The sequence below is a fragment of the Pseudopodoces humilis genome, chromosome 10 (assembly GCF_049639895.1).
Source record: "Pseudopodoces humilis isolate 2021_Gansu_Grassland_sample_001 chromosome 10, ASM4963989v1, whole genome shotgun sequence".
NCBI classification, from domain to species: Eukaryota; Metazoa; Chordata; class Aves; order Passeriformes; family Paridae; genus Pseudopodoces; species Pseudopodoces humilis.
In genome coordinates this window covers 12,580,333-12,652,421 of record NC_142209.1, presented here as the reverse complement: position 1 = coordinate 12,652,421, position 72,089 = coordinate 12,580,333, and the positions used below count along the sequence as shown (strand labels likewise).

Sequence of the window (72,089 nt, the reverse complement as noted above, 5' to 3'; positions counted from 1 at the left end):
AATCTCTAAAATGCTGCCGCAGTATCTGGTGAATTTACTAGTTTGCAAAGGTGAAGTTTGAAGAGTAAGTTAGATGAAAAGCAAAAGAAGACCAGAAGAACAGGCTGCCCTTCTTCTTTCCATTTGTAGCTACACGTTTCTGGAGGTTTGTGTTTGAATTTAATTTACCTTTCACATGGAAGGTGCGTCAAGTGCAGACACGTCTCCTCTGTGCTTTGACCTGGTCAGCTGAGCCTGAGTGCTGTAAAGCTGAGTAACCACAAGGCAACCTAAGCTAATGTATCATATTTTGTGTGGCTTACAAGTTTCAGCAGTGCTAACATGGCTAGCTTCTGTCTGGACTTGATTTCTCTTTCATCCCTCCAGCCGTAGATACTCTAATTTATCTGCCCCCAGGCATGCAGATGTACCCAAAGCTGTTTTGATTGCAGAGGCATTACTACAGTTCCGTTTGTGGTTTCTCTGTGAATTTCAAAAGCAAGCTTTTATATGTAAAGTTCTAGGGAAGTTGAAATTAAACTGTTTACTTGTCTTCTCTGGAGAAGGATGAAAGTTTGTATTTTTTGTCTTGCTTTTCGTAAGTGTTTTCTTTTGTTGGTTTGGTTTTTTTAAGCAGCCCAGGTGTCACTCCATTATTCCTTGTTCAGTGGTCTGTCACAGGACTCTGCTGACTGGTCTCTAAAAGACACTTTTGTTTAGTCTTAGTTATTTTACAACAGTTATTTGGCAGTGGGACTATGAATGGAAAGCATCATGAAGCAGAAAGAATACTGCATGAGTAGTGCAAGGATGATACTCATTTAATGCAGAACCTACACTCAGATCAAATTTGTTCTTGAAAGAGGTGGAAATTGTGGATGTTCCACCAAAGCTGATAAAAGTTCAGGTCACTTAGACAAGACCTGCATCTGACACTAGGTGGTCACAGCCTAAGACATTGGCACTGGCCCTGGTTCAGACTTTGGACTCTTGATGTCAGTGAAAGATTTTCTATGAGTTTGGATGGAAGTGGTGTTGGAACTGTTGTGAAAATGAGTGATTGATGCATTGTTATTACTTTTCCTCTGCTGCTCCTTGCATGCTGTCTGTGTTTTTGCTCTCCAGCATGAAAGGGAAATCCGGAAAGTTGATCATGCCTGTGAGTTTCAGAACAGCAGTCTGAGATGTTTAGAAAAACCAAAACTTCAGCCCCACCCTGTCAGACATAGAGCAAACTGGTGGTTGAGCAAACTCAGCCTGCATCAGCAAGAAAATAAGCAGTTTTTTTGCTCATTCTTGAGAATCCAGAATAGAGCAAAACAAGTGAATGGCAGCTGTGTGAAGGTCTTTTTCTTTGCATGAAATGGATTCATGTCATGGGCACAGCAGTATTTTGTGAAATAAATATTTGCCCCAATTTAAGGTACAGAATGAGCGCTGCAAGTGGTGGGGTCCTTTCTCTGAAGGGGGTGGTACTTAACTGAGTTGTAGGCAAACTCAGTCTCTGCTATCTCAGTTAACTTGCACTAAATCAAAAAACCACAAAACAATAAAAAGGGTAAGTCCAGGTTGCTCACAACTCCCACCCTGTAGGAGATTAAACAGTTAACCAATAGTTTAGGAGGTAAAGTTGATGGTTTTCCTGTGGGCCAAGGACATCAGCACCCATCTGTGCCAGCTAGAACTTTTCTGTCTCAAGCCTTCACATCATAAGAACAATAGGATTATCCACTTAAATACATTTTATTTTTCTTTAATTGCTAAAAATGTGTATCTTTGTTTGAAACTCAGGTTGTGGGGAAGGTGAACTCCTTCTGATTCTGTTGTGATTTTGCTCATTCTTAAACTTAGGTGATTCCTGGAACCTGGCTTCTGTTTTTCTTCCAGATTTTGGAACCTGCCTCTGCCTTTCCTGATTCTGCCAAGCATGAAAAGAGAAATAGTGAAAGTCCATTAAAAATGAGCATTCCAATGGGGTTATAGTATGACTGGACACAGGGGAAACACTGTTGTATGTTCCATTAGGGATCAGTCAACATGATCTACAAAGTTGTAAGTTATGAAACTCGCAATACCACTAAAATCTTAGTCTTGCATAAACTCATATAACAGAAAAGATGATAGAAAAATAACCTAATATGTTGCTTTACCTTTAACCATAAGGAGGATAGGTCATCCTAGAGACATTTTTAACTGGTTTAAATTATCTTTGTGGGTGAAGATTTGCAAGTTATTTAGGCCATCCATAACTTTGCAATCCTTACCACTAAAATCCCTAAAATTATCTTTTTACACTTTAAGCCCATCACTTCTTATTCCATCTACTTTGCCAATAGAAGCTACTATTCCATTTGCAATTGTGGAAAATTTGTATGTATTTAAAATGTGGCAGGCTGCCACCTCATTCTCTTTGTCTTTAGACTAACTTATGAAAATAATCATTCCTCAAAGGTAATTTTTTTCCTAAACCTCCACTGATTTTTATTTTTCCCCTCTGGACTCTCTTTAATTGAATAGTATTTGATGTGATCATGCATATACATTTTTAAAGAATTAACTACATGGTCTTAGAACTTTGAACAGAAAGCATCGTGCACAGCAAATAACAATGTCTGTGTGAATATATCATGTTACTAGTTTTAAAAATGTCTTTTGAAATGAATGAGAACACCCCCTTTTAGCACAAACACTGGTGAAGAGACTACACAGGACCGTTCCAAAGGCAAGCAGACTGTGTCATCAGCTTATCAAAAGCTGTTGCATCAGCTCAGATGAATGAGAAATACTGGCTACTAGTGGGGACAGTTTTCTAATAAAAACAGGAGAAATGTTCCTGCCTGCATTTGGATTTGTCTACAGATGCTCTCTGAAATCGTTGCCTGGTTCTTCTTGGTACTTGCTAGTGAAATCTGATGGAATTCTGTGCTACTGGAAACTAATTGTCTCTCTTGTTTGGTACTTTGCTTGCAGTCTGTGCCCTGTAAAAAATTAAAGAGAATTTATTCCATCAACTGAGTGTATGACAATTTAGCAAACAGGAACTTTTGCTGTTTTCATTGTTTTCTTCCCCAAAATCTAATTTAAATCCATGTTCCTCTGTGACTGCTGTGGGCAATGGAATGTGTTTTCCTATAGATGTGCGTTCTGTGCCTGCCCAATGCAATAATTTCTACCACCCATATCTTTGTTACAGCCTTCTGACATCTCCATATTCCAGCAACCACCATGCTCTGGAGGGGGCTTCTCCAGGATTCAGCAATAGTGACAGCCCCGGGAAATCCCACTGCTCCGGCATCTTCCTGTTCCTCCAACCTTCACCACCTGCCGGTGTTCACCCCCTACTTCTAGTCTTACCTGTTTCTCCTTTTCCATCAAAAACTCATCCTGTAGGGCAGAAGAGGGCTGGCAGAAGGGGATGCAGCACTGATCAGGGGGAAAATAGAGGGAAGTGAGTTGCTACCCTGGAGGGGGCTGGGTTCTACCCCAGCTGTCAATTTTCCCATGAGCCTGAAACAGCTGTCAGCAGACCTTTCCCCATTTCTGTTACATTCCTGGTTTATCCTCCCACTCCTCCTGTGTTCTCTCTAGAAGTGTTTAGTTTGACCTTACTTAGATGCCAACTTACATACCCAGACAAAAAGAAGAGTCAGCTCTAGAGCCTGTGATTAGGCAATGTGTAATCAGGTAGCAAGTGATTAATTAGTTCACTTCCGAGCTAATATCACTTACAGGTCTTGGGTGCTTTAGTCACAGTGGCTCAAGCAATCCCCCGCCGTGACTGCGCTTGGCCTTCAGCCACGCTCCGGGAGTCGAAGGACCCCGTGCGGGAGTGGAAGTGTCCCTGGATGCATTCCAGCCACCCTCGCCAGCTTCCAGCCCCACAGAGCGGGCGGCTGGGATGGATCGGGATGATCCCGGAGCCGCCGATCGCTCCCCGGGCGCGGCGCGACCGACACCTGGCGGCGGGACGGACGCTTCTCCTCCTCCCGGTCCCTGAAATCCGGGGCTACCCGTGCTGCAGGCGAGGGATTACAGAGCGAAAAGACGTGGTCCCGCGCGATATTTTGGTAAAGACAGAAGTGTGATACAAAACCAAATATATGCAGGAAGGGATTTAAAATAATCTAAAGTAGGTCATAAATTGTCTTTGTTCATAGGGGAATTTTCGAGACTCAATGGTATTTAACGTTTCTGTTGTTCTGACTGTTCTGATTTAGTTAGAAAACGATGGAGATATTAACAGAAGAGAGGATGCTGTTACCAGATTTTTTTTCTCAGGCAATAGAATAGTTGAGACAATAGATTTTACAAATGTCTCGTGGGGCTGTGACTGCAAATCTATTTATAGATTAGCCAGAACATGCCACTGAGTCTTATGGAATCTCATTGGAGACAGTAATTGTCCCAGATTCCTAGGAATTTTTATGGAGGCTCTGTATACGGTACTTAGACGCAGTACTAAACTGTTAAAAATACATGTATCAACTTTATGCCTCTATTAATGATATTTCTTAGTATTGCTGTGGGCCATTTTCTTCCTTGAAAACAAGCAATGTTCCCACTGGAAACAATGAGAAATAGTGAAAGTGGCAATTTGTAATGAAATTATCTGAAATTACATTTGTCAGCTTCATCTGCTAGGAGGAAACAAAACAAAGCACAAAAATGCCCAACCTTAGGCTATGTAAAAATGCTATCAATTATCTACAATTTGGTTTTAAATGTTACTTAAGTATACAAGTTCAGTGAGATTTAAATACCTAGAAGAATTCTGCTACTCTTATTAAAGCCAGGACAAAACCAGACATTGAATCTTGTAGTGATTAACCTCAGTTACCTAATCTACAAATTAGCAAGGATGTTGGAGGCTGATTAAAACCCCTTGTTGTTAACCTTATTTCAGAACAAGCCTTTTACATTGGACAACAACCTATGCACAGGGAAAGATGCAAATGCAATGAGGGAAAGCATTAGAGATGTCAGTTTTGAGGAGAACAAAAGGTAGTGCAGGTGTACAGCAGTACAAAATCCTTCTATCAGCACGCCAGATTTGAGGATTGTTGACATGTGACAATTGAAAGCAAAAGGGGTACACTAAAATGCTGCCTGGAGAGTTTCAGACAGTCTGGCAATAATACTGGACTTGAGGTGTGATTTTGAACCTGTCTGAGCATCCCATGAGAAGTGTGACACTGGGTCACCTGTTAGTCTGTGGTGAGACAAGGCTGGATGACGGCTGGGAGACTCCATCCAGCTCTCCTGTCTCTGCGTTCTCTCCTGTCCCACCCTGCACAATCAGGAGTGGGGGCTGCCTGCCTGCTGTGCCTCTGCAGAGCTTCTGTCCTAGAATAAGTTACTGCTGCTTTCATATGGATGAAGGAGGGTTGGTGTCCTGAAACTGTAGTCTGTATCCACCTACTGGAACTGTTGAATAACACTGCAGTAATTACAGCCCATACCTGAGAAATTTGAGACTCCACTGTCCTGACATTCTCTGGGAGGAGAGTAGATGCTATTTTGTCTGAGACACTCTGTGTATGCACTCTTTACTATTTTAAAAACATTTATGTATCAGTCCTTGATGTGTACAGCTTCTCCTCCCTGTGTACTGAAATGTGGACACTGGCACATGCACGGAGGTCAGGAAAGATCTTGGGATGCAATTAAAAAAGGGAAGCTTAAGCTTAACACCAGAAAAAAATCCCGCAATCAGAAGTATCCTGTAGTGAGCCTAACCTCCCTAAGAGAAGAGGGGAAGTTCCATTCACTAGAGTATTTAAAACTACTGTAAAAGTCAAATAAATATGCAGTAGGAAAAGTTTTGCCTTGGCAGTGAAACAGAACAGATGGCTTAGCAGATATCATCCATCCATAACATCTATGGTTTTGTCAGTGAGATGTTAAGTCTCTAGAAATAGCCTGCACAGAGCTTGTGTCAACTGGAGCTGTATAAACCATTACAGAAATCCATATCCCTCTGGGGTTTATTTAGTTTTCCTTTTAGAACAGCAGTAACAGTTAAAGTACAGAGTATACACTGGAGGTAAGTAACTAGCTGGGATTAATGATGCTTGGTTCTGTGCTGTGCCATCAGTTTTTGTCAGCTGATCACAAACTGAAAGGGTACAACTTCTGCCTCAGTCACAATAACTTAACATTTTTCTTCCTTCCCCATCTGGACACAATCAGCATGTAAAAACTCATATGATCACCTTGGTCCAAAAATAATCAGGTCAGAAGTTGGATGCCTGTTTCTATGTGTTTATGTAATTTAATTGGCCCAGACATTCTTGGCAATAGCTTAGAAATGTACTGCTATGATAAACAGTCTTAATAAGTATTTTGCATCTTTGTTCTAAAGAATAAATCTGTACTGGACCCCAAATCCTCTGATGAGCCACACCTTAGGTGCTTTGAAACAGTTGTTAACCTGAAATATTTGATTTTGTTAGTGTTCATTTTTATGGCAAGACTCTAAAGATTGCAGTGGAAGTTGTCCTGGTAGAGAATATAACAACAATATGAAATGTTTTTGCAAAATGCACATATATTTTCATACATCTTATACTGTTATCATGCAATCACTTCATAAAGGCTACCTGGATGTAATGTTAATGTTGTAAAGCCAAACACTGAAGAAATCAGAAAGCCCCAAGTACCCCTTGCACCCCAGGGGAGCCTTGACTTTGACAAGGGACTCCTGGGAAGTCCCATCCTGGGTGTTGCAGCCTTGTCTGTAGCTGCTGTTTTTATGGTTTCATTGCCTGGTAGGAAGTGCTGGGATGAGCTAGGTGAGAGAGACTCCTCAGAAACTTCAACCACTGAAGTCCATTGCATTTTTTATGGATTAGCATTGGTGAAGATTTTAAAAGATTTAGTCGGGTTTTGGTGGTGACCAGGTCCTACAAAAGTATACTTCTTAGCTGGACCCATTTCAAAGGTAGAGATGTTAGAACTTCACATTGAAAGAAAAATTTGCAGAAATGAGAAGGTGATTTTGAGTTCCTTTGTGTTTTTGTCTTTTTGGTTGGTCGGTTTTTTCTTTTTTTTCCTTCTCCCCTCTCCCCTGCAGAAATCTCTACAAAAACCTAAAGTCAAGCACTTAGTCTGATGCAGACAACTCAGTGATAAATGAAGGCAAAATGTCTAAAATCTGGCAATGAGAAGCAACAGGAGAGTTCAGAATGGAAAGACAGTTGCTAAGCAATGTTAGCTGTGTCTTTTGTCATTTTTATGTATTAGGAATCATTGACCTCTTCCTCTGCTTGTATGAAAGAGAGAGCTTCAGTCATACAGAACAGGACCCAACTTCACAGCAGTGTAGCAAACTGGCTTTTAAACATACTTGTATGTTTTGATACACATAAAATATTAGGAGAAACTTTCTAAAATATGTGTGGTAGATGGATTCCCAACTGCTCTTTGCAGCTCTGAAAGCCTCCTGTTTAATAGAGAATCCCTTCCAGCAAGCTCAGAAGACTGAAATGGACTGTAATCCAAAGCACAGAGCAAATACCTCTCTAGCATCTTGTGAAAAGGAAGAGCATCATGGTTGATGCTGATACCAGAGATAAACGTGAATTAAAGGGCTGCTAAGGGGTAGCTTTGGCACTGTGTTTAAATTGCCATTTTAGAAATGCTTTTAACAGTATGTGATAAGTGTATGTTTAAAGGGGGGGATGTATCTGGGGTAGGAACTGATTAAAAATTAATTTACAATAACAGCATGAAAGGTAGAAGAGGACAAGCTAATGTTTTATTTAAATGTCTTTACCAACCTATGTTTCTGCATTGTAGGTTTTGTTATGAAACTGAAGCCCATAGGATGCAATTCAGTCACAGCCTCATTGGGGCTGTGTGTGTGAAATTTTACTTTGAGTAAGCAAATTATAAAAAAAATTCTTTTAGATATAAGACTAGCAAGATCAAAGCATCATGTAGAGAAAAAAAAACAAACTAGGAGACATCTGTGTTAGTTTTGAATATGATGTAGTTTCCATTTAGTAAGAAAAAAAGCACAAAGGGTAAAGTCACTGGGTGAAGCCAAGCCCAGAATTGCTGCACAATGGCCAGAGTAGTATTTTCTATTTTTCATGATGATAATCCACACCATCTGAATGCTGAAGATCCGCTACCATGCAGACTAACTGAATTAATGTCAAATGCCTACAGAGTGCAGCACAAAGAACAATGCTGCCTATATGCCTCATAATCCTAAAAGTTGTTTTTGGAAAAAACATCTGGGATCATTGAGGTTTGCCTGGTCTGAATCAGCTTATAGGAGATGAGAAAAGTGCAGAGCAGGCAAAAGAAGTGGTGTGATTTTTAGAATACAATCTGCATGTTAATTAGTGGGTTGTTTCTGTCAGTTTGAACTAATCATGCTTTTTCCTATGCTAGCTAGAATTCTGGGTTATGACACTGGCCTAACAGAACAGCTGGACCTGGGTTAAAAAAAGTAGTAGCACTGCAAGACTGCAAGAAAATCTTCTCTCTTATGACTGCTGTTATTTTAACTATTAAGTTATTGCAAAACTGCTGGAAAAATATATGTTTCAGTCAGATCATTGAATCCCCGTGTGAGTCTTCCCTCAAGAAACCCTCAAAAAGTCATGGACTGAAGCCAAGGAATAGAAGTAAATTCTTAAGGAAAAGGAATATTTTCTGATAATGTCAGTTATGGGAAGGAATGACTTCAGAAGAAGGGTAAGTGTAGTAATGGGGCTGGATATATTTGGTGTTTTTGGCAGGTCCTTTGCTTCCTCACTGTCCTAGTGGTGGCTGGTATATGCAGTGCTTCTGCCTGTGAATGAGGCAATGTAAATTTTACTAGTTCCATTTCTAACAGTATATTTAAGCTTTCACTTAAATGGTTTTCTAAAGCATAATTTCCTTGATTTCCACAAAGATGCTTTTTATTTACTTCAGTTTTTGAATCCCAGCATTTATATAGAAGAGCAGGCCAATGCTGAACAACCAAGACAAAGTTTATTTTGACTGGGTTCATTAAACAAAATCCAGTCTGTAGGTGTGTAACTGCTGAATCCACGATGAAGTTGATCTCTATGTACTTCCAGCAGAGGGCACATAAACACACCTTTTCCAGTCTATCTGCAAAGGAAAGTTCCACTGTGAAAACAGGAACATCGAGTTTTAGATATTGCAGATATAGACCATGAATATGTGAAAAGAAGATGAAATACAATCAAAACAAGCTTTTCATATAAAAGTAAGGACAAGTGAGCAAAATTTTGCAACATCAGATTTTCAGCTGATGCTTTAGTGGATGTGAACCTTTTTTTTAACATTAATCTCATGACTTCAGCTGTTTTCTTTCCAATTTTTCCCCTCTTTGGTTAGTAATCTTCTAGTATTATGTAAATGATACATAAGGATGGGGAAATTACATTCACTTTCAGTGTTCTCTATTGTGCAAAGTCTACTCTTTATTTTTCCTTAGCTGCAGATTCTGATTATCCTCAAGTTTCCTGCCAGATTTCTTCCAGCTGGTACTGCAGCACTCATCCCATGACCCAGCATATGCTTCTCCCTTGGACACCCATTACTTCTTTCCTGAAGCACAATCTGAGTAATCTCTGGATCTGTGGATTTCAGTTTGGTGAGTTATAAGCAATTTACCTGACCTTCCTTCTCAACATCTCACCAGAATGACCCTGGTGTCTTCCCACATAGAATCTGTGCCTTCTGGGAGAGTGAAGGATGTCACTCTTGATGTGAGATTAATTTGCTTCCTGCAGAAAACTGATTCCCCAGCCAGGGAAAGGACGTGACAGAAGGAAAATTTGTAGCTGCAGGAATTTTACAAGCCTGCAACTGTCATGCAGAGAAATTTCAGATATTCACTTCAGCTAGTGATACCTGGTGCTTGTGTCTCAGTCTGACTCCATGTTTCTTGTATCCAGATCACCTCTATTTTCCTGTCATGCAAATGCCAAGAGTTTGCTTTTTGCTTTGAGAAAATATTCTGAAGTAGTGTTCATATGAACAAATTTTCTATTTTCTCATATTCATGTGAGGCACAAATGAATACAATGGGAGCATTATGACTTTTACTCTGTCATTGTAGTTCGCTTCATATGTCCCACAGTGAACATGTCCTATAGTTTCTGGGACCTAAGTCAGTATCAGAATCCCCAGGTGATTATTTTCTGTATTTGAAACAGACCTGAATTTTTTTATGGGTTTTAGTTAAGTGTATCAAAAAAAGAAGACACTTGACTTACAGCTCTTTAAATGTATGTATACAATATGGTTGTATTTTCATTGCATTCCATGTCTCCAAGTGATGTCCAGGGACTACAGATATATGTATTTCATCACAGTAAAATACTTCTGTGACTTTGGCAATCAAAAGTGTACAATGTCAGTTAGTAGCTGTGGTTATAAATATCAGTAAATGAGGGATATTTCCAAAACCAAATGGACTTTGTTGTGTTTGTCTGCATGCTGGTGTTACTATTTATAGCACCAGAATGTCTACAAATCACAGTGACAGATGTCTGTGTTGTGGTGCCACCCAGTGAAGGGCTGCAGACTATGTCAGTAACTACAGATGCAGCAGAACAACCAACACTCCCCTGTTTGCATAATCCCAGGCTTTGGCAACAAGGGGATTATTTTGATAATCAAGTGTATGACCCAGACTCATGGGCTTTGAGAGTCACAACCTCTCCTCTCTTGGAAAAAACTGGCATATCTAATCACTTATAACAAGTACTTATTCATCATATGGCGGGAAAGGAAAAGTGCTTGGGCTGGATTTTCCACAGCTGATGGTCACTCAGGGTTGCTGTTGAAGAGGACCCTAGGCTAAAAGCCTCTCTCTTCTATGGTTAGTTCAGAAATAAAATCACCCCAGGCTTCTCAGTCCTCTGTTTTGTTAAGCTCTAACAAGTGGCAACTGTCCGAATAGCCAATGAAGAGAAGGAGAATCTAGAAAATGGCAGCTTTTTTTTTTTTTTTTTTTTAATTTACCTTGCTATTCTGTTTGTGTTTACAGTGTAAATTAGTAGCCTTTTACTGAAAATTTTGTCTTTCACGTGCTTGTCTTTTCCCAAAGGCTTATGGTCTTCTGCATCACGTTAGATTACTCCTGTAACTAACAACTGAGTTAAATATGAAGGGACTAAACCTGTAAAAGGAAGCTGGAATAGAGGATGGATGCTGGATCTGGCATAGGAGGAGGCTGTTTGGCTGGCTGCAGCCCTAGGCTGTTGTCCAACAAAAAATTAGAAATTAAATCTAAGGCAAGCACTCCCACACAAATTGTTCCTCCTGCCATTTTCCTTTATTTTCTTCATGGCTCAGTTTAGTGTCACATTCATCCATTTTCACAGCCTGAGAGAGCTGAAAGTTTAGTAATTGCATATTTGTAATACCTAAGGCATTCTGACTGTTTCTGCTGCAATGGGAGAAGAGTAAGATGTATTCTGTAATAGAACCACATTACTTCAGTAAGAAAAATGGAGAATATTTTTGTGGGGCAATAGACCAGCTGGATGTTAACTCAGAGATGTCAGATGATGTCATACCTGCACGACAGAGGCAGGCTGTTTGCAAGTCACAGGGCTATTTTTTTCTCCACATAGGACATGTAAGGCCATTTGGATAATTTTTTATGGCTTACAGCAAGGGGGTGGTGATTTCTGTGCTAAATGGGACAAGATTTTGAACTATTTGGAACAGATGGAGAGACAATTGGTCTGCTGAGATAAGAATGGGAAGTTTCTATGCAGATGGATTAAGACCTTTATAATTTAAACTGTTTTTTTCTATCTCCCACCTGTGTCGAGCATACAGCTAAATATTTGCATTACCTATCCTAACATATGCACTCATTTGCCAAGCCAAATAGTTAAAAATTCCACCTTTTCTATGAACTAGCAACACCCTGAGATTTTTCTTTCAATTCTGTCGTAACCAAGAAATACTGTTCTGCAAGTGGAGGATAAAGATATTTTAAGAAAAAATGTAAGAAAAACAAAAGCAAGATGTTCTGGTAAAAGGAATTTGTCTAAAGTAAGTGATATCTAAGACACATGCCTTGTATTTCTGTGGCCAGTGAATCAGGAGGAACTTGTTTATGGGAAGGGCGATTAAATCATTGGAACAGGGAGCCCAGGGAGGTGGGGAAGTCACGTCCCCAGAGGTATTCAAGAAACCACTGGATGTGGCACTTAGGGCTGTGGTTTAGCTGACAAGGCAGTGGTTGGTCAAGGGTTGGACTCGATGGCCTTAGAGGTCTTTTCCAACCTAAATGCTTCTGTGACTCTGTAATCTGGCTGTAAACTTGTCTTCCTGTGGAGCTACCAGGAAGTAAACACAGCAGTTTACCTGCAGCACCAGGAGGTTTGGTCACTCCCAGCATGCAGTTCAGTGATTTACTGATGCTGTCCTCCAGCAGCAAAGAGCAGAAAGTAAAACAAAAGTCACAAACCCCTTACCTGCCCTGTCAGTGGGGTCAGTGAATGGTGCTTTCTGCCAGCTGGTAAGCCTTGGGATAGCTGCTTTTGCAGGACTGACCTAAATTATTGCTCTAACTATAGGCTTTCAAAATATTTGCCTCAGTAAGTGGAGGGGACTGAAGACAATGGCTGTAGTTTTAGTTGCTTCTTCATAACTGGTTTCAGATTTTTGGACATTTCCTGTGGCCTTACAAGATGACCATTGCTTGTTTGTTTTATGGGGTCAAGAACATATTTTTTCAACAGTGTTTCCCTTACACAGGAATTTTCAGATTTTCCCACAACAATTAGTAAATATTTGAATATGTTTGTGTGAGAATCTGTAGGTCTTATTATTTGGCAAAATTTCAGGAGCTTTTTTAAAAGCTTTTTAGCATTTCTCAATCTGGTTACCTGGAAAAAGGCCAAACAATAATACCCTTACATATCAGCCTCCACAGTAGCACAAAGTCCTGCTGTTTCTATGACAACAAATAGCTTTTTCAGCTCCCCCAGATCGGTTCTACGAAGTACAGTAAGTAGCCTGCACAACAGATTAGTGGGAAGATGACAAGCCTTCTGGATTTGAAGGTGTCCAGGTACCTCTAAAGGTTTGTATTCCTCAGACCTGTGTTATGCAAATGCTACAGCAGCAAAACGCAGTGCAGCAGGGAGGTGCCTGAGCGAGCTCCGGGCTGGGGAGCTCGGGTACACACAGCAGCCTGCCAATGCATAAGGCACTGTGAGTTCAATTGCTCTGCTGACAAGTGACTTGTGCATGTTGGTTTGTCTTGTCCAAATGATTCCCACTGCAAGGAAGCTGCAGTACAGAAGGGAGATATTCTTAAAGAAAAGCTGTTCGATTGTCTCTGTCCTGTCAGCATTCAGTGGTATCACATATCACACTAAAAGAAATCACTTCAGACTAGGAACAAATTTTCAAGTTTTCCTCAGGTCTTCCCATGCTTTTGCTTCCACATTTCTGAGAATTCTTTTTACAGCCTGTTCCCCTGCTCTTCCTGAATCAACACTGAACAGGTTTTTGCAATCTCACTTCTTTTAGCAATTTTTTATTTATTTAATGGTCAAGTTCCAGGTTGCGCTGTCCTTCTAATGCCTTCTCCTACCCTTGATCATCACTATTTATTTCTCCCTTAGCTTTCAAAACATGGCTTATCCCTGGAGGCTGCTTCTCAGAATCTTCTCTGGCTGTGTCTGTTCAGAATACCAAAGCTGTGGCACTTTGTGGGGAATTCCAGGCTGTCCTTTGTCCCTGGCAGTGGCAGTGCTGATAGCATTGGCCTGCTGCTCTCCAGGCATGTCCTCTAAGTCTACTTCATGGAGCTGCCAGAGTAGCAGACCTTTGTGGACTCTTTCTGATGCACATTCCTTGAAACTGTTTAGAGGAGAAAACTCAGGCAGCTTGCCTTCTCTGGTGGCAATGAGAGCAGTGAACACAGCTACATCTACCTGCACTTTTCACTCTGCATCCAGGACAAACACACTTGTCACCCATCTGTTGTTATGGCTTCAGAGGAATCTTCCTTTGCTGCCTGACTAGGCCAAAACACTGATATTTGTCTGCAGGAGCTCAGGACCTCTGGACAACGAACCAATATGATTTCACAGAAGCCACCTATTGTTTACATTACACACCTATTTATACATTCTAAAACTACTCTTCACGCAATCATGCATCTTTTCATTGGTGCCCCTGTCCTGTCCACACACTCTACATGCATCCCTCGGGGCACAGGATAGGTTACAGTCCAGGTGTTCAACTGCCCTCTGTTATCTGGCTCTTGTGGTCCTGTTTTCTTGTTTTCCAGCCTCTTCTTTCTTATTTTTAGAATAGCCCTCTATCTCAGCAACCTTGAGAATTTCCAGAGGGCCTGATAAAAAACTCTAAATATGGTTTGGCTGGAGCACATCATGGCCCAAGCTATTCAGATACATTGCTACACTTATCCACAGGAGACAATCTTTTCTTCTGTGTCACCTATTGAGATTTTAAGCTTTGAAGAGAGCAAACTGTATCAAAGATGGTGTTGAACAGACTGTTGCCCTTACCCAGTTGTTAGTACTTTGTGCTGTGAATGTACATCTGTAAATGTCATTCTGTGTTCTACGGAGAAAAGACTTCCTCTTTAATCTATTTTGTTTCAGCATTTGCTGTACCTTATTTGTTGAAACCTTTTCAAATTGTAAACTAAATCAAGACAACAGGTTTACCCTACTGACTTTTAAACCAGCACTCTCATTTATTAAAATGTGATTTCTTTACTCACATGTCATAGAGAGACAAAATGAACCAATAGAAAAATGCTACTAAAAATCTCTTCATGAAGGAAAATCTGCTAAAATTCCAGCAGGGTGTGATACTGACTCTAGTATAAATTATATTTTCTTAAGTGCAAATGTGCCAGCTGTACTCTGCATTATGTCCTGCATTTTTCACCTAATAATGTGGATATAATTATCAAATGGACTGGAATACATGCAGCAAAATATATTAGTATTCCAGAAGCAGTGATGGGCCAGGGTTGAAATACTCTCCTGTTCCTCAGGGGGCCCCAGAGTCATGCCAGCATCCTACTGAAATTCAGGTCAGGTATTTAAAATATGGTATGAAGACAGAAAATGAAGGGGTCAAAAAAAAAAAAAAAAAGATATTTCAATATTCTTAATCAAAGTAAATGAAATTTCCCCTAGATGAAACTGTCTATGCAGGGTTTTTTTAGGAAGAAAAATAGTGCTACAAACTCCTGTGGTAGACTTTATGTGTGGAAAACCTTTGTCCAGCCAAAACCAAACTACCTGGATATGAGATGAGAGACACTTAATTGTAGTGTAAGAAGGAAAACTTTCAAAACCTCCAATGTGATTTTGCTATTTTCCTGATGAAATGTCTGAAGAGAGGTGTCCCCATGGGCTGGGGATGCAGAGGGCTGATGAGGACAGGCTAGGACACACATATCAGGTGCAGTGAATACAGCACCAGCCTGTGAGACTGCAGTTTGCTTTTTATCTCTGCCCCTCAGACAATTTTCAGAGAAGGAGACAAAGAGTATTTATACATGCTGAGGTTGCCAGTGGTTGTTTACACTCTTGAAGACTGGTCAGATCCCTTGGTAGGGCTGGAATTGTTTCCAAAGACTTCAGTTATGCTCAAATTCCAGGAGCAAACCAGTAATGTTACAGACCTAATATATATTCTCTAATTGCTGCATAATGGGATGGGCACTTGGAGGTATTCTGGTTAAGCACACCTACCCATCGTGCCACAAAATCATGATGTGTTGAATATGAAGATGATTTATGTTTATTTCTCTCAGACCTAGGAATGAAGTCCAGTTGTGTGTTTCTTGTTAATGGTATGTTCTGTTATTGCCCAAGTTGATGGTTTATACCCTCCCACCCCACATTGTCAATCTACCATGAGTCTCCTGTCAATCCTACCTTATCCCCACCATATGTTTGGAATTCCACTTCGGAAATCCCCTAAATTTTGACATTTGATTAGTCCATGTGACCCGATTTCCCCCCCTACCTCCCTCATTGGATGATGATTTTGTGAACCCTGCCTTTTACCCTCCCCAGGAGATCTCTGATTAGCTGACACTTTGTACCCTCCCTTTGAACTGCCTCCCTATTTCAGCTGTTGCACGTTTGCATTTTCTGTCTTTGGCCCCCAAGATTCCCCAGAGCAATAAATCCTCTATTATCCCATACAAAAGACCTCCCTCTCATCCTTGCCTCCTCAGAGCCCAGACTGACAGCCAAAAAGCTGTAGAGCAAGTGCTCTAGTCACACCTGGGGTCATCCTGCTCCTGGGGTGTGACCCACTCCTGGTACTGGCTGAAGTGGTAGAGCCAGATAAGCTCTGGCCCATGCAATAGAGTTACTTTTCAGTATAAGAGAAGAAACAAACATTCTTTAGTGGAATTTTAAATTATGTCAACCATAAGATGTCCTTTGCTGTCATGGCAGAAAATGTCAAGGAGATATCCAAGGGCAGGAAGATTGATGGAAAAGGAATTGTCAGGGGAAATGTAGCAGGAGCTTAAAGAACTATGTGTGGTAGTAAACATATTATATTTTTTATTTGCCTTCTGCTCTGAGACTTACAAAAAAAACAAAGCAATTTTCCTGGCTACAAGCTAGAACTGTAAACCTCATGAATACCAAATATATAGATAATCCAAATACATTTGCAGCCATGGTTTGTACAAGTAGATAGGCCAGTTCTGTGAGCCATTTGAGGAAATTTGCAGGTGATATGGTGGGATTTGACCTTGCCAGTATTTTATACCAAAAGAGGGAAACTTGCCATTAGGATGTGCGGACTTGAGAGGGAAAGGTCAGATAATTCAGTAAAGCCACTATTTAATGTAGAGTTTGCTGAGCATAAATGTTAGTATGTGAGAAGCAGCGTTGATTAAATTTGGTGTTTTAGGTCCTTGTTAATACTGTACCACTTAATGGATTGCCATGGAAAATCATAAGCAAGAAAAACCACAGGAAGAACAGCGTGATTCTTTAATTATGCAAGGAGTAAGAGGGTCAGCTATTTTTCCTGATCAAAATCGCTAGCAGCTAGAGAAAATGGGAGTTGTGGTCGTTTAATATGTAAGTAATCTAACTCTCCTTTTAAAAATACTCCCTGCTAATGCCTAGTGCATGACACAAATACTCAGCAGGCCAGTGGGGCCAGGGCAAATGCTGCTAATTCTTGTTAGAGTTTCACTGCCGCAGGGTGTGTCAACAGTAACAGTAGGACATGGAGCCCTGTTTCAGCACCCACCAACACTTTTGACATATTCTCTATTACTTAATAAATTAATAATGACCCAGTCAGATCTGCACTGCCCTCTTAGGATTTGAGCCAGTTTGTCAAAGTCACTGCCGTGTTCTGGGAATACCTTTGGAGTTCGCAGCTTAGCTCATGATCAGAGATGAGGCAGGGCATGGAGAAGTTTGCATCCCACTCATTCAGCCTATCAGTGGTTGAGTGGTCCCTTGGAACCTGCTGTGATACTACACATTAAAGCAAGCCTAGGTTGCACTGTAAGCCTGAGACAAACTCCCTGTATTCCTGTTTGTATGAGCCTTTTAAAACAGAGTTACAACAGCAGCAATAATGAGTGATGGAACCTTGTGTCCAGTGTAAAGATCTGTAATGTGTGCTGTGATGAAGATAAACAGAGCACTGATTTTTTAGACATAAGAAGAATTTGCCACAAAGTGAAAGTTTCAATGATTGTGCAAACCTCTGCTTTCTCTTTTGATTGACAGACTGGTCTCTTTCTGATTACATCACACTGCCAATCTGGATTATTCCTAGGACTCAGAATAATTTTGGGTTAGTACTAGCTACATAAAGAACAAAATACTTGTATATCGTTTTAGATGCTCTTTTACTCTGTGGAGTTTTGTGGCAAAGTCTTTCTTCTCCCTGCCTTATCTCTAAGTTTTGATGAGAGTAGAAGCATGTCCTAGTTTCTTCATCAGGTGCTTTTCCAAGTATTGATTAAGACTGGTGTACATTTCAGGGATTCTGAATGCAAGCTAAACAGTTGAATTTTCTCCTTCCATGAGATTGCATGTCAAAATATTATCTGTCATGCTTACACACTAATATAGCAACCAAGAGAAAAAAGTGATGAAAGCAAACATACCAAAGCTGCTCTTCTCTTCCATGTTGCCAACTCGCTTTTTATGGCTGTGGCAGCAGCAAAGGGCCAAATAGTAGAAGAAATGCTCAGTTTGAAAGGAAGAATTACACAGATCCTTCAGTCTCTTGAAGTTTGTGAGCCAAAGCTAATATCGCAGGGAAATCCTTCACACTTGGGATTTGTATGTTAACTTGAAACTGGGTAAATTACACGTCGGATTTAATTGATAGTAACTCTTGTAGGCACATGCCTATTAGCACATCTCTTCCTTGTAACTTTGCTCCCTATCTCCATGAGGTTAGTCTAGAGGCACAAGCCTAAGGGGAAAAGACTGCCATTTTTATCCAGGTCCATCAGATTTTTTTTAAACTTACATCATTTAACAGTTGCTTTTTAGTCTTTTCCTATTTTCTTACATCTGTTCTTCTACTTGACATGCTAGAAGGTCAGACACAAAGCTCTGACAATCTTTGCTCCTCTGCTCCAACATGCAAGTTAAATGTTCCAACAGAACCCTTGCCTTGGGGAATAGAAAGAGAATGTGGCTATAACTCCTTTTTGAATGTTGTATCAGCTCCTAATTTAAGGCTGGGTAGCATTCACAGCAACTCAAACCCCACTGTCTCACAAGTACCACTACTTCATTTTTCAACATCTCAGAGGCTTTCTCTTGATGTCACTCAGCATTTCACAGCTAAATATTGTGTGACTGCTGCTGCAGGGTGATTTTAATCCCTTCAAAAGATGTGTCTGTTTAAGGCATATCATGGGTCTGCATTGTTCACAAACCCATTTATAACAGACCCTCAACATCTCTTCACACTCAGGTGTTAAAGGGTGTAAGTACTTTGCAGAGAATGCTCTAAAAGACAGAGGTATGGGCTCTGTGGCTCCTTTACCCATGGAAACAAACACTGTTGACTTCCATAAACATTCACAAACTCCAGAACTGAGAACTAAAGCTTATAGTTCTTTTGAACATAAACTGACAAGAAAAAAATAGTCTTAGCATGGTTTTTGAGAAATGCTTGCTATTGTCTTAACATAATGTCTCATGACATTGACAGAAGAGTCATATAGTAATTATCCACTTTTAATGTTTAAATTAAGTTATAAGGGAACAGGGTTTTGCTCATGTACTAGCAGTTAACTTCTATTTACCACTGCTCAGAATATCCCTGAGTCATTTGTTATATCTGTTCTCCAACTGTGTTAAAACTAGGACAACATTCCACTGAAATTTGCATGCAGAAATTTGGTTGCATCATGCTAACTCAAGATATAAGTATGGACAGGCTAAAATACAACTAGCAAATAAGAAGTGTGAAATTGAAACAGGAATAAATGCCAGTTTCTCTCAGAAGTGTGCTGCTAATAAATATAGTCTATTAAAAAGTGCTATGCATAACTTCCAAATGTGTTCTCCAAATGCTATAAATTTGCAGAAAACAAACTGATTTACACATGCAACTAAAATTATAGTTCTTCCATTTGTGACACATCACTTTCAGTGTTTGAAGATAAATAAAAATCTGCCTTTGGTGTTAAGCCAAAAGCCCTAAAGAAAGAACTGTTGGAAATGTGTTGGAGTTTATAGATTTGCTACTGGTTTCCTAACTCGGAATTAATAATACCTTTTAAATTATTATGTCACTATTTGACTTCATTAGAAAACATGCATGATTTAGATTAAAATTGATCTTAAATTACAAGCACTTGTTTAGAAAATGTTCTAAAACTGATGAGCTGTGAAACTTTCTGCACACTGTGTCATTTCCAAACCACTGCAAAACAAACTGTTACTGTGAGTTGATTGTTCCAGACTTCACAGATTAAAATCCTGGGTGATGCTAATTCTTGTATAGGTTAGATTGCTCCCTATAAGTTTGTGTGCTGTGGAAATTAAATGATGGAAATAGAAAGAAAATTAATTTTGAAATATATTTGAAAGGTCAGACCATTTTATGCTCAAATTAAACCAAACTATGCAAGGGATTAAGGACAGGCTTTTTGTGCTGAAAGAGTTTTGGTCTAGGTTTTGGAATTCTTCCTCTTTTCTTACTGTGTTAGCTCACCATCTGCAGTCTCTCCAAATGGTTCCAACAGCAGGGTACAGAAAATATACGACTCTCTCAATAAGAAGGTGACCTTTCTCCTCTGGGCCCAGTGAGTTAGCTCAGGTCACTGTTATAAATGCATGCTTTGCTAGAAACTCTGCTGGAATCACTATGGATTGAATAGTGACTGTATTATATTTGTCTTTTTGTTTTTGAATCCTTTATTTTTTTAAAAAATTTAAACCCTGCTGACAGCCAAACACAACAACTAAAAGATAAAACAGTAATGGAGAAATTGCTTGGATGGAAGGTCATATAAACAACCTCAGCCATCTGAACATATGTGTTTATTAGACACATCTGCCAGATGGAACTTTCTCTGAATTTTATTGGTTCTTTGGTTGCTATAAAACAATTGCCTTTGTAGAGACCTCATTGATTCTGGAAGAGATTGATTCTCCTTGGGTTTCGAGTTTTTTTATTTTTTCCATTTATACATGAGCACAATCTAGGTTTCATTCTAAAAGTCTTGTAGATAAGAAAATCACCTGTCTGATTTGTAAAACACTTTGAGTGGTGGTGTAGAATGAACTTAATGGAAACTCATCCTGGTAGAAAGAGCCAAGTCCTTTCATTTTTACTTTTTGCTGGGAGCTGTGCTGTCGTTTGAGCAAAATTCTTTCCACACAAGCACTGGGAGGGGTGGTAGAGGTAGGTGAGGAAGTGGATGGAAACCCTAATACTAATAGGGCTACTTAACTGTCATGGAAATAGGATTCAGACAGACTGAGAGATATAGCAAATTAATTTGTTCCTTGTTCACTAAAGATTAATTTTCTGATTTCCCTGTAATGACACCATGATAAATAGAGCACTGACAACACCTTAAAATTTGTTCATTACCAGCTGTAGTTCTTCAGGGTGAGCAACATGCTTCTGCCAACAGCGAGCTTCAACAGGGCACCATCCCCCTGATTCATACTGTCGAGTGTCCTGGGTCACTGATAAGAGCCTGGACCAGCCTTACTGGGGCCTTCCACCCCAGGAGCAGGATTTAAACTCAACCTTGAACTGCCAGTGTCTGTTTAAGCAGTGCTTCCAGCTGCTCTACACCTTAAGCACTGCTTATCCTTGCCCATGGACTCTTGCCCTCACATGGGATTCCTGGCATGGTGGTAGAGCTGTCCTATCACTGTGGGTCTGTCTGGAAATCTCTAGGCTGTGTCTGACCCATTGACCAGTGAGCCTGGCCTCAGACTTGCCCTATCACCTTGAAGCCACCTGATGGATGGAGATCCTGGTTAAAGCTGGCTGCCATCTCCAGAGCTGCCCTGCTCTCTGTGTCAGGTGGTGTGGGATGGGCCCTGCTGCCATCCCCAGTTCTCTTCCCCTTGTCTGGGCTCATACCTCTATCTTCAGACCTCATATTTTCTTCTGCTTAGGTAGTTCCTCTACATATAACACCACATTTATTTGAAACCAGGATCTCAGAAAAAATGTTCTTAAGCTCCTTTCAATTTAGGAGAACAAAGAATCATTTAGCATATATAAATTGCAGAAGACAGATGCATAATATTGATTACAAAGACAGAAAAATATTTTTTTACATTTTAAACTGTAGAATGTTAGCAGTAAGAAGTTTTAAATATCCAGTTGCTTTAATGCCTATGTTCCTTTGGTGGCTCTGTTGGATTTAGGGTATTTTATTTCTCATATTGGTGCACTAAATTTCTTCTAGTTTCTCCTAACCCTAGTATCTGTTTCTAATTTGATTTTTCAGAATACTTATGAGTCTGTATAACTAAAAATAATAATGTATCCAAGTATATAAATCAGATCACTAGAGGCTAAAATATGCCTTTATCCATCTAATCTCCTTGCTTCAATATCTGGAGAAGCATAATGCAAAAATACCACTGCATGACTTCATAAGTATAGTGCAAGCTAAATTGAAGATAATTTCACCTAAGCAAAGCATTCACAACAGAAATACAATTTGACTATAAAAAAGGAGGGTATTTGGATCAGGGCTGTAATTTGGCTTGTTCTGAAGATGTTGAAAGGTGTATTACTTCAGTCAGGGAAGACAAGACATGCTATTTATAACTAAAGAATTAGAGCAAGCTGTGTATGCTTAAATATGTATTTCTTTTAACAAGTCTACTTATGTTCATGTGACTTTCTGCCAGCATTCAGGGTTATTCTGAACAGGGCTGGAAATATAAACTAACTGGAGTTGAAAGAGTGCTTGTGAGATGATAGACTCCACAAAATGCCAAGGGTCCTTGAGGACAATGAAGCAATAATAAAACTTGTGATTTGTTTTTGTAGCCTCTGCTGGTCTGGTGAGGTTTATTCATCCTAGACTTGCAGCTAAGATCAAAGGGAACCTTTAAAATGTTGGCATAAGGAAGAGGAAAGATTGAGCAATTTGCCAGGGGCTGCCCCATGAGCCTTTCTGAGGGCTGATGGGAATGCAAAGATAAATGAGAATGACATCAAGTGAAGCAAACTGTCTTTGCCCATGGCTGAGATGTAGATAACTGGGTTGAATAAGAGCTACTAGTACTTTCACAGAAAGGTTAAAGTTTAGGAAAGGGTCAGAGTGCAGAATATCAATAAATAACACAGGATATCAAGGCATAGTTGAACTAAGTAGTAAGGTATCTTTGTGTCAGTATGATTTCCCCTGCGTAGGGTTTTCAGTGATCACTCCATTATAATTTTCTTGTACAATGAGTGAGTGTTCACTGTTTGTCTTCTTTTATAATTTTTTTAATTGACTCAGACTTCTATCCAGAGTAGCATTTGTTTCTAAGCACAGAGGAAACTTGTCACCCATGAAAAGGCAGTCTAACTTCTTTATTAAAAGTTTCTTTAGGCTGGATTTGTGAGGAATTGTGAGGAATGACATACATATAGCTGAATACTTCTTTATGTCCACTTTGAAAACTGTGATTCTAGATACATTTGAAGTTAGAGCTATGGATACATTTTTTAATTAAATTTTTAACTTCCTAAGAATCCTTGTTTTGATGGCTTAAATAACATTTAAATTTGAGAAGTAATTTCAACCAGTTGCCCCCCTGCCACACTGAATTTGGCTCAGCATCCTCTATGCATTGTCCATACATGAGGAAACAGGAGTGTGGGTTTCCAAAGCTGCTGGAAGTTGGCAGTCTCTTTTGTGCTGAATTCCTGTGGCTTGTCAAGACAGATGACAATACACGTGGACACAAACAAACCAACCCCAGTCATACTACAGTCAATATTTCTTTTTAGAGTGTAAGGCTTCCTGTATTAAGTGATTGGTATTCTTAATTGGTGTCATACCCTTCTGATGTCTGTGGATTATGTTATTCTTCCCCATAGCCACTAGAAACCACCAAACCACCTGCAAGTTATAGTTGCATATGCTGGAATCTCATAAATTCATGAGTTTCATATTTCTCCTTTGTTATCCATTGAACCCTAGCTCTGGGATTTTTATTGACTGTCTGGTCCTGTTTGCTGCACGCCCAAAATAATGTGATGCAAGACTGGCTGAGGCAAATGCAGGCACATACAGAGGCTTGTGGATAGGTACTTGAAACTCCACTGGGAGATGGCCAGGACTTTGTAAAGCAACCCCTTTGTGAGCACTACACAACCATTTTTGCAGCAACGCTGCTAGCTGCCCTACTACCCCCACAGGAGGTTCAGGTGGGGCGGGGGAAGAGACAGTGTAATCCATCTGTCCTCCTCACCATGGTGTTGCACCTGGAGCCATGAAATAAGCATCATATAGCATTAGAGGGGTTTTCAGCAAATGTTCAGCTCTGCGGAACTACTGCAAACTAGTGGTGGCTGTGGAAGATCAGGCCATCAAGATTGCTGGCTGGAGATATGTAGCGGGATGACTGTGTACTACAACCAAATGCCTACCTAGCTGCCCCCTCATTCTCCTTGTCAGCAGGATGAGAGGGCAAAATGAAATAAAATTAAAATCTTAGAGGTTGAGACAAAATCCAGATCACTTATCAACTACAATTACAGGAAAAACAGATTTAGTTAGGGGAAAATAATTTATTGCCAATTAAATTAGATTTGGATGGCCACAAATGCAGGAAATTAAATAACACAGGGAGCAATATAGAGGGGATAGGGGAGTGTAGTCACTTCATAACAGTTCCTATCTGCTGCTCCTTCCTCCTCATTCTTCTCTCTGCTCCTGTGTGCCCTCTCTACAGGCTGGGGTTTCCTTCAGGGCTTCTCCACCTGCTCCAGTATGGGCTTCTCTCTGGGCTCTGTGCCCTTTGGATGCCTGGAGGACTTTCTTGTCTTTCCCTCCTTCTCTGACCTTGGTGGTTGCAGGGATTTTTCTTCCTGCCTGGCAGAGTTTTGCCCTTTCTTCAATTTTATTTTTTTATTTTTTTTTTTCCCAGAGGCACCACCACCTTCTCTGAGGGCTCAGCTGTGGGGCTCAGCTGTCTGGTTTGTGGAGCCAGGAGGAATCAGCCCCAGCCTCCACTCACAGTGGCCATTCCCACTGCCAGTGTCCACCACAGACACCTGATCCAAAGTGTCTGACAGGGCACCCTGGAGCACATGGATCTGCCCATCCCACGGCTGGCTGCCCATGGGGTCAGTGTCCTGTGGGAGCCCTGCTGCTTCATGCAGGTTCTGGCTAGGAAATGTTGGCAGCTCTTTGGGGTTTAGTGAGCTAGTCCCTGCTGCCCTGTGAAAGTCAGTGAAGCTCCAGCTTCTTCAGAATAAAAGTAAAGTCCTTAATCAAAAGCTGGGTTCTTCGTGAAGAAAGGCTTGTGATGCTGGGGTCCAGCATGGTGTTGTTTTTTTTTGTTTGTTTGCTTTCCCCAGGTGCCTTAAGTGAGAGTGCTGGTCATGGCCCTTGTTATTCTGGGAGACTCTGATCACCTGATCATCATTAGTCTTAATTGCTTGCCGCTGATTTCAATCACAGACATAAATTGGGTGAGTATATAAGCAGCTGCAGAATACTAATAATAATGATGATGATGTGATGGGGCTTGGGGGAGGTTGGTTTTGGCTTGTGAGAGGAATTAAGGGCTGGTGACATGAGGGTTCTATAAGAAGATGTTGAGAGAGCCTTGTCAAAACTTCTGAGGACACTTACTATGAGTACTGGAGCTGATTTTAGTGACTTCTGGAGTTGTGGCTATGGTATGTATTTCTTAGTGCTTTATGAAGCTGTCTGATGTAAACAGGAATGTTTAATGAAAGCATTTTGGAATATTATTTCTTGAGTATTTTTATGAAATCATAATTGGTTTTGTTAGAGGTTAAGATGGTTTTTTTTTGTATGAGAGCTATTTTCTGCAATCTTTATGAAAAGCTTGTGTGTGTTTATTAGAATTTTGTCTTCAACTTTTTATGCTCCATTTATATTGTAATAAAATATTCCTAAAGTTGAAAAGATAATGGGGATGTAGTCTGGTGAGTTCTTAATGGATATTTTTCACAAAATTAATGAAATTTTTAGGTAAAAACAGCGTATTTGTTTAGTAGTGCTTTAATGAGAGTTTTAATAAATATCAATTTGAGCATTTTTCTTCAGTGTTTCCACAGAATATTGGAACTAGTTTATGAAGTGTCATGGATAATGCTCTGGAATTATTTATAAATATTATTTAATGAGTTTATATAGGGATTTTTTGTGTTTGATAGCTTCAGCCAGTTTTGGTAGTTCTGGCTATTGTGGACCTTGAATGAAAGCATTGGTACCTTCTCATAAATACAGATACATATATGTACCTATACAAATACACTAAAGTTATTAGTATTTGTTCTTTAGCTTTACTGAATGGAATTATTACAATTTTTGTGATTGTTCTGGGGCACAGTCCCAAATGTTTGTGTCAAATCAACAGCAGTTAAAATGCTGGAAGCTGGAAATCAATAGTAGCAGACTTCACGTTTAGGTACTCAGTACAGGAATATGCCAGTGCTAGGAAAAAAGGGTGCAGACAAAGGTTCCTACTGTGCAACTTGCTTTCAGCTTGGCCTGCTGCAGGAATGTGGGTCAGCTGTGGTAGAGAGCACCAGCGCATAGCTGGAGGCACTGGAGGGCTCTGGGCAGTGCCAGGGGCTGGTGGGAGGCAGGAGCTTGCTGGGACCAGCTGCTTCCAGCACTGAGGGGCTGCAGCAAGCTGCTCGTGGAGAAGCAGAGTCTTTGCCTGGAGCATGGTCTCAAGCCAAGTGGTCTTTTTGTTCCTGAGCTCCTTGCTGTTATTTTCCACTGAGCCCTGGCTCAGAGGAAGGCTCTCTGCAGTGAGCTGTTGAGCAGCCAGGCTGTTGGCTCTGTGGCTCTGGTGGGTCCTGCTGTGTCGCTTCACTGCCTTCTTGGCAGGTCCAAGCTTCCTTGCTGAGCTGTCTGGACCTCAGACTTTGGGGGGCATCTTCAGTCCCGTTTTTCCTTTCCTTCTCTCAGCTTCCCCTGCAGATCCCTGTGCAGTTTTTGAAGTACTGAAAGGCAAAATGTTGCATCATTCGATACACTGTCCACAAGAGAACTGAAAGTAGCAGATGGTTGTTATTCTTTCCAATTTCCAGCACAGATTAAGAAAAAAAATCTTTTATTTGAACTACCGCCCCTTTGGACTTTTTCCAGTATTGAGACTAAAGATTTTGGGTTTTAATATCTCTTCTCTTACAGCTTGTATTTGAAAGAAAATTTACCCCTCGTGTCTTTGTATGGTATGCATTTGTATGCTTCTGTATGGCTGTTCAGGCAAGGTTGGTGCTGAGAGGGGCAGCAGGGTGGGGGCGAGCTTTAGTGTGAGGCAAAGTGTAGGAAGGGCTCAGTTTGCATTAATGAGGTTGGCAACAGTGTAGGAATCTATTTTGAAGAATTAATTTTTTTTTTTGTATATTAAGGAAATCAGAGGGTCGATTGTTTAGAAGTAAAAATGAGCACAAAAAGATACAGAACAAGATAATTTGACAGACTACTTCCCCTCAGGTACAGAAAAAGCACAGTGGTCTAGTCTAGAGCAAGTGGTAGGGCAGCTCTGCTTTGCAATGTCATTACCATTATGTAACACTATTTCTTAAAATTCCATTTGATGTCTTGGGGAAATATGGTAGAATACAGTTCTACAAGAAATGGTTTGAACAGAAGGGGCTGTTTGCCTCTTGTTCCTACCACATAAATACCTCTCTATTTTTGCAAATTCTCATGTGGATGCAAATCACTGTTCTCCCAAAAGAATCTCTTATGTCTATTAATGTGTTGTGGGACATGAAATATCCTCTTAGAATGCTGTGAAATACACTTACTAAGGTGCTGTGATATATGTTTTGTACTCTGGAAGGGTGCAGTGCTATGAAATGCTCCTCCCTAGTTCCAATGTGCTCTGGAACCTGTCCCAGGCTGCACAAACCAATGTTTTCTAACGAGGGTTTTAGACTGCCTCTGCCTCTTGTGTTCATCTTAGAACTGGAGTAGAAGTTGAAGTCTTTCCCCCATCCCCAGCAGTTTGTGAGTCCCTATCCTCATTGACCTGTGTATTGTGGCTCTCATCTGGGAGGGGATTCTATCTGTGCCCTCTGATATTGACCAGCAGCTTCATCCTTGCCAGAAGTCTGCCTGTCTTGTTATGATTTGTTCTTGGCTGTCTTAGAACTGTCATTCTGTTCTTTGATCTGGAGGACCTTCCTGTGACCCCTTTCAGCCACTCCATTAGCAGTAGCTTGGTATGGGTTCCTGTTGTGTTATTTTTCTGAAAGGCTGCTTTTTTATAATGCCACAGGATAAAGAAGAATGTTTCAGCCTGACTCCTGTTGAATGTGGGAGTGCTGCAGTGCTGTGGTGATGACTGTGGTTATAAACGATTGCAAATGGATTTCTCCTGCCTGCATCGCTGTGGCTATGGAGCAGCAGCCAGCCTAGAGGTACCTGTGGTCTGAGTCACTCCTAGTGGGATGTGGAGTACTATGTGGTGGTAGCAGATGTGGGTCTGAACCATCACAGCTGACTGCTGTGCCATGGTAATTTTATAAGCAGGGAATTTAGCATACTCCAAGAGGAGCTTCAGAGGCAATGTTGTGCCAGATAATCTGCCTGAGGAACTGTGTTCACACATAACTCAGTGGAATTATATTGAAATTTATGCCAACTCTTTTCCCCCCCTTTGACCTGAGTGAGCTCTTTGAATCACAGTTAAGTCAGCTGTGACACTAGAAAGTGCCCCTTTGTTTTTCTGTATTTCTGCAATTGGGCACAGCAGAATGTGTGCTGTGTGATTTGAAGGAGGGACTTATTCTGGCTTTTGATGCGACTTCAATGTAATCTGCTGCTGTTGGAGTAGTCCCTGGGGGATTGTGTTGATGCTTGCCTAATTTGCAGATGAGGAAAAGCATGCAGATTTACTCTGCCTTTCTCACAGAGGATATTATGATTGTTTGGATTGTTCACATAAGGAGAAGTAAGCATTTTGTATGGAGACCTTTGTGAAGTGCTTTAAAAAAAGTTCTTCTGTGGAACTTCTATGCAGAGACTGATTTATGTGAAGAAACAAAGTCCCCTGTATAGGGAGTTCTTGTTTTCTAAACCAAAGACAAAAAAATTAGCAGTGCTTTGAGTAAGTTTAGGGGAAAAGATAGGAATCTAAACGAATTAAGAGCAGCTTAATGATTTGTCCATAGCTGAGTCAGTAGGTAGCTACTCTCAGCTGTGGGTTGGCTCTTTCCAAGGCCATGCTAATACTCTAAACCTGAGGGTTTTTGATGCTTTGACTGTGTGACTACTGGCTTAGTTCTTTGTTCTCAACAACAGGGATCTTTTTTTGTCATTGAAATAATTTGGTGGGGGAAGAAAGAAACCCAAACACGAAAACCCCAAGCACAAGCAACTTTCTTATTTCTAACATCCATTACATGCTTTTCAAAATGTTTCTGGCATTTCCCATAACTTGCAAATGCCTTTCTTGGGTAAGTTGTTTCTGTTACCCTACATCAAGGATAAACTTTTCTTGTGCTGTGAAGTAATAACTTTTAAGTAAAAGGATACAAATATCTGAATAATATAGCATTCTATTCTATATTATCCTAAATCTTTGGACACTTTGGAAACTTATTGAAAGTTTTAGGGTGTTTTCCCAAGTACTAAGCAGGTCAAAAAGAAATAAGAAGCAAATGGAAAGCTGAAGAGTGTGGCTGTGTTCTCAATTACTGATGTCAAGAGGTATCTCAATGTTTGGTTTACTAATAGCCTTTCTCTGTGTGTGGAAGAGTATGTAATTTTTTCAATACGTATTTATTATGGCTGCCTATTGAGAACAACACTGAAATACCATATCTCATTTTGCTGTGAATGAGGGCAAGAAAGCCTTTCACCATGAGGTTTGTTATTTATTAGAGAATAGAGCTGTACAAATTATTTTATGAATTCTGATTAGGAAAGCTTTTTTAGTTAATATACTGTTTGCCAGCCAGTCCCAGCTTCTGAAAACCCCCTTGTAACACAGAAGTCACTTAGTTCTTTTTAGGTAGTTGTGTGAAAGTGATGCCTTGAGAAGGTTGACTTAGAACAGACTAGACAGAGTTAAGAATAAAGAAGGTATTTGTTGAAGGGCCTTAAAGGATACACCTTGGGCAATACAGGAGCCTGGCCAGGGCTACACCCAAGACGGATCCAGAATGGTCACAAAATGGATGTCTGGTCACGAGGTCTCAGATTTTTTTAAGATTTGGTCCATCTGCATATTGGGGTTAATTGTCCAGTCACAGCTTCAAGTTATGAAGTCCAATCCTTCTTGTTTTCTCTCTTCAGTCCACTGTTGTTTATGCTTTTGGGCCTGAAACTTGTAATGTTTGTTCTAACAAACTTGTAATGTGTCAAGAGAGGAAAGGAATTGTTTTGTCAACCTACTCTGTGAAGAGAGCTCATTAACACTTAATATAAAGCTCTAAACTACAGACCTAGGCAGCACAGAATCTGAAAAATATGAAAGCTAAATCTTAAGGCATCAAAAGGACTCCTAGTACCTGGCTCAGTTTGTTTTTATTGTGACTGGACAGCTAACTAGGGTAGGATTTGAGTTCTAAATGCAGTTGCTAGTTTTCAGGGCCTTGGTATTTGAAGTTTCTGCTTTTAACAATGTTGTCCTGTTCTCTTCCACCCCGAACTCCAGCGTCACCTAGATTGCTCTGACAGGTGAATATCCATAATTTTGATGAACTATATTAAAGATAAATTGTTTAAGACATGCCCCCCAATTCATTCTGCAATGCTATCATTAGAAACTATGGCTGGATATATGTGGCATCATTTCCTGTGCCTTCTTGGAATATGAGGAATAGAAATTATATTCCTAAAAAACCTCTTCATTTTACGTCATATCTCAAACTTTGTATGTGCCACTGTGCCAAAGATATTTGAGCATGCCTAAAAGCTCTTTAGGAATTCAGGGAGTGGTCTGATTTTCACAAGCCATGTGATCCAGCCTGTGTCTGTCATGCTGTACTGTAGAAAATGAAAATTAAGAATATGCTTATATTTAAAGAGATCTGGCTATTAGCTTTCTGCTCCTTTTCATGGAAAGCTATGCTGTTTTGTGACTTTTGAGAAGACCAGTTTTGAGGTTGGGTGTGCAAGGTGGTGTTTGGAGATGGTTATTCCTGTGGCAGTTTGATACATTAGCAAGTAAATTATGTGGAACCTATGAACTTTAAATTTAAAAAAAATTGAGTGTTTCTGATTTCTTTTTACTACCTCAGATGCACTTACATCTGGATCCATTTACATGAGAGAATCTACTACATCTGTAAATCCAGTTTTCTAATGTGTCACCATTTCTGTAAGGAAAGACATCGTTCTTAAAATGGAATTGGGTTTTTTTGCAGTAAATTTCACTTGTCACCTGTCTGGTGATATTAGCTAATCAGCTGGCTTTGACAGTCACTGTTCCCTTCCTTCAGATGTGGAAGTGTGTGTGTATTGCCCACACAGCTGTTTCCAGCTGTCTTGGGGAAGGCTGCAAGGCCACTTGTCAGTGAGCGAGTCCTTGGCTCAGGATGTGTGCAGTTGTGAGGGTAATTGTCATTGCTCCAAGATCATCTGATAAACCAGAACGCTGAGATAACAAGAGAAGGTCTAAAGGATTGAAGGTCAAGGCTTTAAAATGCTTAGATGGGCAATCTGCAGTGGAGTGACATTGCTTGCATGGGAGGAGGTTGCAGAAAATCTGACTGGCTTTAATGTCAGACCTGTCCAGGCTCCAGTGGGAAGCTGTTCCCTACAGCAGCTGGATGTGTAAAGCAGCTTGAGGATGCCTGACTCCTACAGGATATTGGCTTTTAAAAGCAAATAATTACATGTTCTGGGTACCATAGTCAGGAACACCATGAAAAAAATGTTCTGTAATCGTTTGAATACAGCAATCACTTGTTCAAGTACTTTATATTTAGGTCCTAATGAGAAAATGACTGCATGTTAAATTATATAAATCCACTAAGTGAGAAAATGATAATTTGAGGATTATCTTTGGAATGGATGTCTATTTTGTCAGTTGCAGAGATGCTACCTGAAGTTTGTGCTTTGGCAGGCAGTCATTCTTTAACTGTGGTATTTTAACAGTTGAGTTACTGCTTCTTTGATTGTGGCAGCTGGCAGATATTTCATTATCATTAATAGCTGTAGGTTATGGAGACCCATATATTTTTCACTCAATAAGAATTTAACATATTTCTACTTGCCTCATCGGGCTGCTAAAACCTTTTGATGAAGGACTGAGTTTAGCTTTTCTTTTTCTTTTGTAGCATGACAATAGAACATTTGAGAACTGGTTTTTTCCTAAGGATAGATCAAAAATACTATGTAGAGATTCTTAATCATTCTCCATCTCTAGAGGTTTGTAAATGAATTTTGTGGAATTTTGTGCTTGTTTCCTATGAAATTTTACAGAACTTACTTGTGTACAAGTTACATTTAGACCTTTGGTCAGAGAAAAGTCAGCGTACTTGTGCTAAGTTCAGTAAAGCTATGTAGATTTCTACCAAGTAAGGATTAAATTTAAGCAGTCTAATATTTTCAATATGTTTAGAGTTTTTTAAAAGAAAAATTTTAAAACCTGGATATTAGTTCTTATCACTCAGCAGTGAATGTTTTTCTTTGCAATTTGCTCCCACATATGCTTATCAGAACCTTCAGAATTGTTCCTACTTAAGCTGCCACCTTTCTGGAGAGATACAATGCTTCCAAAAGAGAAAAAGGAGCAAGAATCACTTCTTTGCTGCATCCCAAGTGGTTTTCTGGGTTGGTGACACCCATTTGTTCCTGAGGGTATGGGTGCTGGATCCCCAGCCATGCAGATCAGAATAGTGCTTGTTCTGAGCTTGGTGTGGCTGCAAGTTGTATGGTTAGTCCCACATTATTTTTAAGACCATGAGACTTAAGCTTAAAAGATCTCAGGAAACATCCCTTTGGCAACTGCTAGTATGAAAATAAAATCCAGTACATGCATTTTCATTTAAGTTAAGGCTGTTTTTTTTTCCTGGCTCTGACTGCTTTTTCTACTTCGGTAGATTTTCAGATGGCAGAGCTAGGCTTAGAGTTTCTAGGTGTCTGTGGTCATCCATTTTGGCTGTATCCAGCACAGATACAGTGATGCTGCTGGGATTTTCAAAGCAGTAGCAGTCCTCAGGTGCTGCCCTTGATGTGGTGTGCTGTGGTTAAGGCCATGCTCAGGTTTTCTATAAATACCCTACGATCTGGGCATGGCAGAATACCTGTCAGGGATTTGGGAACAGGAATTCACTACAGAGAGCAAAAACAGGGGACCTGTAACCACGAGATGAAGCAGCTCTCAACAGACCATTTCTGGTTTGGAAATCTCCAGTGTTCCCTTGCAGATTCAGCTACGTGTATTCCTCACCCAAAAAATTGCCTCTTCTTGGCCTTTAACCATTCCTATTTGTTAAATTGTGTCCTTTACATGCTGTTTATTTTTTAAGCATTTCTTGTGATCACCTTCCTTGGTCTTTCCCAGTTCTATGCAATGTAATCATATATCAAAAATACAATTGATGTTTCCAAGTTGGCAACCTAGAGAAGGGGCTGAAAAGTGGAAAAATTGACTTTTTAGAGTTTCTTGAATGGGCTTTGGTGTCTGGTTAAATTTGGCTTTGGTCAAATGTGGCTTTGTGTGTGTAACTTTAAGCTTCTTTACATGGTATAATATCCCAGAACTAGGTCTTAAAACTTGACATCCTGGTGTTTTAATGTCTGAAATACTTGTTTAAGGGTCACAGTAACACTCTTATACACCATTTTATATGGTAATAGATCTGGGTTTATGGAAGAAATTGTCATCTCTGGAGTCAAAGCATTTATTTTCTTGATCCTCTTCTTTTGTGTGAAGTCTAGTCTATACTTTTCTGTGTCAGTGTGTGAGTTCAAGTTAATTACATTGACCTTTTGCTGGACAGATGGCTAAATAGATTGCAGTAGTTATAAACCCTTCTGTACTGCCATACAGTGTTTTCCTTATGTCCATAATATCATGTTATAGGGTGCTTTTTTAAAGTCTAGTCCACATTCAGCCATTTCAGCTGAACACTGTCACTGTTAATATTAAAAAAAATCTGATTTAGTCAGAAATGTTTTCCTGTGAGCAGTTGCTCCTCGTAGCATCCCTACAGGTGCTTTTGCCAATAAGTGATTGCTTCCATGTGACAGGAGAATGGCTGTCCTTGTAGTTAAGGATAGTGACTGCCAGCCCTTGTGTATAAGCTCAAGATCATGAATAAGTGCCTCATGTTTCTATTTTATTTCCTCCTAATTTAATGTTCCTGTTGATAGCTCTCATTTCAAGGGTTGTCCACCTTATACCCACTCTACAAGTTTATTGCTATGCACTAGCCTACTGATTGCTTTCCTTCCTCACAATTTTACTTCATTGAGGGTGTGAGTTTAAAGTATTTCTGAGTTTTAGAACATTTCACTAAGGGTTTACTTGTTTGCTACAAATCCTGCTAAGAGTCATATCTGATAGTCTACATCTTAAGAAAGAGTTTAGAAACCTAGGCCTCCAACTATAATTACTGTGAGGGTACAGAATACAGTGAACAGCTCCTTTTTGCCATGAAGAAGTTATTTGTTTTGTAATGGATTTCTTAAAATGAATTGGGATACAAAGTTTCATTGCTGTAAAAGACACTTTAAATTTTGTTCTGAAATCTGAATCAAATGAAAACCTCAGTATATTTGAAAGAAGTAGTTTTCTGGAATTGCTTGTTTCAGAATAATAAAGATTGTATGACCAGGTTATAGGCACCAGATGCCAGGGCTATTATGTGTTTAACCTTGAGCATCGTTGCTGTCCAAAGGAGAGAAGCTTTCTGGAATTGCAGCAAAATGCCGCCAGGACTCAGACATGCAGAAGGTGCAGAATTCTGCAGGCTGTGCTCATGTGACTGCTAAAAGCTCTACTGAGGTGTCTAGGGGCTTGAAGGTGAAAGAGGAAGCTGGCCTCGGCTGTAGAGCACATCAGGACTGTGTCAAGCATTCAGCAGACCTGAAGGGGAAGGCAGCCTTTGCCCCCACCTGGGCCAGGACTGTGCTGGCAGTGGCCACCAACTCCTTGTGCCAGCCAGAACCCCCTGTAGAGTGATGGCTTTGGCCAAGTTCACAATATAATGGATCAGAGCTCTGTACTTAGAGAGTCTCTATATTTAAAGATACTTGAATTTTACTATACAGTTTATGGTAAAGTTAACTGGATGCAATTGCTGAATCAGGTTATAACAACCTTGCCCAACACTGGCTGAAAATGATGGAACTTAAACAGTGATACAGTAAATGACAGGGTTTGTAAGTTCAGTTTAGAATGATAAACAGCAACAACAAATCTGTGTTTTACAATATACTGGTTGTTTTTTTCCCCTGAAAATGTTGTCCTTATTGGCTGTCAAATTAAACTGTAGTAGAAGAGAAGCCATTAGGTTTGTGTTCCCATCTTCAAATCTAGTTTCTTTTAATAAAGAGGAAAACAATAGTATATATGCTAAGAATATTTTTAGGAATTATTTGCAATGACCATATGTAAGTCTTTGGGAATTGAAGGAAAAAAAAAACCACAAAAAGTCACAATAGCTTTGACTGTTGTCTTAGAGTAAAAAAAAATAAAAGGGGGGAGAAAAATGAAGCTCCTGTGGAGATAATTGAAGCTGAAACATTTCTTGTGCTCTTGAGACGAGCTGCAGAAAGCAAATTATATGAGAAAAACAAAGGGGGAAATGTCATGTGTCAGCTCTCCTCATTTTCTTCTTGGTTGCATGCCCAGTCTCTAAACTTGTACTAAGCTTTGCCATGGCAACAATGTCAGTGAGGTGCTTTCCCGTCCGGAGTGTTCTTCTTGCTGCAGGTTTGGGGAGTAGAGATTTGGAAACTGTTTCTGTAATCTTATACTTCACTAAATGTGAGCCTTTGGAAGAAGTGGGTATTCTGTGTGACTAGAAAGGTTAAAAAAGAAAAAAGCAATTACTTTCAAAAACGCAAATGGAGCCAACTCTGCATTACAACAGCTTTACAATTTTTCCTATGGAAAAAACTACACACATGCTATGCTTGGAAGAGCATGGAAACAAAACCAAGCTGTGGGTTCTCTGATATTCCCTACAGAAGAGAACCACAGCAAGGCATTGTTTAGAGCAGCAGACTGAGGATCAAAAGGGTGACAGAAATTCACTAAGAGAACAGCTGGTATTTAAAACAGCTGAATTTAAAGCTATCTAGACACATGAATTTTCTAAGGACAGGGCATTGTATAATCTTAACCTGGATTCTGGCATTGAATCACTACAAAACCTGTGAAGACAAACTTTGAAGAGTCAAGGATACAGCTCCTAGCTGTAAATGAATTCATGCTGAAGCTATACAAATCCAGAAATATTCCATTTTGCTGCCATGTCAATTCATTGAGAAGCAGCACTGAAAAGGAATGATTTCAGTATCAAGTGTCCTGAAATTTTGTGGAAACAAATACAAGATTCCTTAATTTTCAGTTTGTACAACAGTGTTTTGGTGACAAATCCAAAACACACCATGCCAGCTACTCTGAGGAAAATCAGATGTAACGCTGACAAAACCAGTAGTCCTCACATTTCCTCCCTCTTAGCAGCTGTGCATTTGCAATTATCCAAGAAACTATTTAGTGGTCTGAGTTAGGAAATGGAAGGATGAGAGAAAAGAAATGCTCTTTTACCAAGAGGACTGTCTCCTTATGTGGTTTGCAGTACACGCTCACAAAGAGTTGTGCCTCCATGAGTGAGGCAGGACTGGTTCGTCAAGGTGCCGTTCATCAAGGCTGAGCCTAACAAGAATTTCTCAGATCACAGCGCAGCATGGAAAGGGGGGAAGGATGCACCACCATGAAAAGATAGGATTTTTTTTGAGGAACAAAGTGTATTCAGCTTTTGCAGTGAAATGTGATTGCATGTTTTGCTCAACAAGTACAAATTGGGTTGAAATAGCAGTTCTTTGTTAATTTTGAAATACATTTCCATGATAAAAAGGAAATTATTTTCTTGTATCAGAACTCAGAATAGTGTGCTTCAGTGTAACTGTTTCTATTTCTGACATAGCAGCTTTTTAATATAGACTATAGAAGCAAATATTACTGCTACTGCTGCTATTTACCTGAAGGACAGGTCTGTTTTAAGGGCTCTGGATATGGACATGAAAAATCTGTCTCATTCTGAGCTGTCATGTGCCTAAAATGTACTCAAAGGTAATAATGTATTATGCCTCTTTGAGAACCTGTATTCTCAAGGGCAAAACAAACATTAAGGACTTGTTAATCACTCTGTGATTCACTAGTAAATAAGGGTGTTTGAAAGTTAAAATTATCTTTTGACATTATCAAAACTTCTTTAAAATATTCTTCATCTTGACTGGTGTAGGTACTAATCTCATTTCTTGGCCAGAATCTACCAGCTGGGGAGATTTTGACTTATTCACAGCCAAGCCATGGAATAGCTGTATCTATTGGAGGGCAGACGCACTCTCCTGTGCCCTCTCTTTAGGATGTCCCCTCCTAAATCCTGTCAGTGTCACATTACCCAGCCAATACTCCTCTCCTTTAGAAAGGAACCCAAGCTTTTGAGCCAAAAGATGATGGGAAATGAGAGATGTACCTCAAAGTTTTTACTGGTTTCTAACAGAGACAGCTTATCACCCAGGACCATGTAAATGCATTTTATTAAGCTCACAGATTCCCAAACATCTTCATCACCCTATCAGCTGTTAGTGCTGAGGCAGCTTGTAGAGCTGTCGATGGGGATTAGGGCATCAAATGTTTAGCAAATACAATTTAAATGGTGGTGTATATAGTCAGTAGTTCAGGCTGACCTTTCCAGGTAGCAGCTTCAAATCAAAGCTTGAGCTCCTTCAGAATGGTAATAGCATTAAAAGCCTGCTCCCTCCAAAACCCCCATGTTTCTTACGTATGTGTGCTTGTGTGCATAGTTCTACACAAGAATTAATAATCTATTAAGAACAATAACGAATGTTTAATACTCTTCTCTTTCTTACATTTAGAGTTTCATTCTTATTTTACTAGTTTATTTGCAAATTTGAGCTAGTTCCTTCCAGAAGAATCAAAAACATGTATTCATGGGAATAATGCATAATATAGCTGGTGAGGCCACAGCAGAATGAGACCATATCAGAGCCACGAAACCTGGATTGATGGCAGAGCTTAGCCTGGGTGCAGTAGAATAATGTAAGGCTTTATGATGCTTCACTGCACAATATATATGTCCCAATAGTGCTTCTGCTAGTTTAGATATTTCCGCATTGCACTTCATTTTGTGATAGAGACATGCCTGAAAATATATGATAGTCTGAGGTATTATTTTGATTGCATATATTTCAGTCCATGATGTGGATAGTCCTAGCAAGGAGCACTGTAAAATTTTGTATTTGGGTATTGCTTCTTCCAGGAGGGAAAAAACTTTTGTCATTTTAACATGTAAACTTTTTCTGATATTATATAATTAGATGGGGAAAAAAATGGCAGTTTTGTTTTATAGTCACTCTGGAGCTAAATGAAGGATGTGAAGGCCAAATGGTGACTGGAAGCAATGATTTCTCTGAATGTGAGATCATTCTACTTCTGATACTTCTCTTTTTTTTTTTTTAAACTTATGCAGTAAAAAGTCTAGCCAATCAGGTCAATGCCAAAGCATCTAATTAAACAGTTTATTTTCCATAGCTAATAAGGCAAATAAGAGCAGATGGTTCTCAGCACTTCAGAAGTTTAGGCTGTTCCTTTCTGGTCATCAGTGCAAATGGAGATGTCTAGTTTTATAGCCTACACTTCAAAATACTGATCTTGCCCATTAAATACTATTTCTAATCTATTTGCTGAGTATGGCCCACAAAATGTTTAATGTACCTTTCTGCATGAAGGGACTCAATGTCAGTACAGAATCTTTTTATAGCTCTGTGCTGTTTCTTTGCCATTGTTTCCTGTGAGGGTGGGTATGTTCCTCAGCCAGCACTTACTAGTATGCCCTCAGCAGTGGGTACTCCAGAGTGCTCTGTGGTGCCACTTACATGACACTCATCAGTTGGTGACACTGAGTGAGAGCAGGAGACCAATGAGATGGGCTGGCACCTCTGAGAGAAGAGCAAGAGGCTGTGGGAAGGATTGAGCAGTGCCAGTTTCAGGGCTCTGGAATGACTGATGAGGGAAACAAGGAGTTGGGGTAGCAGTTGCAATCAATTTTGAGGCAAGCAGATCTATTATGTAGATAATTTTTTTCTGCCAGCAAAGAAGCAAAAAATACATCAGACACTGTGGGTAATGTTCCACCCTTGGTTCTGATGTGTTTACTGTTAACATCTCTTCTGTGATGACCCCAGTTTTGGCTTGGAATATTTCTCCCTATCTCTGTACTGCTGCAGTGATACTAGTTCCACATTCATAGAGCCCAGAGATTCAGCTGTGCTGATGTAAGGAGGAGTAGGGGACAAAAATTACCACCTTGTCTTGCTTCTGGTGAAAAAATTTCTGAATCACATTGGAACTTGAAATAGTATTTTTAAATTAAATAGAAGAAAAGTGAATTTGTAGCATGGATACCTTTGACTGTAATGTATCCTGAAAATAAAAAGTGGGTTTTTAATATTTCCTTGGTATCTTGTCAATACCTTGATAGTTATAGTTGTTGTCCAATAATTAGGTCATGCATAAGAAATCACAAATTTAGCATTGCTGTATCCATTGCTATATCAAGTGAAACAGAACAAGTTTTGTTGGGTTGTTTTGGTTTTTTTTTCTTTCCTGTGCAGCTATTTGAATGCTTTTCTTTATTTTTCTTGCAACAAATGAGAAAATTGTGGCAAAACCATCCTATTATCTAGCATTTGCTATCATTTCAACAATTCTTTTAAAAGGATTATTGAAACCTATAGCAAAGTGCTAGAAAGACATACTAAGTCCCAGGACTGTTCTATGGAGACAGGTCACCTCATAAATGCTTAGCACCCTACATAATGCATTTTATTAAGATGTCTGGTTTGTACAAAGTAGCCCAACAATAGTGAATTGCAGTTCATTGCTTGTTAATAAAGGAGGCCCCTGGCCTCTAGTCACTCACTTTTATATCCCTAAAGGTTGCATTCCTTTCTTAATAACCTTTTTATTCCTTTTGCATAATAAAAGGCCTGCACTTGGCTGGTATTGTCAGGAGAAGTGCTTTGGTCTGTTTTGGAAAAGGACAAGGGTCACTGTCTTAGTGTGAGAAATTGCCTCAGAAAAGTTCTTTTTTTGTATTATTTTTTATGATTTGCAGTTTCAGGGAAGTGTATCAATTTCCTCCTTGTCTATTTCTTCTTTTCAGCCCAAGAAAGAAGGCAAAACTCAGTTTTGAGCCTGGATGGCTTCCTGATGGTTGTCTCAAACTTGTGCTGTTAACTAACGTGCTGGTTAGGGTGGATCTCCTGTAAGATTGTGAATGGCACACATTATCTGGGCCATGATGGGATTTTGCTTCAGCTTTAGCTTCTGCTCAGTAGTTGCAGTCTGTCATTTTATACATGCTGCATATTCCTTCAAGCTAATAAAGCAGCTCTTTGCTATGCATGATCTGTTCTGTGGTGTGACTGATAACTGCAGCATTTTAAACCTGGCACTACATTATTAGACCTACTGCCAGGTCCTGGTTATTTATCAGAAATATTTCTTGCCACTGGAACTTCAGATGGATGGAAAGTAATTTTATAGGGTCATTGCAAACTTGTGGGATGTAAAGTGCTGGGATGTGTCACAGCTAAGACATTACCTTACAGATGGGGAGATATGTGCTCCTATGAACCCCCCCCAAACAATGTGCTCCCCATGGTACTGTGTCATTCTGTCTGTATCAAGTATGAAATCACTTCAGCTTTACTCTTTGCTCTACAGCAATTTATCTAGCCACTGAGAGACTTCCCCCCCAAATATAGATACACCTTAATGTGAGACGGGAATATAGGATGGCTGTATTCCTGTCTTTGATGGAAGTGTATTACTGCTTTTCATGGGAGCTAGGTCCATTTTGCCCCTTAAGGAATAAATATCTTCAAAGGCGTCCTTATACATATTTAAGATAAAGAGTGGACTTGGTAAATCTGATTTAGTAGTGCCTGTTGAAGATCTAAACAATGTTGGAAAAGCCTTCTTCCCTTACCAGGGTGCCTTAAGCCCAAAAGAATCCCACTGAAGAAACCACCTCTTTCCTCTGACATTCAGGGTCAGCTGAGATCTTCAGTCTGAGTTCTGTGAAATAGGAAGGCAAGGAAATGTCTTGCAATATATTCTATACAGGGAAGTCTGTCTGCCTTTTCCAGGCCACGCTTGTTCAGAAGGGCTTGTGAAGTTAAACTAGGAGTTACTGGTTCACTGAGGAAGACAAAGGTGAAGGAGAACTATGTTTGCTTTATGCAAAGTATATAAAATATTTCTCTTGTTAAGCTGTTTGTTTTTTAGTATATGGAAGTGTTTCAAGAATATTATGTTTTCCTTGCAAGAATGGAACTACTAATTCAGACTTCACCAGGAATGATGTTTTGTGGTGTGATGATCTCTTTGTTTATGACTGTCAAGACAGGTGTTTTGAGGGTAACAAAGTTTCTTTTGTAAACTCTTTCACTTGCTTCATTGTCTTAGCTTTTGCAGGTAATTAATAAGACAAGAAAAAATATGTTAAATAAACATGTAAAAAGCTTACAGTGATGGTCTGTTCTTGCTGGTGAGAGGTTCTACGTAATTTTTTTCACTTTAGCTGAAAAAAAAGGATCTGAGTGTGTTTCAAATGAAACATGACAGTAATCAAAGCAATGAAAGTTACCATGATTCACTGTTTGTTTTATGATTTCTGTGTACTATTTTCTTTGTAGTCCTACATCAGCCTAAGTAGGCCCCACTCTCTGACCAGGTGTTTTTTAAAGACTTCTCTGGAAAGCAAGTGGAGAAATAAACATGTTACCCAGTTATGAAGGCACTGAGAGGCATTTGGGGAAGATCAACAATGTGCTGAAATGGAGACACATGTGACTTACTTGGTTTCTGTGTAATGATTTTTTCACTCTGTTCTAATGTAAAAAAAAAGAAGTATCAAAAGGCAGACTTGAAAAACAGCACATTGGTCCTGTTTAGTAGTTTCCAGTCATGGATAAAGCAAGGTGCCAATAAATAAATAGCAGAGAGTATGAGAATACAGAATAGAAGCCATACATGTGCATGAAGAAACTACTTATAGTAAAGCATGCAGCCTAAATCTTGCCCTACGTAAGAGGAAATTCTTTACCTTACACATGCAAATATCCTTAATTTGTTACCACAATATGTAAATGCTTCTCGCACATGCTGAAGGCAAAGACCTTTAGGGTATGTGGAATATCATATACTCATAAGCAGTACTCACATCATCCTATTAGGGACTCCCTGGAACATCTAATAACAAAGTAAAAATACAAAGTGGAACAGCAGTGGAGGATCTGCGAGTATGAAGGACTGTTACAGAGGCAGGCATACTTGGCCTGTGACTGCTATGCTCTAACCCAAATATCAGATTTGCTCTGCTTTTCTGAATGGTGTGTTCTTGAAGAGAATGGATGGAGAATAACACACTGACAATAAAATAATTTAGTCTTATTTTCCCTGTAAGTGTAGGCAATTTTATAATAAGTTGGTGCCAAAGATGGAGAGTCTAAAGTTTAGATGATTTGACTTCTGACTGTACATTACCACATGCATGAAATTGGCTTTATTTTCAGGGGTACCAAATGCAGAGATAAATATTTTTATTTTCATAATTTGTAATGCATAATGGATTTTGAAACTCCATCCGATATTAATCTAATTTTCCTGCAAGAACCATTTTCATGTTAAAATGGTACTCCAGTTCATGCTATTTTTCATTATAAGCTTTTTGAATCCTGAGTTGCAGTGCAAAATAATTATAGTAATTTGAGGAGTCTTAGTATATGAAACAATGGCCTTCTGAATTGCCTCATGGTGGCTGGGAAAATGAAATGATTAATGTATCTACTTGAAAAACATTTTATAGAATGTCTGACCCTGAAAGAGAAAGTAGGAAATAAACCTTGCTTTTCTTTAGACAAGGATGTCTATTTTTTTTCTCTTCAGTGAGAGGTAATCCGTTTATAGTCAGTTACTAGGTGGCAGATGTTGTACAAACATAGAACAAAGGCAGGATCCCTGTCCCAGAGACTTTATAATCTGTGTACAAACAGGCAGCAGGTGGGTGCAGCAGATGTGTAAAACCAGAACAATGTGAAGAGAGGGATCAGCACTGGCAGGATCAGAGCTGACTGTAGGTTGTTCAGGTTTAGATGCCATTGTGGTGAACGGCTGTTTAGGAAGACTTGCAAGGGTATAAAGGGTTGTTCTGGAGAATCCAAATTTAATGGTTACTTATGCTGCAAAAGCAGTATTAGCAATTCAAAGCAGAATTCAAAATCGGTTTGACATTTTTTCTGCAGATCTCTTTGGTGGTTTGAGATAGAGCTTTATGGAATGATGTGTAAGATTAACCATCAGTGTCTCAATGCTAATAATCATTTAGATAAGACTGCAGTATGCTTCTAATAAAGACATAATTTGCAGTCCTTACCTGCAGGTGTTTATGTTTTATCTTTCTGAAGTCTGGTCATATCTTATGTGTTATTCAAAGTTTGGGTTTCTGAGTTAATGTACAAAATCTGATCAATACATAATGGGATTAAAGAATATCACATCATGTTTAGTTATTCTGTTATTGTGGCCAAAATATTTGGTTAATTACTTATTATTGCATACTGTTTATGTTGAAATTCTTTGACTCATTTTCAGAAGCTTCATCCTTTTTTCTGTCTTGTCACACTTCTTCCTCTTGCCACTAGACCTCCTTTCCTTTCCTTGCTGATATGAACTTGGTTTCCCTGTAAACAGTAGCTATACCTTAAATTTTTTACTCAGTTATTAGAGTGTTCACAAAATTTATTTTCCCTTACAGCTAGAATGTTGTTGATTCCATCTAGTCAGTTTTTGTGACATACCTTTAATAGCACATAAACATATGCTTTCTAAAACAGCTGCACAATTTGGTGATAATGCCTTTCAGTACTAGTAGGACCTTTTAGCTTAGGATTTTCCTACTAATATATGAAAAAATATGTCTTTAAAAATCAAGATGTAAAGGTAAGAAAGGGGAAATATTCTGCTTCTTCCTTTGAGTTTATGCCTTTTAAAAATAGCAATGACTTTCCTCTTTGTGTATCGTATAATCAACGTCACCACTCAACAGTTAAAGCTGCCTATTGCGAGATATTCAGCATTCGAGTCTCAGAACAATGGATTGTTGGAAGTTGAGGGAGATTATTCAGAGGTAACATCATTCCAAACTTACTCCATTTTAATGCTTTTGCTGTTGTTGGCTACTGCTGTAGGGGAGCTAAGATTAAATTACTTCTGTTCTGACACACCAAGGCTGTTATGCTCTTAGTGCACACTGATGGGAGCAGTGTTTTTGGGGTTCTAGAACAGAGAGATGAAAACTTTCCTGTTATATTTTAATTTGATGGTATTAGGGTTAGTGTGTCACTTCACTAAACAGTAACTTCTTTTGCCAAATCCAATTACTAATTAATATAGTTATTAAGTGAGGGAAAGCAGGGGAAATTAAAGATCTTTGAGCCTTAGGGAGAGACTTTGAGCCCAAGGGATCTGGTATTAGGGGTGAGCTCTATGGTATGTTTTGGGAGTCCTTATTATTCCAAGCCTCAGTTTCTTGTCTGTAAAATGTGCCTCATATTATTTCCTTCACTTCTTTCATTTATTGGGAGCTCAGATACGCAGCTAGTTTTATTAGCCTTGACTTCAAGTGGAGCCTGGAAGCTCACATTTCATTATAACTGCTTATGCTAAAGCAAAGTAATCTACCTGTTATTTAGGACATACAATGTAACCTATGTGAAGTTAAGGAATCTAAGGGCATGCTTTAAGGAATTTTTATAAATATTGAACTATATGCTATAATTCTAATGCTAAGCATTTTTTTTTTTTCTGGGAGAAAGCTCACGTATTCAGGTCAGCTCAATAGGAATTTTATCTGAATAATGACTTCAGCACTAAGTCCAAGGGGACATTTTCCAAAAAAGAGGTTATTGGTGTAATCACAGGTTGTAGGATTAGGACCTTCAGGTAAAAGTAGTCAGATTCTGTAGTTGAAGTGGAGCCATAGTTTTATTTAGTTTATAGTTTATTCTGTATTTCTCCACTTTTACTACCGATTCTAAACTTCAGATTTAAACTTTTGGTGCAGTTTATTAAGTATATGCTAACAGTCACTGCACAATCTATTCTGTTTGGCCAGACTCAAATGCTTACAGACACCAGATGATAAAGTGTGAATGACAGCTTTTTTTCAAGTATAACAGCAAAAAGAGATGAAAAGCTGGTAGATCTCTTTAAGTACACATTTACACACACTTTTAGCCTGTGTGGGAGAGACTTTTTATTTTCTCTTTGCTTACCTGTGCACATTTATATTGGTACTTGGAAAACTGAATTCCCACTCAACCCAGTGCCAGGACTTTAAATGTATTTACAGTTTTGCACACAATTGGATATATTGATATCTTATTAAATTACTTTTAGTGAGAGTAACAGCTGAAGCAGAGTGCTACTATGTTGAAATTACTGAGAAGTTTTTAGTTTTTATTTTATAATAGTCAAAACTTATGAAGCATGTCAGGGTTGTACCAGCCCCTTGTCCATAAAATAAGACAGAAATCATATTATTTCTTTAGGGTTTTTTTTCAGAGTTCAATTATGTATTCTTATCACCTTTATCCTGTGTGGGTGTATTTTATAATGCTTTATCAGTGGTACATGATATTTGCATTCCAGTCAGTACCTACACCACACTCAGCTACTCTGTTGCAGCTGGGATAGTGCAGAGGAATTATTGGGGTGCTGGGCTGTTGGAAAATCTGGCTGGGGACATGACAGGAGAAAAAACTGCAGGCAGGGGATTTTTGGTTCTGAGGTATTGTTGGAGAGAACAGTGAACAGGGTCTTAGGAGATCTGGGCTTCTGACGTGCAAAATAAATAAGGAAAGCAACTGGGAAAATGAAAATGAGGATCTCACCTGGGAGACATTTCTTACTTCAGTTTTCCTAGCTACCTCTCCCAGCAGCCGTGCTGCTTAAAGAAGTGGGATGCTGTTCCGAGGGTGGAAGGAGAAGAGTGTGTAATGTGAAGACAGAGGCAGCTTACTGATGAGGAAGAAGCTGTCAAACTTCATAAATTTAAATATCTGCTCCTAGTTGTGCTTGACTTTCTACACATACATGGTGTATGCAAACAGTGACTTTGGGACTCCCATGTGCTGTTCATATATAAACATAATATCTTCTAGAAGAGTTCTCACAGAAACTGTCATTCATTACCTCTTTATGCTTGATGTTATTCAAATTGAATACAATGCTACAGTTTCTTCAGAAGTTTCTATTCAGAAGAAGAGATCCTGGAAATGCTGGATCGCATTCATGTGACTCAAAGACTGACTGATTTGTATTCCAAAATGGAAGAAATTTTAAGCTGTACTTATTTGGAGGGGACCCTCTATCCTCCCAAGCCCTCTTCTGAAAATAGTGCTATTAATTGAACAAGGGAACAAAAAATCAGCATTCAAAAACATTTATTCAGCAAGAATTGATTTACCAATTTTGCCTTCCATAGTTTGAAATCCCACTAATGAAAGTCATCTTCAGTATCTGTTTGTGTAGCCCATTGGGTTAATAGGGTCCCAAGGGTTTCTGCTTTCTTTGAAAGATCTTCAATAGGTGTCTATGTATTGGGAAAATGTTGCTAACCTTGGCATAGCATTTCAGTGGGAAGAGCTGTAGAGTGATGATAGGTGTTTTTTCTGAATGCTTTCAGAAGGGAAGTGAGTTATGAGAACTGTACCCCTTGTCATTCTTAAGCAGCTAAGAATGAGCCTTTATTTTGCAATGCTGCCAGGTTTGTCAACTACTGTATTATATAGGGTTTTTAGTTATGTTTTTGTTGGTTGGTCTTTTTTTTAAAAAAAGTTATTATTAATTTGAACTGAGATATTCTTAAACTTATTTGAGTATTGGTGCTTCTATAGGACTGGTTTCTTTCAGTGGAGCTTGTGTACCCAAGTACCTTTTAAAAACCATGATCCAGGCACTTGTATGCTTCTTTAAGTTTTTGAACACCTTTACAAATAGAGTTTAAAATGCCTATGCAGCTCTGTTCCGCTCTCATCTTGAAGTGCGGAAGCACAGGAAACTACTGGAGTGTGTTCTCAGGGAGATTGTTGTGGCTGTCTCATCAGAGATGCCCTAGAGCCCTCTTAAAAGCTTACTGAAGTCGATGGAAAGAATCTCTTTAACCTTGTAAGCTTTCTATTTAGCCCATGAGCTTGTCAGGCCTGTAGCTGTCACTTCATTTTACATTTGTGCACCACAAGACTATTCTTCATTGATCTCTGGGCACTGTCAGAACAATATGCAGTTAGCTTAAAATATCAAGTTCTTCATTCATTATTTATTATATCTCGTTTCAGTTGTGATACTCACTTTGCTATACTTGTGTGCTAACAATTTAGAGAGAGACAGGCAGTGAAGAAGTTCAGCTTTCTGCTTCCACTCTGGTGACCTTTAGGTTCTAGAAAGCATTTCTGAGGTCACAAGTTGCAGTTTTGGAAATCCATGAAACCCTTTACTGTAGGCTGGAATAAAAGCAGACTGTGTAATATGTCACCTACCTTGCAGTGGCATGGCCATTGGTTCTAAGAAAGGGATGGGTGTTGTAGGAATCTCCTGGAAGCAGACATGGATCAGGCTCCTGGCCTGTGCAGCAGCGTCTGGAGAAATGGCTGGTTGGCTGTGACTCCTGGACTATGCTACAAGATGTTCTAGAGCATCTTATCTGTGCTGGGAACAGTACACTGCAGTGGAAGTGACTGGGACTTAAGAAGCTGTTGTCATGCTGCTGCCCTGTAACAGAAGCAAAATGCTTCACCTTGGTTTCTCTAAGGATAAATGCTCCTTTCCTCACAGAGAGCAGGAAGAGTGGACTAGAGCGAATGATTCATAGAAACTCCTGAACTCCCTCGTGTTCTGATGATTTCTCACAATGGTGAATGCTGGTCAGGGTGTTGGAGAGAATGTAAAAAACACCTGTGGGGGAAAGCTAAGTTTTGTGCCCATGCTGCTTAAGTTTTGGCAGCCTGTAGAAAAGATCAGTGTCTGTTATACTGTATAGTAAGATAGGGAGACAAGACTGAAAATCAAAGAAAAGGAAGCTTATAAGGCAAGACCTCCAACAGTTTAATAGGCATAAACTTAAAGACTGCTCTGGAAGCAAGGGGCCATACTCCAGGTGCTTAGTGTGTTCTTGGGCTATGTGCTAAAATAGCTGTGCATCAAGCTGACCTGACATGCAAGACTGTGGCTGAGGCTTTGTCATGCTGGCAGGCAGCAAAGACCCTCTCACTGGCTCAGCTGCCTCCCAGCAGTGGGATCTGGCTGTAAAGTCAATAAGGATGCATAAATTTGCAATCCAAACCTCCCAAGGATTCAGGCCTAGGTCTTCCCCATAAGCAGGTAGGATTTTCTGTCTGGATGAATTTTTGGCTCTCAGGTCTTGTACATCTCATTCAGGCCTTTGTGAGCATCCACAGTGTTAAATATCCATATACTCAACCACACATGTCTAAGCAGTTAATGTAAGAGGTCTGCACTTTACTTCTGCAGCAGTTTGGCAGTGCTCAGTATCTGTTTGTAACTTGAGTCTGACACAATCCCCTATTATGCATAATAAGGATGTTTCCATAACACCTTAAAACCATGCTCAAAATGCTGGAAAAACCTTAACAAATACCTCCAAATAACACTTTATTCAGCAAAGGAAAAGACACAGAAACAGTTCCTCAAATCTCCCAAGAAAGCAGTGATACAGTTTTAAATATTTAGGATTTCATGACCCTTGGGGTCTGCTATCAGTGTTTTTGGATACTAGAGCTGGTAAGAGGGTTAAAAAACTTAGAATTGACACTCAGGTAAATATAATGCTTCTAACAGGAGGTATTGCTTTTTCTTGGTCTAATTTATTATTCTACTTGCAGGGAATACGTGTGTTGCAATGATAAGTAATGCCTCATTTTGTGTGCTGATAATTTAATTTCTGGATATTTTTCTCTCTGTAGTTTCTGCATTAATTAAACATTTGACTTTTGTAATGAGCTTTAGGCTCAGGGATGGAGCTTGTAACATACTTCTCTCTGTAAACTGGGCTTAATGTCTATACATATGTCTATACATAATGTTGAAGAGCAGCTATCCTTGATTGACTAAGTAGACAGCTGTATTAAAAGTAGTGTAAGATTTTTCTGCTTATCTCAGAAAATAGAACTTGTGTGAAATTACCTTTTCATATTTGCTTCTCACTTTATATTTATGAACACCTGGTCACAGCTATAGTACAGTTAAAGTTACCACATTCTGCTTTCTATTACCTTCATCCAGCTTCTGCAGGGGCAAGAGTTGAAAGCTTTTACAGTGAATGGTAAAATGTGCCTGATAATAGCCCTACTTTTGAAACACTAACAAAATGTAATGTTGGTGGATCTGGTAAATAAAAGCATGCATAAAACCCTGAGGCTGTACCCACAGTTTTTCTCACAAGTATAAAATTCCCTAAACTCCAGCAGGTGGCAGTGAGCAACAGTCTGAAATTTGAATGCTGCAAAAAGGAAGAATAATTTCCACCACTCAAACTGGAAAGATACTGGATTCATTTAGGAACTAAATGATACAGATGTGGCAGGTACCTGAAAACATCTAAACAAATGAAACACATTTTTCACAGACTGGTAGCTTCTAAGTCAGCCCTCAAAGGTGACATTTTCCTGTTCCCTACATAACCTTTATTTTCTCCCTGGGCGGGTGCTACAGCTTTATGGTGTGATGCAGTGCTGTGCAGGCAAGCATTGTTGGCTTTACTGCATAGAAAACAATTCACTCTGGTAGATTAATAGAAATGCAGAATGCATTTTGAATAGCTCATTTTACATCTAGGCCTTTTTTCATGGAAGGCATAATGAATTGGATTGGGATAGGCAATTTAATTTATTACAGCTGTCAGCCAGTGAGTACTGCTGCACTTGATTTGTATCGCTGCCTCTTGCAAGTTGCTGCCGAGGTGGTCGTCATTATACTTCATTTTATGAACTACTCAGGTGGGGAGAACACATAAAGGAAAAGGTTACTAGACAGAAGGGAGCAGAGCTTCCTTTTCTATAGATGTGAGGAAAGCACTAGGAGAAAAAAGTTGTGTTCTGGTTAAGCCCTTTTGTACTGAGGTACACATTGAGCCTGTGTTTAATTATATGACATTTGTGGTTAAATCAAGACCTAAATACATCCTATTGTTCCCTGTTATAGTTTAGCTTGCTCTTTAGGGAGGAAATAAATACCTTCTCTAATAAGCAAAACAGAACTGAAAGCCAGATCTAGTAACTGATTTTGTTACTAATTTGTTTACCAGTCTAAATATAAGAATCTAGGTCTTGGGTGCTACTGACAAATACATCTGTGAGTGTGGAAGTTAATTTTCTGCTTCTGCTCTTCTCTAGCTAGGGCATGTGGTCTTCCCCTGAAGGGGATTTTTGTGTTTGAGGTTTCCTGAAAGGTCACTGATTTTTAAGGATCCACACAAACTCCTTGAGTCTGTAAGGTGAGACAAGCTGTCTTGCAGATGTAGAGAGCTGTGACAGTCCCTCTTGCCTAATTGCAGTTGGATTAACCTGTGCTCCAGAAAAAGGAGGTAGGATTTCTTTGCCTTCTGTCTGGACCCTTCCTGAAAGTCAGTGTGCATGTGCTCCTTAGCCCATGCCATAAAAGGAACCTACACCTATTCTTGACTAGAGTTCCAGTATGCTTGAGCCATACTTGTCCTGGAAGGAGCATGGCTTAGTTTCAGGGGATAAAGGTGTGGTGTAAAAGGCAAAGGAACATGTTTCCTTCTCTCCAGTCAAATTTATGCAGGAAATTGTGACTAAGAGGTGCTTAGCTTCTGCTGTATGTCATGTGGTGAAGGAAACTCTGCTGCATAATGGTGCTGTTGGAAGTAAAATGATGTGCAGGAAACCACATCAACAGAAGGTGGCAGCCATGGCTGGAGCCCCTTTGGTGGGATGGTGAGATGAACTGTATGACCATAGTGTAAAACCCCCTGAAGTGAAGGGGGTAAAAATATTTTCTTTGGTTCTTAACTTACCTCTCTGGGGATTAAATTAAATTTCTGTAGCTACATGTGTAGTCCTTCATGTAGGAAAGGAAGATGTGATTTTTGTGGATTAAATAAAGTGGAAAAAAAATCCTGTGGCTAGAAAAAAGAGGGGACTTAAAGTAAGCCCTTTCACTTTGGCATGCTCATAGCATTTTCAATATTCCAGTTTTACTAATTTTCTCATTTACATATGTAAAAATGACAAAAGATGCAAAGGGTAAGTCACTCAAAACAAAAACTTTCTGGATTTGTTTGAATAAAATCTTTCAGACAGAGCAAAAAGAAATGTAGAGAGGTTTTAGTTTGATTTAAGATAGCATGCTTTGGTTCTGTTACTTAGTTATTGCCATGGAAATAAAAAAATATAAAATAAAAGAAATATCTAACCAAACAGCTTAGCTTACTATTTAGCAGTGCATTTGTTTTAATCAGGTTAGTTTGTTATTGAGAAAAGCATCACTCCTGTGTAGTGTATCAATATATAGATAATGTATTTATTGGCATCCTAAGGAGCTGGTTATGAACATCAGAGAAGGGCAGTCCTCCTGTTTCCAAATGTAAATTGAGCAGCTGGTTCTAAGCGTGTAACCAGAGCTGGACAGGTATTGGAGGATTTAATATACCAGAAGTCCTTAATTTTATGGACTAAGTAGTAGTCCAGAAGTACCAGAAGGTCTTAGTCTTTCTGTAGGTATACATACCTTTCCTGCCATGACTGAGTGCCAGTGCCCTGGGGAAAACCAAAATCCTCCCCTTTCAACTCTTTTTAAAATTCTTTTTAAAATTTTTTCAATTCTACTTTGGGAGCAGTGAGAACCCTTCTTTTCCTGGGTGTGAGTCATGAGAATCCCTGCATTTGAGATGAATTAAGTCTCATATCATGGCATGAGAAATAAAAGTGCCTCAGCTCAGTAACTCCAGATGCTGCTTTTTCAGTTGCTGGAGAGGTGGTTGCCTCAGTGACCTCTCCTGCCACCACCACTGCATCCTTCCTGAATGATGGATTGAAAGCTGCACTTTGCAGCTTCACGTGTCAAAACAAACAGAGCAGTTTCAGTCATGAATACAGCAGCCAGTCTGAATGTAAAGTGAGTTATAAAAGATGACTTATGCCACTAAGGTCATCATGGTGAGCAGAGCTGAATGTTCTTTTCATAAACTGGAATACTGTAAGAAGGACAATGAAAAGCCCAGCTCCTGTTACACAGTGTGATTCTGGCAGGGCACTGGTGAAATGACTGTATCACTGTGCATGTGCTAATTCAGCACAAAACAGCCTGGAGAGAGTTACACTGAGAGGAACTGATTTGTGAGCTTCAAATACACCTAGGTGATCTGTGTTTAAATTTTTTATTAGATTCAAGCTTTGGACGTTGTAGAGACAGCAGGCTTTATTACCAAGTTGCTATGGATTAAAAACCCCATTTTGAAACACAAACCCCAACACCTTTTAGATGTGCATTCCCATGCATGTGTTCCCACTGCAGTAAGCTGGAAGTTTTTCTGTGAATGTACTGTCAGTTCCATACAGCTCTGTCTTTTGGGAGCTGGTGAGATTATACAGGTGGTATTTTGGACTTTGGCTAGGTTAGAGTGCACTCTTCCACTTTTGACAATCAGTGAAGTAGTATGTGAGCAGACTGTGAGGTGATGAATCCTAAATAAAGGTGATGAATTGTATTTGTGAGGAAGTAGATATTATTTTGGACATGTTTTATATCCTAAAAGAAAACATGTTTTAAAAATTTGTAATTAACAAAGGTTTAAATGTCTGGAGCCAAAGCTTGCATTTTTAGAAAAATTAAAGACAATTATTTCTTTGTAAGCTTAAGGAAATGTTTTATATGGCAGATTTTATACAAGCAGCTTCAAAGTGGTGCCTAGCACTGTTGAAAAGGTCAATTTTAATTTTCTTCTAGGATTGAATAAATAAATTTTTTTTTAAGAGATACTTTGACTAATTGTCTGTCTTGCTTCTGTCCCTCTAATTTCAGCTAAATTTTGACTCACAGTAGAAAATAAATGGACATCTGACTGCCATCTTTCTCTAGGGCTGAGGCTCATAAAGTTGGGTTCACTTTGTTCAGTCTGACGTGAAACTTATAATAACCTGTCTCAACTGTCTGTTGCAGTGAGTCCCTTTTCTTTTGAGTCTTCTCAGCATGTTAGTTTTGCACTGACAAAATCTGAAAACCTCATCCAAATCTCCCATGCTTTTTAAGATTGTTCACTGTAATTGCAGGCTTGGTCTTGGGAAAAGGACTTCATTTTGGTGTGGATGGAGCAGGTTTCTATTAGTTTTCCTTTTTGGAGCTGTGTACATGGGATATTTTTATTTCTATCATTGTTTATCACTTCTGTTGAGCTCTTTGGTAATCCCTGTTGTCTTTCACTTAACTTTATGCATCCAGCAATATAAAACTGAGTGGGCAGAATCCTGCACAACATTAGCAGTGAATTCCAACAATATAGTTCAGTAAGCTCTTAGTCATCAAAAACCTGTATTTCCAGCAAATTCTAGATTTGTTTCTTTGAGTAAAACAAATCTTGCTTAAGCCTCTTCTTGAATTAATATTTGAAAAATAAAGGAGACAAATAATACTGAACAAAATATGTTTTTGGCTATGTTAAGAGAAACTACATGTTTTGGTTTATTTAATATTGAGACTGTAAGTGGAGATAAATTACATAGTTTTAGACACACTCAAGGATGAAGCCAAGGACTGGTTGGAGATGCTGCAAGCCTGTCAATACACTCCTGTGAGCAGCTGCTCTGTCTGGATGAGGAAGACAGAGATGCTTTAATTCTTCAAGCATTTTAGATTATTTATCCTATATAAGAGTGCTAAGCACCGGAATGGATTTGGAGATGCTTCTGCTTTTTCTACTATTTGAGAAATAGTGATGGGGAAGCATGGGTTCTAATTAAAGAAGTGCTTGGACTCCAGTCCAGAGAAAAATGGCTTATGTGTCTGGCAGTTGTCACAATTTGAGTGTGGGCTCCCAACCCATATCACTGAAGAATTTGAATTGCTCCCTGAGCAGCTCTACTCCTTTGTGTTTGTGTACAGTCCTTGGTTTAAAAAAAAATAAAAAAATGAAGAAGAGACACAAGGTTGCAAATAACACAAATTAGCATTCAGAGAAGTAGCTGTGTGGTTTGCTTAATTCATCTTTTAAGATGGTGGGAATTAATATAGAAGTATTGACATTTTTCTGAAGTTAGCTGTAGTAGCTAGAGCCTTCTTGAGGGCCTGCTGAACTTGCTGCTCAATCCTTAGAATTACAAATATTGGGACATGAACATCTAAGAGGATTTGATTAAGTAATCTCATGTTCAATGCTTTCTGAATGGTTCAATAGGCTGCTTGGGCTCAGATTGTGTGAAGGAACCTGTAGTACATGGCATAATCGACTGTGCGATCATCTGGCTGAAGTGGTATTTTAGTGATAGGTTTAGATGATGAGCAGATAGGGGGAAGGAGTATTGACTATCAAGAAGGAAGGTGAGGTGAATGCAATTAAATTTCATTTTCTGTTGTTCACAGTTTTGGCCCATCTGCTGTTTTTATAAAAAGAATAGGTTGGCTGCAGATGCATGTGTTGCTGTAGTTAGCAGTGCAGTGTGATGTGAAAAATTCAGTCAAGTGCAGCAGGATGGGTGCCAGTCAGACTTGGCTTTTTTGGCTTGCTGACATCTTATTGTAAGTGGCACTTTGATTAGCTCATTTATTGCACCACTACTTCTGTAAGTGATTGTCAACTAGGAGAATATATCAGGCTGTTTACTGCAGCAAGGTGATTTCAGGATGATCAGGATTTTTTTAGCCTTCTCCCTTTTTGTGAGGAAGGCTGACAATCAGTCCCAGCCAGCAGATTGATGGCTGCATTGAAACCATTTCCTGTCAGTTTTAAACTGATGTGGCCCCTGGGTGGCTGGAGGATTGAGTGGGCACAGGAATTGATGGTACTAATTCTCTAGTGGGATTTACTTCTGCATTTGCAGATAAGCTGCTGTTGACTAGTTTTAGGAGTAATTTTATATCTCATGTTTGAATTACTCAGCTGCTTTTTGCCAGAGGCTTTTTTTCTGTAGTTAATTATAGGATTATAATTGCCAATTAAGTGATAAGCCAAAAAAGAGCTTGTATTCCTGAACGGCTAGTGCTTGCATTCGGTGCAGCACAAATAGCATAGGAAGTGGCATAGGATGCTTATGGCTGTTTTGTACAAGACCTATCTTTTCTATAATATATTGTGTATTTAAAAAAGATAATATGTGGCAAGGAGGTAGGATTCCTTTGTGGACAGTGCAATTACAAATGATAACATAAACAGGAGGAGGAAAGAATGATTTTTATTTTCTCTCCCTGCCAATTCTCCCTCCCTCCCCTGCTCTGAGTCAGTCCTTCCTTGTGGTTTAACTTCAATTTGGGCCACCTGGGGTTCAGTTCTGTTCAAAATACTGTTTAAGTGGATATACTATATCATTCTTAGGTTAAATTACAGTGGTAAGAAATGAAAGTAGTAGAGGCATTTTCTTTATATCATTCTTTGTGTTCTTTAAAGATCTGTTGCAACAGTTCCAGCTGAGGTGCTCCAGCAAAAATCAAAATTGACCATTGTCTAGCATCAAAAATAGTGCAATTTAGCTGAAATGCTTATTCTGAATTTGCTTCTTCTCCAAGGCAGCAGAGCAATTTAATTGGAGTATTGCAATGGAGGAAAGTGACATTTCTTATTTTCATAGCACAAGGTGGGAAAATAGCTTTCCTGTCCTGTATTAGACTTGAAAATGTGTTAATCTGCTTGTTGATCACAAAGGGATGTCTTATCTTGACAGAAAATGTTAAAGGAAAACTCTGTTGTGAGAAACTTGATACAAATGAGTTGCGTTTTGTGTGTGTGAAATAATGAGGGGTGGAGTGAGGAGAAGCTTTGTCATTCAGAAAAGTAGACATTTTCTGCAAGAAAGAAAAATAAGCAGGCAACTTTTACTGAGGTGGGATGCTTCAGTTGTTTCACTTAATTACGAGCGAAATCAATACTAACAAAGTTAAGTTGTGGTAGTGTGACAGCAAAGTCACATTCTGATTTAACAGCTGTACTTCAAAGGCAGGATGCTGGGTTAAATGTCCTCTCTGTGCAGAGTGAAGAAATTGAAGCAAGAATTTATTCTCAAGTATGATGTTAACCATCTGGTCAAAGGATTATTACTAGACCAGTCACAGTGCTAGCAATATCCAAATTAGCTTGTTATTACAGCTCACTTGTGCTGATAATATTTATATGTACAAACTTCATCATCTCTGTTTTTGGCATTGCCTTTTGTTCCCATGCTATTTTAGCCCCTAGTTTGCATGAGTTAATTTTCTTTGAAAGGAAGGGAATGTAGTTTTAAAATGAATTGTCATCACAGTGGGCCCTTTGCTGAGGGAAATGTGACATTGGTTTCCTCCCCCATGATTTTGCATCCCCTTTGGCTTCTTTTTGTGTGATTGCTGAACCAGTCTGCTCACTTGTTTTTCCTGCAGTCAGTGTAAGTGATTTTGTACTGAAGTTCTGTTATTTGTGTTATGTTTTACACATGATAGCTGTTTGTTCTTTGGTACTTCAAAACAGGTTTTACCCAGCTCCTAAACTTGCATGCATATAGTGACTGTAAATCAATCTTTTGTGATTTGTTTTTGTAGTTCTGTGGTCTCCATTGTCATTCTGTGGTTGCTGTTTCAAAGCCTCTCTTGTAATTTTCTCCCTCTATTTTTGGGCTGGTACAACATCTGTTTTTCTTAGATGTCAGTCAGGCTGAGGTTAACTGATGTTCTGTGAGCACAAGAAAGGCTTGTGTTTCAGTTCTTGGGTCACTGAAAGTTCACTCTAAAAATAAGAGATCCACTAGAAGACACACATAAATAGAGAGACAATGCTTTGGTACCTCCTTGCTACAAATAATCTTCTTCTCGTTATGCCAATATCATTTCTATGTTATAGAAACTGCAGCAATAAATGATCATATAAAATTGTAGTGGCTAGGCAGTAAGAATTATTATTTGAATATATTAGTGGGATTGTATGCTTTGAAAGTAGGATATAAAAGATGAAAAGTCATGTCTGAGGATGTGCATCTGTGGAGTTTATTGAAGGGTGTGTAGATGATTTTGCTATGTCAGCCTTCTTTATTGTGCCTTTATGAAAAGCAAGGTATAAGGAATAATTAGATTTTAGCAATAAATTTCAACTCTCCTTCTGGACCTCATTTCCAGAATTCTGTAATACTTTATTGTGACTGGTCAGAAACCAGCCTTGTAGAAGAAACTCTAACATCATCGTTGCTTTGGCATGAACAGAGAATTTAAGACAGTAAAATTTAGAGTTTGACTCAGAAAAATAAGTTTTTTTTTTTTTATCTCTTACAGTTCTTGGCAATTACAGAACACCTCTCTTGACAGGGAGAATGCTTTTCTGTAGATTTTTCATCATCATTAATATATTATTGCCAAAAAAATAATTTTCTTTCCAGTAAACAACATTTTCTAGGCATATATTTTACTGTGAAATTCCTGGTCTTGTCTAGGTTTTGTGCATCTGGACTCAATTGAATTCCTGTTAAAGGGAATGCAAAGGTACCCAGGAGCTTCAGAGAACAACTGAGTAAGCATTTGAATAAATCAGGAAAGTGGATTTCAAAGATCATAAATGTGTACCTTTTTGAAGCTTTATAGGGTCTTGGGCCTCTGCTAAACAGGTCCATTTCACAGAGAGGCATTAGAACAGTTAAATCTGAGCATGGAAAGCTAAGCACAATTTCTGTATTGTGAATAATGAAGTGGTATAGTTCCAATTAGGTAAGAGTTTCTTACCACTAGGTTCTGAAGTCTGGATTTTAAATTGATGCACTACTGGAACTGAGAGCAGTGCAGGCCAGGGCATTTTAAGCGTTTTGAGGAACGGTTTTTGGAAGACAATATTGATACCACTTACTAAAAAAGTTTAACATCAATGCAATTCTACAAAGAGAATGAAAGAGAAATAACAAGTTCTGTGACATCCTAAAAAAACCAAATTCTGTCTACTTCTCTTACTTCACAGGTATGGTTTTTCTTTTTTTGTCTTATCAGTCATGTTTTCACTATTCATACAGATCACATGCTTCCTGTGCAGGCGCTGTGCAGTTTTACCCTGAGATAGTCTTCAGGCCAAGAGATTTAGGACTGTGATCTTACGCCACATCTTTGCATATTTACATGAATCCCAGATGAGTTTGAAAGAACTAAGGAACTTTATCCATCACATCATATTCATCCACCCACACAGCTGGACATGGCTGCAAAAAAGGTTATTACTGGGGAGCAGCATCCATTCCTGGTAAGGTGTAATGTTGAAGCTGTAACTCTGATTAATAAATGGAAGGTTAGAGCCATAGTTACTCCCATTAATAGGAAAGTTACTAAAACTTAGAGGTTTCCAATGGGGAAATATAAAAAATGTAAATGTTAGAGGCAACATTTATACATTCTCTTTTCTAGTGATCCAATCTTATTTTAGTCACTTTGCATAGGACAACCCAAATGCCCAAAGATGTCTGGTACTGCAGTCAATGTAAACTTTATCTCCTTTTATTTGTGTTTTTGTCAGAAGAGAAGTTTAATTTTATTGTTGACTTTAGTTTACATCTATCTGCTCTGCTTATGACTTTGAATGTCTAGAGTGATCTGAGCAAGAGCACTTGTAGAGTGTCAGATGAACTGTCATAGTAGTGTTCAGCTCTGCAGAGCCATGATTCCAGCTGCAGATTTGGCACAGACCATTGGGATAATGAGCAAATTAGGGCTTGTTGCTTTTGATTTCTTGCTGTAGGATTCCACATCACTGTGGGAATAATGGCTTTAAAAGCCAGCAGGAAACCCTGTGATTGGCTATTGGTTGCATGGCAGAGGCTATGCTGTTTAAAAATTGATAAATCACATAATGAGAAGAAACGCCCAAGGGCTGCCAATCCTGGGGCTTGTCTTGGTCACTTGATACACTGGGTCACTGGCAGTGGGTTCATGGCTCTTACTGAATTCCTTTTAGCACTGTTCTTGATGCTTGATTATTTCCTTATTGAGCCAATGGCTCTGTGCCATCTTCAGGTGAAGTGTAATAATATTTTATATTTTTAGTAGCTGGGGGATGAAATAAACAAACGCTTGGTTGGTCATTTTCAGCTTTCCTGTTTCAAGTCTCATTTTGCCTCTAATTTGATTCTGGCCTTTTTATTCTAGCAATAAACTAATGACATAAAAGCATAATGAGCTGGCATTGGCTGTTGAAAGTCACAGATACTGCTTTTGGAAAAGAAAAGGTTGGTGGCAAACAATTATTTGTTACAAAACTCAACTCTTTGGTGACTAGTGCTAGTATGGAATATGTCGCAGTGTGTTTCTTGTTAATGGTATATTCTGTTATTGCCCAAGTTGATAGTTTGGCCCAAATGAGACTCTCCCACCCCACACTGTCAATCTACCTTGAGTCTCCTGTCAATCTGTCTTAGGCCCACCACATGCTTGGAATTCCACTTCGGAAATCCCGAGTTTCAATGCTTGATTAGTCCATGTGACCCAATTTCCACTCCCTACCTCCCTTATTGGATGATGATTTTGTGAACCCTGCCTTTTACCCTCCCCAGGATATCTCTGATTAGCTGACACTTTGTACCCTCCCTTTGAACTGCCTCCCTATTTCAGCTGTTGCACGCTCACATTTTCTGTCTTTGGCCCCCAAAATTCCCCAGAGCAATTAATCCTCTATTATCCCATACAAAAGATCTCCCTCTCATCCTTGCCTCCTCAGAGCCCAGACTGACAGCCAAAAAGCTGTAGAGCAAGTGCTCTAGTCACACCTGGGGTCATCCTGCTCCTGGGGTGTGACCCACTCCTGGAGCAGGCCCAAGTGGTAGAGCCAGATAAGCTCTGGCCCATGCATTAGGCAGAGGACCCCATTTGAGTGGACTTGGCTGTAACAGTGGGGCCTACACTTACCCTCAGTTCTATCTGTCTCAAGAATTTTGTTGCAGACTTAAAATGAGCCACAATCATGTCTTGGAATCTGGGACAAATGTGTTGATTAAAGGGAGCCACAGTTTGTAAATAGTGTTCAGTGTTGTCAAACAGGCAGCATTTTTTAGCTGGAGATTTTCTTTTCTGAGCAAACTGGAGAGGAAATCTCTTGTGCTGTCTAACAAGTGTGAGAGGGACTCTGCAGCAGGGAAGCAGATGGCCAGGGCTGCGTGGGCCCGTGTGCCGTGGAACAAGCGGAGCGCCAGTGGGACAGATGGGAGAGAGCTGGGAGAGACAGTGAGCCTTGGCTGCCTTTGAATGGCAAGCAGTTGGAGCTGGAGCTTGTTTAGCTCCTGAATAAAAATGCTCATATTTCATGAACAACAATGGCTTTTGTAGGAAATTTATACTCTAAAACATAGGAAGGTAAAGGAATTGAGACATCCACAGCTGCTGCGAAAGAGTAAAAAGGCATTATGTCATTGGCAAGAATTGTGAGTAAATTTATTGTGCATTCATAAAATAGTGAGAGTTCTTTGGCTGAAAAGGTTTCCTTACCCAAAATGAAATGGCACAAAAAGGTGCTATGTTAGTGAGAATAATTTTTTGTCAGTAATTTGATTTCTTTGTCTTCAGTTCAGTTTTCAAATAAAACATTTGTTCTGTAACATAATTTAATATGATTTCTCCATATTTATTAACAAGATTTTCAAGTTCAAATGCACACAACTTTCTTACTCATATACAAAAATAACTCTTTTTCATCTTCAATTATTTTACAATTTGAAATTCTTAGAAGATTGGGGAAATTTACTGTTCCTAGTTCTTAATTATATCTGAAACTCAGAATAATGCAATTACTTGATAAATGTGTTAATTTAGCAATAAATATACTTACATGAAAAGTCATGACCTACCTTTGCTTAAAAAAAAAATAACCTTGTGGCTGAATTACTCTGAAAGTGCTTAAAAATGCAATTTGGAGATCAATCATATTCTGAATATTAAGTGGAGGGGCTTTAACACAGCAGTTGCTGGTAGATAAAGATTGCAGATGTCTGAAAATTCTGTACAGATCCTGAGAACAAACTTGGTGCTTTTTTTTTCACTTTTGGAAAATGGAAAAGTGTTTAATGTAGATCTGAGTTAAATTGACAGCTAAATAGTGAGCTGTAAAACAGGTGTCTCATGTTCAGTATAACAGCAAAGAGGTTCTCATCAGTCTGACCAGAGTTAAACATTTTCTCATGGTTATTGTCATCAACTGGAATTCTGAGAATGGCAGTGCTGTATTTTTATGACTTTGGAGGCTCAAGATAAAGAGAAAAATAAGATGCTAGATATTATGAATGAGGCTTTCATTAGTCTCCTGCTAATATGTTTTATTCAAATTGTTGTTATTAGTCCTGCTAAGGTCTGGAGTAATTTATTCTGAGTCACAGAATGTTGTAATTGGTTTCCATTAATCAGTGCTACACCTATATATATGTGGGGTCTGAACAATTTAAAGGTGTAATGAGGCATGATGTTTACTTTGCATTTTGCAGGCATACTCATCTCCGAAAGAAATGGACTGTAACTTCTTTCGAGGGGTACTTATTAATGCATTTCACTGAATATACTTTTTTGGTCTCACCTCCCATAGGAGAAAGCTTTTTTCCTTTGGTCAATTGAGTATGGCACAGGGGTAATAACAAGTCTAATGAATACTGTAAACTACCACTTTTTAATGCATAATGTAATTGAATCAGAATATAGTGTCTAGACTGATGGAGTCCCTGGTGCTTTAACAACTGAAATTATGATTAGAAAGATCCGGATAATGCTGACTTCTCTTCTATTAAGCCCCTATTATACAATTTCATTTCTACAGCACATCACTTTTACTTTTGAATTATGTAGTGCCACCTTAAACAGTCTAGTATTACACTGGAATAAAATTCAGAGGTTCAAGAGAGCTTTATCATTTCTGTGGAAATACATACAGAATAAATTTGTAGTGGTGCTGTATGACTAATATTTCCTCCATACAGCTCTCACATCAAATTCTGCATTTAAAATTGTGTTCTTTGGCAGAAAGCTTATTGTAAAGTCAGTTCTCCTCTGTTGGCCATTACTGAACAGAATGAAGAGCAGAAAGTGCCTCTGCATTGTGTGCTGAGTGTAGGTGATAGGGGTTTCTGCAGGCTCTGGGATAGCTGAGCTCTTTTCCTTTTATCTAAAGAACAAAATCTGAAGGCTTTTCTGAACAGAAGTAAATGGGAGATTGTGCTCTTAAAGCTCCACAGATCATCTAACCAGTGAGCTGCACATGAAATACGTTGTGCTTTCACAGAGAAAATTTCTATATTATTAGCTGAGAAGATTCTTCATATAGATGGTAAAAATAAAAATGTCTAAGGGCCCAGCCCAGGCCAAGATGTACATTTGACAGAGCACAAGGTTAGCTGCGAGCTGAGCCTCAAACTCCTTGATATACAACAGGCTTTGGGTTATGGTCCCTGCAGGAGGACACACCTCAAAAGACATTAGCTAGAATAGCACAAGCTGCATGGATAAACTTTTCTCAGTATTGTATACTTTGAAATAAGTGTATGCAAAAGTAGGGAATATTTTATCTTGGAAGTGCCTACTGAAAACTGGCTAATCACCATCCCTCTCAGTTCTAAGCCTTCAAACAGTAACTAGGTAATTAAACTCCTTTCTGTTGTATTAGACTAGAAGATATGCCTTCTCAGGTTTCCTGTAGTGGGTGAAGCTGTGGTGTGATGAAAATGAGCATTGGCTCATGCTGGCTGCCTTTCAAATCAGCAAACTGACCTTTTACTGTGGCTTGAGAGAAGTAAGAGTTTTGATTTATGTGGTAAGAAGTGCTGTACCTTGAAGGAGAAGACTGCAGAGTCAGTGGACAGTGCTTAACTTTAGAGAGCTGGAGAAAAATATGGGCGTCTTCATAGGCCAGAGCACAAAAATTTACAGTGAATTGACAATGAAATCCAGTATGAAAAATCTATTAGCCCTGAGAATGTAGACTTAAAGTAGTACCACTTGGTGTTATGTATTCTTGGAGAATTTGGCACAATGGGCAGAGGCTGAAACTTGCTTTTTAAATCTTAAACCTTTGGGATTTTAGTCTAGGATTTATTCAAGAAGCTACTTTCATCATCTCAGTGGATATAAGACCCAAGCTTCAGTGAATCAAGCATCTATGTTCAAGTTAAAGCCATGAAAAATTGCATGAACATTTGAGGTGGCTGCAAGTATACAAGAAAGTTGTAATGAAAAATGCTATGAAATACAGCTGATGGATTCATAGTTCACGTGCTAGAATTATCACTTCTGATCATATCATATCTGATAAGCATGTTCTTCAAAGAAATCTGTATTTGTACACTCAAGAATGCCTTCATCAGCACTGTGGGCCAAGTAAGATTTTTCTGAAGATCCTAAAATTCCTAAGGAGCTCTGTACTGAGAACAAAAGCAGAAAGTTTTGCTGAGTGAGTATTTCAGGCAAATTTAGGCTGACAAAAACCATCCTTTATCTGACTGAACTGTCTGAGAATGTGGAGGTCATACTTAATTTTCAGTCTCAGATTCAGAGCTGCTTCTTTTCTAACAGAATGATACAAAGGTTCTGGTATATGCATCTGTTTCTATCATTGATGCTGTTAAGATCAGCAGGCCACATCTTTTGGAATTGAATGAAAAGGATAAATATCAGGTATGCTCTGGAAGCACTTGTCCTGCACTACTCTTTGTAGGCATCTAGAAGTTTGTGATCTAAGGCTCTTATTCCAATTATACTAGATGTCACAGAAATAACACAGAAATACAGTATGAAAAATAAAGCAGAATGTTCCTTTGCTTCAAATAGAGCAGTGTTTTGTGAATGAGAATCTTCATTTTAACTGATGTGAATGACTGAGGCTGCAGCAGCCCCATGCCAAAAACAATCAGCCAAATGGATTGGCAAGTGTTCTGATAAATTGCTTTCGCTGGCAGTAGTTTTGTAACTTCAAATGAGTATTAACCAAATGACAGTCTTAATTTTTCAAGTACTAGCTGGAAATAAAGGTTTTCAACTCTATTGCATGTTCAGTACACAAAACACTAGGACTGCAGTATGATGTGTGTATGTACACAAATAGATTCACAAAATCAGTTCTTAATACATTTGTAACTGTAAATCCCTCTCCATGGGGCTCAACACATAGCATAGATGTTGCTGTCTGTTTTCCTTTCCACATAATTGTTATACATTATTGAATGTCTTGGGATGTTTTTGCTATTTACAGTGTTTATTCCAAGTTCCTGCTGTAAAATCTTGTTCTTGCTTCTCAGCAGCATTATTCCCCCCTCATAGTTAACAAAATTCCCCAAAGTCAGCTATCTACAAGGAAACACATATGGTCTTGGTGAGACTGCTTGTGGCCTCTCAAGTCCTAAGTTTTTAATTAAACACAGGTGGAAAAAATGAGACAAGTATTCCTTCACATTCATGACAACCGCACCACCTCATGCTTGTGTTGCAATCCATGTGCAATCCCTACTGCCCCATTAGAACCCTACAGTCCAGCACCTTTGTTTTTCCCTAATGGCTCTTACTGAGATGTGCTTTTACAGTGGAACATGTTGGGCTTTCCTACATGAGAGTTTGAGTATTAATCCTGTGTATCTGGAAAGTTCCCATCTGAGGTGGTGTGCGGGAGAAGATGGGGAAGTATCTCTAAAGCTCTACTGTTTCCCTCCTTTTTTACTGAAAGAGGAGACTAGTTTGTGTGGAGCTAATCCACAAATTTTCTGGGTCAGTGGGGCTATTTCTTTTTTCTTCCACACACATTCTAGTATAAATTCCAAAACTGTTTTTTCAGGTGTTAACCAATAGCATGGGTTATCTGTCTCTCATCCTGTGGGATGAGACATATGAACTAGAATAGTGGAAGGAAAAAAACTTATAAATGCATGTGCTAAATTATACAGCATCATATTTGTTTGGAATTGTACCAGTGCATACAGATATGCACATTACCTGTATTGATTGATCTTTTAAAATATTTTCAGAAACATTTAGCTTTCAGGAAATGAGGGGAGCCCAACCAGGGTATTTTATTAAATTCTGCAGTGTTTGATTTTCCTAGTCCCCAGAGACTTCACAGCCATCACAAGAGATGGATGCATTTTTGTACATTATTCTTTGGCTGCAGTAATCCTGTGAAGTTAGTATATATTCTCAATCATAAGGGAAAAAAGTGAAGAAAAGAGTGAGGGAAGAACACAGTACTGTATGCCTGATTCTCACTCTGTCTCTGAAAGTAGCTGGGGCACTTGTATAAATGCTGAGTTTATTTTGCTCTAAGACGCAATGAGGGCAAAGTTACAGTCTGCAGCAAGCTGAGAAGCAAATTTCCTTAAAAGTTCTGTTGAGCAGCACTGGGGTTTTCTTAATGCTCGCTGCACTGCTCAGGCAGCAAGCTTATGCTTATAAGTTAACAAAAAAGTACAGAAAAAATTGTCTTTTTGACACTAATCTTAGAAGTTTAATATTAATTCTTTTAGCATATCAGTTAGGCTTAAAGTAGTATTAAGGAATGTCTGTAATATTCCTATTAACAGTGTTGAGATTTTGACTCATTGATGATGAGATGCTTGATAATAGCATTGCTTAGACAATATAGTAAAAATAATAAAGAATTTAATCTGAAGTGGAAAAATAATCAATCCTGTCAATCATTTAAAATCATAAGTCATCCCAGGAGATGGTAAGTAAGAAAGGTGGATTATAAATGCTATGTATGATTAAATTCATCAGGTGATCTTAAGCAGTTGACCTATGTTCTTATGATCTCTTAATTGTAGCAATAAAAAAGGATATAAGATGATATTATTCAAGACCTTTTTTGTATTAAGCCTAAGAAGCACCTTTGAAGTTGATAGCCATACTCATGTATGTGGTGGTATGCTACTTGAAATGTTCTGGTGAACTATAGCTACAGATTTTAAACTCAAGATCTTGAAGTGATTCTTGTGCATGCAAAAATAGTAAATTTCAGGTATCATTGTATACATGGGTCTGTTCTCCCTTTTTTTGAATAGTGAAGTCTCTTATAACTCATTCAGTAAACTTTGTAACAGGTCTTGTTTCTAGGGATGACCAATGATAGAAAGTCTTTATTTTGGAGTCTTTCCACAGAAAAACCTGTTTAGTTTTGTGTGAGTGAATGTATATATATACACAGCTCTGTATTTCTCAGCTGTGCATGTGAGTTAGTTGAGGTTGTACAAGTGAGCAGATATTTGCATTTGTGCAGAGCAGGTGTAAATTCTTGCATCTACATTTCCAGTTCTAAAATAACTTAACTCTGAGACCAGGAAATTTATTTTTTCATCTTGGGTTTCTCTGGATTTGTGTTAATTACATAATGGCATGGTGCTTAGTGATGACCCAAATATGATAGCCATTCATATGAGGGTGTAGGCTAGTTTAATAAATTTATCTTCTATGTCAGGCAGCTCTGAAAATTTTGGATTAAGATTCTCAATTGTAATGGCCACCAGCCAGATCAACACTGATTCATGCTCAGAGTTTGTCTCTGTTGTACCTGAGCTGCAGGCAGATTCATTTTTTCACAAATGTATCTTTTGCTTTGCCATTGATTTCATCAGAGACTAGGGCCTGCATATTTTTGTTTAGTGTAATCTTAGGGTTGTGAAAATCAATCCCTATTTGTATGAGAAGTGGACAAGATCTGCAAATTTCTAACTATAAAATAATTTGTTCAGTTTGAGTTACTAATGTTCAATTGCATTTATTTTTGAAGTGAGTATGCTCAGTTCCCTAGAATGTGGTACAAGGCCTTCTTTGTAATGTAAATTTGATTCGATTGAAGTTAGAATCCAGATGTATTTGGCAGTGATCTCGGGCATCTTGAAATGAAACCACAGAGATGACATAAAAAGCATTTCCATAAAAAGCATAAACATATGACATAAAAAGCATAAACCACTAGGTTTATCTGTATACATTGTTTGGAAAAGATTTCCAAGGATATTTAAACTAGATACGCTTAGAAGATTTTTAGGGCTCCTTCCAACCTAAACCTTTCTGTGTTCTAATTCTTTACTGTATTCATTTGCTAAGTATTAAGAAGGCTATCACATCCTTTCTTCAATATTTTAATTGAGATTATGATTTTCTTTAAATGTTCTGTTATCTGACTTCAGCAACCAAGTTTTTTCATGTAAAACTATGCCAGTAATATTAGTAATTTACATTTCAAAGTATACTGTCTACCACAGAAACTGATTAAAAGAGTTAAAAAATAGAAATAATAGAATAAGAATAAATTGTAAAGGAAATAAAATAGCTGATTTCATTCTTGGGCTCTGCTGTGTCATCAGCCTAAGCTAGAACAGTCCTAGTGATGCTTATGCTGATAACGTGTGATTGGCACTTATTCTATCAGCAAGTGACTTTGAGGAGGAGAATGGTGTACCTGTAAAAAATTACTCTTCTGCCTGAAAAATAGTGTTTGCAGTATCAGTGGTGTTATTGGCAGCCTGTTAAGGTTATACAAATGTAATGCAGGCCCATATTCAAACACTGGCAGTGTGGGAAACAAAAGAATGAGGTGCTTTACTATGTGATGCCATGATCTACTGGGGAAAATGCAATCATCCTTGGATGATTCTGCTACAGCTCAGCCATATGCTATCAGGGCAGACAAATACTGAGAAACAGAAATATGTCTGTATTTGGCAACTGGCTTTAACACTATCAAACTTTAAACTTCCTCTGAGGGAATAGCAGTTTCTCCTTCTCACACCAGTAACAAATTTAAGAGCGTGGAGGAAAATGCCATCATTATGTTCTGCAATTAATAAGGACTAAAGCATAGAAATGAGAAACTCTTAGTCTGACACTTAGCCAATGGTTGTGGAGTCTCAGGGGAGTGTTTATGAACAATTATCTATCAGAAAACGCATGGTAACAGCATACAACATCCGTCTCCAATTCTTTTTACTTTTAATGTATCATCCAATCAGTTTACTAAGAAAGCAGATTTTCTTCTATTTTCTCTCAACAGGTGAAGCCCAAAGCAAGGAATGAATAAGTTATAACACAAACATTGCATCAGTTGGTCACTAGAGTATTAATTATAAAAAATCAATTATGTTTAACACTGGAGAAGATGAAAAAAGAAAAAGAAACCTCAAGAAACCTGACCCAGAATAGAACTATAAGGAGCACTCTGGAAAAGAAAGAGGCAGGCAAGACAAGCATCAAGAGGTTTTGAGGTGAAAGGCAGAATACTAAATCAGAAAAAAGGGAAGTCACCACATATGAATGCTTATCCTCAGGAAGTGGTAGGATAATAGATTTTATAGTCTGAGTATGAGGCTTCCAGAGTTATTTGCAGACCAAATGACCAGATCCTGTGCTGGATCTCTTCCCAGCTTTCCCCCCACAACTTAGTGTGAGTCCTGGTTGTTTCTTGCTCCCTCCCCCTGACCTACTGGCTTTCCCTTCACAGCAAGTGAAATATTTCTCTTTTTTGTTTGTTGTATTCCTAGGGTAATTTTTTTTTTCCCCTCAGGCACAGCTATTTTGATAAATTTTGCTTTGTAACAATGTCCAGATAAAGTTCTCAAGCATCGTAATATTTGCTTTTAGGAAGTGTGATTTGTGTGGAGTTTTTTTGTACTTTCACTGCAGTAGGTGCCTACAAATACAGTGGAAGAAAATGAGATGTCAGGTTTTTTGTAAAGCTATTTGTCAGATGAAAGATTTATTTATCAGAAAGATGGATAGCTGAATGCACTTGCAAAAATAAAACTGAATTCTTTTGGGACACTAAAGCCTGTGGCTCTCAAAAAATGGAATCTGCAAATAAAGTTTTTTGAAGGCCTGCACTTGTATTTTGGCTTCTGCTGAAAACTATATCTGATTGTGACATATCTGTAAAAATATATTTTCATGGGACTGCCGAAGTGTGAGAAGTTTTGGTTTTTTTAAAGAGATTGATGAAGAAAAGAACATCTAGCTTTCAGTTGTATAATATGGACATAGTGTGGTGTTTGATTATGTGACGGCTGTGCTTGGGTTATCTTCCTTGAGATGGTGCAGAGGCAAGCTGAGGTCCTCTTCCCTTTTATGTGAGAATGGACAAACTACTAAACATGAGGAAAAAAAAGTCTCATATTGAAGCAAATGGAAATAACTTCTCAAATGTCTGAAAAATTAGAGCAAGATAAGACAACTTTTCCAACTACTTCCTTTATGATGATGCAATGATGATGTAATTCTTGAGACTGCCGTATCCTTTGGGCGTCACATCCCATAATGCTCTGTCCTGCTCAGCTGCCTGTGTAACGTTTTTCAATCTCTTCACCTGCAAGAGCAGAAAAGATGGGCTACCTGGAGCTGGCTCCTTTGTTTAAAGTGCATTGTACTATATACACAATTTATGGATGTTGCTAATAAAGCATGCAAATAATTCATTGCACCTAAAAAAAATATTCTGTAACAAAGATACATGAGGAAAAAAAAGCAAGACTTGAAAGCAGCAATATGAGAAGATATAAGTTAACTTACAGCAGAATAGATGACCCCCAAGGAGACAGATCACTTTTTGCATTAGAACCATACTGGGTGTAAGTTGGTATTACTGGTTTAATTATTTTTTTACATAGGACTTGCATCTATTGTTGATTTGTATTCTTACTATTAGAAATAGTTGATTTGCTTAGAATAGTTATAATATGAATTCAGTTTAAATATTTTTTGTCTTGAAATGGCTATTGATTTCTAGGGATCTATTTGTAATTTAGCAGTACTTGCCAGACAGCTCAGCCAATACATTTGCATGATTAGGTTGTTTGGGAGCTGCTCATTTTGAATTTTCATGGTGTGTGACTAGTAACTTAACTCATGCATTATTGCTTCTGTTCTATTTTCCAGCAGCAAGCTTTAAAAAGCAGGAGAATAAATGGCAGAAAATTTATAACACATACACAGAACATCTTTTCATGTGAACCTTAGGTCTTCTTAGATGCCACCTTTGAAAAATTTTAGGCTCAATGTTTCTGTGACTAAACTGAGGCTCTAGAACAACTAACAGCGGAGCAAATGAATAAAGTTCCTATATGTGAAAAAAAGTTGAAAAAGTACCTGAAGAATTTGCTTTCCTCAGATGTATGGTGAGATAGGGCATGTGAAATACTTAATGTGTATGTTTGTATCAGTTATGTGTTTCAATATTCCTTATGTACTTGTTTATAAAAATTGTGGAGCTGGTAATGACTGAAACCACTGGACTGAGTGTTGATTAGTGAATGTTAGATTTTCCTTGTTTAATTCTCTCCAAAAATAATGCACATTAAAATATTTTTAAGAGAAATATAACTAAATCTCTAAAATTGCATGTGTAGCTTCAAAAATCTTCAGAGGCTATTTAAAGGTGTTCTTCAAATAGCAACTGAAAAAGATGTGTTTATTTCCTTTTATTTTACAAGTCTGTTACCTTAGGCAGACCATACTGGCACCAAATTCATATATCTCTGTGTAGTACTCTGAGAAAGAAATATTAGACTGAAACAAAATCTTTCCAACTGGTTCATGAGTTACTTTAGAGTCATCCCTGTATTTGCTGGTGGATGCTGATAGTGAAGTTGCAGTAGGAGTGTTGTTGATCTGTTTGTTTGAACAATTAACTTGGTTATATCTAAATTTAGAAAAATATAGCTTCCATTTACTTTTAGCTAACATTTTTTAAATAATCCCCTAATGTTAATGCAAGTTATCAGTAATGGACTTGTTTATAGGAATTAGTTGTTGCTAAGAGATTTATTTCAGATGATGATATGTTCATTGGCTTAAGCAACTGATGGAGTTTTTGAAGAGAGTCTTTACAGCTCAGTGTTAGCCTGGGATTCTGACGAGTAACAAGCTTTAACGTGAGCATTGTCCCATCTGCTTTGTGCTTGTGTTACTACTGAGGTCAGTGGATTAAAAAATAAAAATGTAGAAACTGAACTTTTCAGACTTTTGTCTCAATGGATTGCTTTTTGCAGATTTATGAGGCCATATTTATTCTTTAGTCATGTTTATGGAATTTACTGAATATCATGGGGATAGTACTGGATGTACTTCAAGTAGGAATTAAAACCATGTATTTTCACTGTTTGGAAAGGAAGACTCCCTTCCTTTCTCTAGTGTATTCTGTAAAGAAGTATTAGACAAAGAAAATAATATCTATGCTGTATAGGTCTGACTCTGCTCCCATTTGAGTCAATAGTAAATCTGTTGCTGAATTTAATGAGGGTCACTTGGGACAAAACAATGCCTGAAAAAAATAATTATTTTAGGCAATTTAATAAGAAACTGTAAAAACATGTTGAAACAAAGCAATTATTTTGGTGGCCACAAATGGAAGTTACTGCTTATATGTGCAGGTTTTAGAATGGGTTTATCCCACTTGTGCAAAATTAGGCATCTGATCAAGTGTAGTCATCCGGACCTTCCTTCTGATGCCAAAATGAAGCTGAACACCCTGAGTGGGTTAAGGGTAATTCTTTCTTTATCCCATGAAAATCCCCTTGTAAAAGTTTTGATGTGGTTTTGTTTAGCTGCAATCCTAATTTTCCTTCCTAATTTGCCCTAAACTAAGACAGTAAGTATGAAGAACTTTTCCATAGTCAATGCAGTCGTGATGTTACACAGGTCTGCAAGAATATTTAGACTGCAACTGATGTTTTAAGGCAATTACTACTGTAGAGTGAGAGGTAATGTTTAACACGAAGTGTTAATATTAAATATCTTCTTTTGTAAACCCATAAATTTCTTTGCAAATATATTTCCATTATTCAGTGATTAGCTTATACAAAAATGAGGTGTACCTGAGAGAGTAACAAAATGAACAGTAGAAGGCAGTGTTTGTCCTGACACTGTCTAGAGAAGGTTTAGACCAGTGTGATGAGCACAGTAGGCTGTGCTGGAAGGGAAAAGGGTGGTAATTTTACCCAATGGTTAGGAATAAATACT

General features: G+C 38.8%; 1 long non-coding RNA gene across 1 annotated transcript; it reads left to right on the top strand.

Annotated features, from left to right (window-relative positions):
* Positions 1–25,222: 25,222 nt before the first annotated feature.
* Positions 25,223–69,746, top strand: LOC148183680 (uncharacterized). The gene is made up of 4 exons (XR_015773377.1): positions 25,223–25,356; positions 58,151–58,374; positions 59,274–59,353; positions 68,134–69,746. It is a non-coding gene; the product is annotated as an uncharacterized LOC148183680 (long non-coding RNA).
* Positions 69,747–72,089: the final 2,343 nt, after the last annotated feature.